Source organism: Phyllobates terribilis, unplaced genomic scaffold, assembly GCF_046119375.1.
Source record: "Phyllobates terribilis strain yellow unplaced genomic scaffold, ASM4611937v1 Scaffold_3__8_contigs__length_932513732, whole genome shotgun sequence".
In the NCBI taxonomy this organism is placed as follows: Eukaryota; Metazoa; Chordata; class Amphibia; order Anura; family Dendrobatidae; genus Phyllobates; species Phyllobates terribilis.
In genome coordinates this window covers 644200640-644272728 of record NW_027362763.1, presented here as the reverse complement: position 1 = coordinate 644272728, position 72089 = coordinate 644200640, and the positions used below count along the sequence as shown (strand labels likewise).

The following is a 72089-nucleotide window of genomic DNA, read 5'->3' as shown; positions in this document are numbered from 1 at the left end:
CAGTGACATCACCGCTCTCCAGATATCAGTGATATTATACAGCAGTGACATCACCGCTCTCCAGATATCAGTGATATTATACAGCAGTGACATCACCGCTCTCCAGATATCAGTGATATTATACAGCAGTGACATCACCGCTCTCCAGATATCAGTGATATTATACAGCAGTGACATCACCGCTCTCCAGATATCAGTTATATTATACAGCAGTGACATCACCGCTCTCCAGATATCAGCTATATTATACAGCGGTGACATCACCGCTCTCCAGATCTCAGTTATATTATACAGCGGTGACATCACCGCTCTCCAGATCTCAGTTATATTATACAGCGGTGACATCACCGCTCTCCAGATCTCAGTTATATTATACAGCAGTGACATCACCGCTCCCCAGATATCAGTTATATTACACAGCAGTGACATCACCGCTCTCCAGATATCAGTTATATTATACAGCAGTGACATCACCGCTCCCCAGATATCAGTTATATTATACAGCGGTGACATCACCGCTCCCCAGATATCAGTTATATTATACAGCGGTGACATCACCGCTCTCCAGATATCAGTTATATTATACAGCGGTGACATCACCGCTCTCCAGATATCAGTTATATTATACAGCAGTGACATCACCGCTCTCCAGATATCAGTTATATTATACAGCGGTGACATCACCGCTCCCCAGATATCAGTTATATTATACAGCAGTGACATCACCGCTCTCCAGATATCAGTTATATTATACAGCAGTGACATCACCGCTCTCCAGATATCAGTTATATTATACAGCGGTGACATCACCGCTCTCCAGATATCAGTTATATTATACAGCAGTGACATCACCGCTCTCCAGATATCAGTTATATTATACAGCAGTGACATCACCACTCTCCAGATATCAGTTATATTATACAGCAGTGACATCACCGCTCTCCAGATATCAGTTATATTATACAGAGGTGACATCACCGCTCTCCAGATATCAGTTATATTATACAGCGGTGACATCACCGCTCTCCAGATATCAGTTATATTATACAGAGGTGACATCACCGCTCTCCAGATATCAGTTATATTATACAGCAGTGACATCACCGCTCCCCAGATATCAGTTATATTATACAGCGGTGACATCACCGCTCCCCAGATATCAGTTATATTATACAGCGGTGACATCACCGCTCCCCAGATATCAGTTATATTATACAGCGGTGACATCACCGCTCTCCAGATATCAGTTATATTATACAGCGGTGACATCACCGCTCTCCAGATATCAGTTATATTATACAGCAGTGACATCACCGCTCTCCAGATATCAGTTATATTCCACGTCTCAGTATTTGAGGTCCCATCTCCCATCGCCTCCACATGACTCAGGACAGGCCTTGCACACTGAGGATCCGGTTACTGGTGACCCACAGAGCTGACACTCGCCCATCTCGTCAGCCGCCCCTGTACACAGGGTTCTATATTTACATCACAGCAGCTGGGGGACAATCAGACCATTGTCCGGTCACAGCTGTCCCCCTCCTTCCATCCATCAGGGAGCGGCAGCTGTGCCCTCACCGACCATCTGTGAAGCCCCCGACCACAGGGAGAAGCAGCCACTCACTGCTCTGTGATGGGGAATCTCAGCAGAATGCGGCCCCCACTACTGACAAGACTCCGATATTAAAGGAGATCTCCGTGAAAATATCCGACTAATGCGGCAACATTCCAATCACTTGTGTCCAAAGCCAAAACTGGTGGAAGAAGCTCCAGGGATGGAGGGGTCCGGCCCAGGGATGGATTGGATGGTCCAAACAGATCACACCGAACCACAGCTACAGCCACCCCCCCCCATATATAGGACTTCCTATAGTCGCTGACCACCCTGCATATAGAAGACCACCCATATACAGGGCATCCTATAGTTGCCTACCACCCTCCGTATATAGGTCCTCCTATTGTCACTGACCCCCCTCAATATACAGGACGTCCTATAGTTCCTGCGCCCCCTCCCATATATAGGACCTCTCAGTCACCGACCACCCCCCATATATAGTGCTTTCTATAGTTGCTGCACCCACTGCCATATACAGGACCTCCCCTAGACGCCGACTTCCCTCCACACAGGACCTCCCCTAGTCGCCAACCACCCTCCACATACAGGACTTCCCCTAGTCGCCAACCACCCTCCACACACAGGACCTCCCCTAGTGGCCAACAACCCTCCATATACAGGACCTCCCCTTATCGCCAACAACCCTCCACATACAGGACCTCCCCTAGTCGCCAACAACCCTCCATATACAGGACTTCCCCTAGTCACCGACCACCCTCCACAAATAGGACCTCCCCTAGTCATCAACCACCCTCCACGTACAGGACCTCCCCTAGTCATCAACCACCCTCCACATACAGGACCTCCCTAGTCATCAACCACCCTCCACATACAGGACCTCCCTAGTCATCGACCACCCTCCACATACAGGACCTGCTCTAGTCGCCGACCACCCTCCACATACAGGACCTCCCCTAGTCGCTGACCACCCCCTCCACATACAGGACCTCCCCTAGTCGCCGACCACCCTCCACATACAGGACGTCCCCTAGTCATCAACCACCCTCCACATACAGCACCTGCTCTAGTCACAGACCACCCTCCACATACAGGACCTCCCCTAGTCGCTGACCACCCTCCACATACAGGACCTCCCCTAGTCGCCGACCACCCTCCACATACAGGACCTCCCCTAGTCATCGACCACCCTCCACATACAGGACCTGCTCTAGTCGCCGACCACCCTCCACATACAGGACCTCCCCTAGTCGCTGACCACCCCCTCCACATACAGGACCTCCCCTAGTCACCGACCACCCTCCACATACAGGACCTCCCCTAGTCATCAACCACACTCCACATACAGGACCTGCTCTGGTTGCCAGCAACCCTTCTACATTCAGGACCTGCTCTAGTCGCCGACCACCCTCCACATACAGGACCTCCCCTAGTCGCCAACCACCCTCCACATACAGGACCTCCAGTAGTTGCCGACCACCCTCCACATACAGGACCTCCCCTAGTCACCGACCACCCTCCACATACAGGATCTGCTCTGGTTGCCAGCAACCCCTCTACATTCAGGACCTGCTCTAGTCGCCGACCACCCTCCACATACAGGACCTCCCCTAGTCGTCGACCACCCTCCACATACAGGACCTCCCCTAGTCGCCGACCACCCTCCACATACAGGACCTCCCCCAGTCGCCGACCACCCTCCACATACAGGACCTGCTCTAGTCGCCGACCACCCTCCACATACAGGACCTCCCCTAGTCATCAACCACCCTCCACATACAGGACCTCCCCTAGTCATCGACCACCCTCCACATACAGGACCTGCTCTAGTCGCCGACCACCCTCCACATACAGGACCTCCCCTAGTCGCTGACCACCCTCCACATACAGGACCTCCCCTAGTCGCCGACCACCCTCCACATACAGGACCTCCCCTAGTCATCAACCACCCTCCACATACAGCACCTGCTCTAGTCACAGACCACCCTCCACATACAGGACCTCCCCTAGTCATCAACCACACTCCACATACAGGACCTGCTCTGGTTGCCAGCAACCCCTTTACATTCAGGACCTGCTCTAGTCGCCGACCACCCTCCACATACAGGACTTCCCCTAGTCGCCGACCACCCTCCACATACAGGACCTCCCCCAGTCGCCGACCACCCTCCACATACAGTACCTGCTCTAGTCGCCGACCACCCTCCACATACAGGACCTCCCCTAGTCGTCGACCACCCTCCACATACAGGACCTGCTCTAGTCGCCGACCACCCTCCACATACAGGACTTCCCCTAGTCGCCGACCACCCTCCACATACAGGACCTCCCTCAGTCACCGACCACCCTCCACATACAGGACCTCCCCCAGTCGCCGACCACCCTCCACATACAGTACCTGCTCTAGTCGCCGACCACCCTCCACATACAGGACCTCCCCTAGTCGTCAACCACCCTCCAGATACAGGACCTGCTCTAGTCAACCACCCTCCACATACAGGACCTGCTCTAGTCGCCGACCACCCTCCACATACAGGACCTGCTCTAGTCGCCGACCACCCTCCACATACAGGACCTGCTCTAGTCGCCGACCACCCTCCACATACAGGACTTCCCCTAGTCGCCGACCACCCTTCATATACAGGACTTCCCCTAGTCGCCGACCACCCTCCACATACAGGACCTCCGCTAGTCGCCAACCACCCTCCACATACAGAACCTGCTCTAGTCGCTGACCACCCTCCACATACAGGACCTCCCCTAGTCATCGACCACCCTCCACATATAGTACCTGCTCTAGTCACCGACCACCCTCCACATACAGGACCTCCCCTAGTCGTCGACCACCCTCCACATATAGTACCTGCTCTAGTCGCCGACCACCCTCCACATACAGGACCTCCCCTAGTCGCCGACCACCCTCCACATACAGGACCTCCCCCAGTCGCCGACCACCCTCCACATACAGGACCTCCCCTAGTCGTCGACCACCCTCCACATACAGGACCTCCCCTAGTCACCGACCACCCTCCACATACAGCACCTCCCCTAGTCGCCGACCACCCTCCACATACAGGACCTCCCCTAGTCGTCGACCACCCTCCACATATAGTACCTGCTCTAGTCGCCGACCACCCTCCACATACAGGACCTCCCCCAGTCGCCGACCACCCTCCACATACAGGACCTGCTCTAGTCGCCGACCACCCTCCACATACAGGACCTCCCCTAGTCACAGACCACCCTCCACATACAGCACCTCCCCTAGTCACCGACCACCCTCCACATACAGCACCTGCTCTAGTCGCCGACCACCCTCCACATACAGCACCTGCTCTAGTCGCCGACCACCCTCCACATACAGCACCTCCCCTAGTCACCGACCACCCTCCACATACAGCACCTGCTCTAGTCGCCGACCACCCTCCACATACAGGACCTGCTCTAGTCGCCGACCACCCTCCACATACAGGACTTCCCCTAGTCGCCGACCACCCTCCATATACAGGACTTCCCCTAGTCGCCGACCACCCTCCACATACAGGACCTCCGCTAGTCGCCAACCACCCTCCACATACAGAACCTGCTCTAGTCGCTGACCACCCTCCACATACAGGACCTCCCCTAGTCATCGACCACCCTCCACATATAGTACCTGCTCTAGTCGCCGACCACCCTCCACATACAGGACCTCCCCTAGTCGTCGACCACCCTCCACATATAGTACCTGCTCTAGTCGCCGACCACCCTCCACATACAGGACCTCCCCTAGTCGCCGACCACCCTCCACATACAGGACCTCCCCCAGTCGCCGACCACCCTCCACATACAGGACCTCCCCTAGTCGTCGACCACCCTCCACATACAGCACCTCCCCTAGTCACCAACCACCCTCCACATACAGGACCTCCCCTAGTCACCGACCACCCTCCACATACAGGACCTCCCCTAGTCACCGACCACCCTCCACATACAGCACCTCCCCTAGTCACCGACCACCCTCCACATACAGGATCTGCTCTAGTCGCCGACCACCCTCCACATACAGGACCTCCCCTAGTCACCGACCACCCTCCACATACAGCACCTCCCCTAGTCACCGACCACCCTCCACATACAGGACCTGCTCTAGTCGCCGACCACCCTCCACATACAGGACCTCCCCTAGTCACCGACCACCCTCCACATACAGCACCTCCCCTAGTCACCGACCACCCTCCACATACAGGATCTGCTCTGGTTGCCAGCAACCCCTCTACATTCAGGACCTGCTCTAGTCGCCGACCACCCTCCACATACAGGACTTCCCCTAGTCGCCGACCACCCTCCACATACAGGACCTCCCCCAGTCGCCGACCACCCTCCACATACAGTACCTGCTCTAGTCGCCGACCACCCTCCACATACAGGACCTCCCCTAGTCGTCGACCACCCTCCACATACAGGACCTGCTCTAGTCGCCGACCACCCTCCACATACAGGACTTCCCCTAATCGCCGACCACCCTCCACATACAGAACCTCCCCTAGTCGCCCACCACCCTCCACATACAGAACCTGCTCTAGTCGCCGACCACCCTCCACATACAGAACCTCCCCCAGTCGCCGACCACCCTCCACATACAGGACCTCCCCTATTCATCAACCACCCTCCACATACAGGACCTCCCCTAGTCGTCGACCACCCTCCACATACAGGACCTCCCCCAGTCGCCGACCACCCTCCACATACAGGACCTGCTCTAGTCGCCGACCACCCTCCACATACAGGACCTCCCCTAGTCGCCGACCACCCTCCACATACAGGACCTCCCCCAGTCGCCGACCACCCTCCACATACAGGACCTGCTCTAGTCGCCGACCACCCTCCACATACAGGACTTCCCCTAGTCGCCGACCACCCTCCACATACAGGACCTCCCCCAGTCGCCGACCACCCTCCACATACAGTACCTGCTCTAGTCGCCGACCACCCTCCACATACAGGACCTCCCCTAGTCGTCGACCACCCTCCACATACAGGACCTGCTCTAGTCGCCGACCACCCTCCACATACAGGACTTCCCCTAGTCGCCGACCACCCTCCACATACAGGACCTCCCTCAGTCACCGACCACCCTCCACATACAGGACCTCCCCCAGTCGCCGACCACCCTCCACATACAGTACCTGCTCTAGTCGCCGACCACCCTCCACATACAGGACCTCCCCTAGTCGTCAACCACCCTCCAGATACAGGACCTGCTCTAGTCAACCACCCTCCACATACAGGACCTGCTCTAGTCGCCGACCACCCTCCACATACAGGACCTGCTCTAGTCGCCGACCACCCTCCACATACAGGACCTGCTCTAGTCGCCGACCACCCTCCACATACAGGACTTCCCCTAGTCGCCGACCACCCTCCATATACAGGACTTCCCCTAGTCGCCGACCACCCTCCACATATAGTACCTGCTCTAGTCGCCGACCACCCTCCACATACAGGACCTCCCCTAGTCGTCGACCACCCTCCACATATAGTACCTGCTCTAGTCGCCGACCACCCTCCACATACAGGACCTCCCCTAGTCGCCGACCACCCTCCACATACAGGACCTCCCCCAGTCGCCGACCACCCTCCACATACAGGACCTCCCCTAGTCGTCGACCACCCTCCACATACAGGACCTCCCCTAGTCACCGACCACCCTCCACATACAGCATCTCCCCTAGTCGCCGACCACCCTCCACATACAGCACCTCCCCTAGTCGTCGACCACCCTCCACATATAGTACCTGCTCTAGTCGCCGACCACCCTCCACATACAGGACCTCCCCCAGTCGCCGACCACCCTCCACATACAGCACCTGCTCTAGTCGCCGACCACCCTCCACATACAGGACCTGCTCTAGTCGCCGACCACCCTCCACATACAGGACTTCCCCTAGTCGCCGACCACCCTCCATATACAGGACTTCCCCTAGTCGCCGACCACCCTCCACATACAGGACCTCCACTAGTCGCCAACCACCCTCCACATACAGAACCTGCTCTAGTCGCTGACCACCCTCCACATACAGGACCTCCCCTAGTCATCGACCACCCTCCACATATAGTACCTGCTCTAGTCGCCGACCACCCTCCACATACAGGACCTCCCCTAGTCGCAGACCACCCTCCACATACAGCACCTGCTCTAGTCGCCGACCACCCTCCACATACAGGACCTGCTCTAGTCGCCGACCACCCTCCACATACAGGACTTCCCCTAGTCGCCGACCACCCTCCATATACAGGACTTCCCCTAGTCGCCGACCACCCTCCACATACAGGACCTCCACTAGTCGCCAACCACCCTCCACATACAGAACCTGCTCTAGTCGCTGACCACCCTCCACATACAGGACCTCCCCTAGTCATCGACCACCCTCCACATACAGCACCTGCTCTAGTCGCCGACCACCCTCCACATACAGGACCTCCCCTAGTCGCCGACCACCCTCCACATACAGCACCTGCTCTAGTCGCCGACCACCCTCCACATACAGGACCTGCTCTAGTCGCCGACCACCCTCCACATACAGGACCTCCCCTAGTCGTCGACCACCCTCCACATATAGTACCTGCTCTAGTCGCCGACCACCCTCCACATACAGGACCTCCCCTAGTCGCCGACCACCCTCCACATACAGGACCTCCCCCAGTCGCCGACCACCCTCCACATACAGGACCTCCCCTAGTCGTCGACCACCCTCCACATACAGGACCTCCCCTAGTCACCGACCACCCTCCACATACAGGACCTCCCCTAGTCGCCGACCACCCTCCACATACAGCACCTCCCCTAGTCGTCGACCACCCTCCACATATAGTACCTGCTCTAGTCGCCGACCACCCTCCACATACAGGACCTCCCCCAGTCGCCGACCACCCTCCACATACAGCACCTGCTCTAGTCGCCGACCACCCTCCACATACAGGACCTGCTCTAGTCGCCGACCACCCTCCACATACAGGACTTCCCCTAGTCGCCGACCACCCTCCATATACAGGACTTCCCCTAGTCGCCGACCACCCTCCACATACAGGACCTCCACTAGTCGCCAACCACCCTCCACATACAGAACCTGCTCTAGTCGCTGACCACCCTCCACATACAGGACCTCCCCTAGTCATCGACCACCCTCCACATATAGTACCTGCTCTAGTCGCCGACCACCCTCCACATACAGGACCTCCCCTAGTCGCCGACCACCCTCCACATACAGCACCTGCTCTAGTCGCCGACCACCCTCCACATACAGGACCTGCTCTAGTCGCCGACCACCCTCCACATACAGGACTTCCCCTAGTCGCCGACCACCCTCCATATACAGGACTTCCCCTAGTCGCCGACCACCCTCCACATACAGGACCTCCACTAGTCGCCAACCACCCTCCACATACAGAACCTGCTCTAGTCGCTGACCACCCTCCACATACAGGACCTCCCCTAGTCATCGACCACCCTCCACATATAGTACCTGCTCTAGTCGCCGACCACCCTCCACATACAGGACCTCCCCTAGTCGCCGACCACCCTCCACATACAGCACCTGCTCTAGTCGCCGACCACCCTCCACATACAGGACCTGCTCTAGTCGCCGACCACCCTCCACATACAGGACTTCCCCTAGTCGCCGACCACCCTCCATATACAGGACTTCCCCTAGTCGCCGACCACCCTCCACATACAGGACCTCCACTAGTCGCCAACCACCCTCCACATACAGGACCTCCCCTAGTCATCAACCACACTCCACATACAGGACCTGCTCTGGTTGCCAGCAACCCTTCTACATTCAGGACCTGCTCTAGTCGCCGACCACCCTCCACATACAGGACCTCCCCTAGTCGCCGACCACCCTCCACATACAGGACCTCCCGTAGTTGCCGACCACCCTCCACATACAGGACCTCCCCTAGTCACCGACCACCCTCCACATACAGGACCTCCCCTAGTCGTCGACCACCCTCCACATACAGAACCTCCCCTAGTCGCCCACCACCCTCCACATACAGAACCTGCTCTAGTCGCCGACCACCCTCCACATACAGAACCTCCCCTATTCATCAACCACCCTCCACATACAGGACCTCCCCTAGTCGTCGACCACCCTCCACATACAGGACCTCCCCCAGTCGCCGACCACCCTCCACATACAGGACCTGCTCTAGTCGCCGACCACCCTCCACATACAGGACCTCCCCTAGTCGCCGACCACCCTCCACATACAGGACCTCCCCCAGTCGCCGACCACCCTCCACATACAGGACCTGCTCTAGTCGCCGACCACCCTCCACATACAGGACTTCCCCTAGTCGCCGACCACCCTCCACATACAGGACCTCCCCCAGTCGCCGACCACCCTCCACATACAGTACCTGCTCTAGTCGCCGACCACCCTCCACATACAGGACCTCCCCTAGTCGTCGACCACCCTCCACATACAGGACCTGCTCTAGTCGCCGACCACCCTCCACATACAGGACTTCCCCTAGTCGCCGACCACCCTCCACATACAGGACCTCCCTCAGTCACCGACCACCCTCCACATACAGGACCTCCCCCAGTCGCCGACCACCCTCCACATACAGTACCTGCTCTAGTCGCCGACCACCCTCCACATACAGGACCTCCCCTAGTCGTCAACCACCCTCCAGATACAGGACCTGCTCTAGTCAACCACCCTCCACATACAGGACCTGCTCTAGTCGCCGACCACCCTCCACATACAGGACCTGCTCTAGTCGCCGACCACCCTCCACATACAGGACCTGCTCTAGTCGCCGACCACCCTCCACATACAGGACTTCCCCCTAGTCGCCGACCACCCTCCATATACAGGACTTCCCCTAGTCGCCGACCACCCTCCACATATAGTACCTGCTCTAGTCGCCGACCACCCTCCACATACAGGACCTCCCCTAGTCGTCGACCACCCTCCACATATAGTACCTGCTCTAGTCGCCGACCACCCTCCACATACAGGACCTCCCCTAGTCGCCGACCACCCTCCACATACAGGACCTCCCCCAGTCGCCGACCACCCTCCACATACAGGACCTCCCCTAGTCGTCGACCACCCTCCACATATAGTACCTGCTCTAGTCGCCGACCACCCTCCACATACAGGACCTCCCCTAGTCGCCGACCACCCTCGACATACAGGACCTCCCCCAGTCGCCGACCACCCTCCACATACAGGACCTCCCCTAGTCGTCGACCACCCTCCACATACAGGACCTCCCCTAGTCGCCGACCACCCTCCACATACAGGACCTCCCCCAGTCGCCGACCACCCTCCACATACAGGACCTCCCCTAGTCGTCGACCACCCTCCACATATAGTACCTGCTCTAGTCGCCGACCACCCTCCACATACAGGACCTCCCCCAGTCGCCGACCACCCTCCACATACAGGACCTGCTCTAGTCGCCGACCACCCTCCACATACAGGACCTCCCCTAGTCACCGACCAACCTCCACATACAGCACCTCCCCTAGTCACCGACCACCCTCCACATACAGCACCTGCTCTAGTCGCCGACCACCCTCCACATACAGGACCTCCCCTAGTCATCAACCACACTCCACATACAGGACCTGCTCTGGTTGCCAGCAACCCTTCTACATTCAGGACCTGCTCTAGTCGCCGACCACCCTCCACATACAGGACCTCCCCTAGTCGCCGACCACCCTCCACATACAGGACCTCCCGTAGTTGCCGACCACCCTCCACATACAGGACCTCCCCTAGTCACCGACCACCCTCCACATACAGGATCTGCTCTGGTTGCCAGCAACCCCTCTACATTCAGGACCTGCTCTAGTCGCCGACCACCCTCCACATACAGGACTTCCCCTAGTCGCCGACCACCCTCCACATACAGGACCTCCCCCAGTCGCCGACCACCCTCCACATACAGTACCTGCTCTAGTCGCCGACCACCCTCCACATACAGGACCTGCTCTAGTCGCCGACCACCCTCCACATACAGTACCTGCTCTAGTCGCCGACCACCCTCCACATACAGGACCTGCTCTAGTCGCCGACCACCCTCCACATACAGGACTTCCCCTAGTCGCCGACCACCCTCCACATACAGAACCTCCCCTAGTCGCCCACCACCCTCCACATACAGAACCTGCTCTAGTCGCCGACCACCCTCCACATACAGAACCTCCCCCAGTCGCCGACCACCCTCCACATACAGGACCTCCCCTATTCATCAACCACCCTCCACATACAGGACCTCCCCTAGTCGTCGACCACCCTCCACATACAGGACCTCCCCCAGTCGCCGACCACCCTCCACATACAGGACCTCCCCCAGTCGCCGACCACCCTCCACATACAGGACCTGCTCTAGTCGCCTACCACCCTCCACATACAGGACCTCCCCTAGTCGCCGACCACCCTCCACATACAGGACCTCCCCCAGTCGCCGACCACCCTCCACATACAGGACCTGCTCTAGTCGCCGACCACCCTCCACATACAGGACCTCCCCTAGTCACCGACCACCCTCCACATACAGCACCTCCCCTAGTCACCGACCACCCTCCACATACAGCACCTCCCCTAGTCACCGACCACCCTCCACATACAGCACCTGCTCTAGTCGCCGACCACCCTCCACATACAGGACCTCCCCTAGTCACCGACCACCCTCCACATACAGGACCTCCCCCAGTCGCCGACCACCCTCCACATACAGGACCTCCCCTAGTTGTCGACCACCCTCCACATACAGGACCTGCTCTAGTCGCCGACCACCCTCCACATACAGGACCTCCCCTAGTCGTCGACCACCCTCCACATATAGTACCTGCTCTAGTCGCCGACCACCCTCCACATACAGCACCTCCCCTAGTCTCCGACCACCCTCCACATACAGCACCTCCCCTAGTCACCGACCACCCTCCACATACAGCACCTGCTCTAGTCGCCGACCACCCTCCACATACAGGACCTCCCCTAGTCACCGACCACCCTCCACATACAGGACCTCCCCCAGTCGCCGACCACCCTCCACATACAGGACCTCCCCTAGTTGTCGACCACCCTCCACATACAGGACCTGCTCTAGTCGCCGACCACCCTCCACATACAGGACCTCCCCTAGTCGTCGACCACCCTCCACATATAGTACCTGCTCTAGTCGCCGACCACCCTCCACATACAGGACCTCCCCTAGTCGCCGACCACCCTCCACATACAGGACCTCCCCCAGTCGCCGACCACCCTCCACATACAGGACCTGCTCTAGTCGCCGACCACCCTCCACATACAGGACCTCCCCTAGTCGTCGACCACCCTCCACATACAGGACCTCCCCTAGTCGCCGACCACCCTCCACATACAGGACCTCCCCCAGTCGCCGACCACCCTCCACATACAGGACCTCCCCCAGTCGCCGACCACCCTCCACATACAGGACCTCCCCTAGTCGTCGACCACCCTCCACATACAGGACCTCCCCTAGTCACCGACCACCCTCCACATACAGCACCTCCCCTAGTCACCGACCACCCTCCACATACAGCACCTCCCCTAGTCACCGACCACCCTCCACATACAGCACCTCCCCTAGTCACCGACCACCCTCCACATACAGGACCTCCCCTAGTCACCGACCACCCTCCACATACAGGACCTCCCCTAGTCACCGACCACCCTCCACATACAGGACCTCCCCTAGTCGCCGACCACCCTCCACATACAGGACCTCCCCTAGTCACCGACCACCCTCCACATACAGGACCTCCCCTAGTCACCGACCACCCTCCACATACAGCACCTCCCCTAGTCGCCGACCACCCTCCACATACAGCACCTCCCCTAGTCACCGACCACCCTCCACATACAGGACCTGCTCTGGTTGCCAGTAACCCCTCCACATACAGGACCTGCTCTGGTTGCCAGCAACCCTTCTACATTCAGGACCTGCTCTAGTCGCCGACCACCCTCCACATACAGCACCTCCCCTAGTCACCGACCACCCTCCACATACAGCACCTCCCCTAGTCACCGACCACCCTCCACATACAGGACCTGCTCTGGTTGCCAGTAACCCCTCCACATACAGGACCTGCTCTGGTTGCCAGTAACCCCTCTACATACAGGACCTGCTCTGGTTGCCAGTAACCCCTCTACATTCAGGACCGCCATAGCCTCCAGCCAGTACTGGCCTCTGCCCCCCGGCTTCTCAGTAGAGGCTCCATCTTTCTCTTCTTGGATTTTCGGAGATTGTGTTCGGGAATCATAAGGACAGTTTCTGTTTAGTTTTTTTTATTAACATGCTCTAATAATATCCATGTTCCAGCAATCAACCCCCCAGGACAGACGCCCCCCAGTCCATGTACTTAGCCCTTCACCAGTGCGGGGTAATGACCATCCGGGGGTCTCATTCAGCTCTGTCCTTGCAGATCTACAATACACAGGTGTGTGCGCTAATATTGGGTTTCGGGATAAGCAGCGCCTGGGCGCCATTTGTCACAGTGGAGGGGCCCAGACACCCCACATTGATTATCTACAAGGCACCGGGATCCAAGCGTTGCGATTGGCTGCAGTGTGATGAGTGGGCTGTGGCTTCCATATTCGTCATGTGATCGGCGTCTTCGTGTTCTGTCCTAGTGATTATGTCCCTATAGGATGGGGTCCGGGATCGGGGGTGCAGGCGGAGGACCTACCCGCACATCGTCAGCGTCAGCCACTGCAAGAGACAGCAAAGGGTTAAGGGTGGAACGACTCCCACTCCTATCATCTGTCTACAGCGCTGCTTGAAACTTTGTGAACCCTTCAGAAGTTTCCAGATTTCTGCAAAAATTCACCTAAAACTACATCAGATTTTCAAGTCCTAAAAGTAGAGAAGGAAAAACATCAAAGACGCGATTCAGAAAGCTCAAACTCGGATTAGTAGCAAAAAGTTGTATTCTGGTCTCATCCGTTCCCAGACATCGTCCAGCACCTTCTAGCTTGTCCGGGGGATCATAAACCGCAGACGGGGAGCAACGTTCCTCCTGGAGAGCAGCGGTTCTCTCCCTGCAATCCTCCCATTACACCAGGCGTTCAGTGTCCTCCTGATGGGAAACTTATTAACATTGGCCGAGGTGAGAGGCCTTTAGCTGTTTAGAGGTGACCTTGGGTTCCTTTGTGACCTCATGAACTATTTTACATGCTTTGCTGTTGGACTGATCTTCGTTGGTCGGTCGCTTACATGGAGGGGGGAAATAACGGTTTTGAATTTTCTCTATTTGTACATAATCTCCATGACTGTGGAGTCCACACTCTTTAGAGATGGCTTTGTAGTCTGATGGGCATCAACAACTCGTCCTACGAAATCTCCATTTGTGCCAGGGTACAGGTACACATGTGAGGAAGACTTGTAGATCTCTGGTCGCCCACTCACACCCGTGTGCTGTCCCACTGACTGAGACCACCAGACTAAAGGCACCTGCAATCCGTCTGACAATCCTAAAACCATGTTCACACGCAGAGTTAATGCATTTTTTGTTCCGCTGCGTTTTTTGTGCAGAAGTTCTGCTGCGTTTAGCAGTCAAGGCAAAGCGGATGTGATCTCAAGAAAGCGCTGACCCCTGTGCGTCTCAAGAAAGCGCTGCCCACTGGGCGCCTCAAGAAAGCGCTGCCCACTGGGCGCCTCAAGAAAGCGCTGCCCACTGGGCGTCTCAAGAAAGGGCTGCCCACTGGGCGCCTCAAGAAAGCGCTGCCCACTGTGCGCCTCAAGAAAGCGCTGCCCACTGGGCGCCTCAAGAAAGGGCTGCCCACTGGGCGTCTCAAGAAAGGGCTGCCCACTGGGCGTCTCAAGAAAGGGCTGCCCACTGGGCGTCTCAAGAAAGGGCTGCCCACTGGGCGTCTCAAGAAAGGGCTGCCCACTGGGCGTCTCAAGAAAGGGCTGCCCACTGGGCGTCTCAAGAAAGCGCTGCCCACTGGGCGTCTCAAGAAAGCGCTGCCCACTGTGCGCCTCAAGAAAGCGCTGCCCACTGTGCGCCTCAAGAAAGCGCTGCCCACTGGGCGCCTCAAGAAAGCGCTGCCCCCTGGTGTGTTTTGCTGGAGGAGACCTCAAAACCTTTTTTTCTCTTGGTTGTGGGCCTTAGTTTCATAAATCAATCGATTCTTTGTTTGTTTTTTTTTAAGGAGGCCCAAAAACCCCATGAAACAAACGCATGAAATCTGCCCGGGCTGACGGTTCACAGACGCCAGATATCCGATCGTCGGTTTGATTCGGTTCTTTTTCTACTTTTAGGTAAAGTTTGTGCAGAAATCTGGAAACTTCTGAAGGGTTCACAAACTTTCAAGCATTTCTGTTACAATGTGTCTCATGTAACAGCCAATCACAGCACAGCTTGTATTTATCCAGCGCGCTCTGATTGGCTGCGGGGAGTGGATGGGGCCAGGCTGGGTGGATTCTGCCTGTGGCTTGCTGCCACCCGGTGGCCATACTGTGTAAGACACTGGAAAAGATTGTGTAAGGAAGGCTGATACCACAGAGCAACAGCTTGTTACATACACAGATGTAACTGTACCAGACTCCATCAGCATTCCAAGTGGAGAGCGCCCCCATCGCTGGGGATTACCCACCTCTCCCAGGTTCATCTCCGCCGCACCGCTGCCCTCAGGGTCAATGCCCCTGAAAAATCCTGTAAAGAAAAAAAAAGAAAAATGTCAGAAAGTGAGGATGAGGCGACACGGGATCATGGCCTCCGGTATGGGGAGGAGACGGGGACTCACTGAACATGGCCTCCAGCTTCACCAGGCAGCACACAAAGTTGTCGAAGTCGATTCCCAGATCGTTGTCAGCGTAACGAGCGACCAAGACCTGCATCAGCTTATTATTCAGCCGGAACCCTGGAGAGAGAGAGAGAGCCGTGACTGCGGCCCGGGAAGAGGACCCCCCCAGCGGCCCAGGAAGAGGGGGCCCGGGAAGAGGACCCCCCCCCCCAGCGGCCGAGGAAGAGGGGGCCCGGGAAGATGACCCCCCCCCCCAGCGGCCAAGGAAGAGGGGGCCCGGGAAGATGACCCCCCCCCCCAGCGGCCGAGGAAGAGGGGGCCCGGGAAGAGGACCCCCCCCAGCGGCCGAGGAAGAGGGGGCCCGGGAAGGACCCCCCAGGAAGAGGGGGCCTGGGAAGAGGACCCCCCCCAGCGGCCCAGGAGGAGGAGGCCCGGGAAGAGGACCCCCCCCCCAGCGGCCGAGGAAGAGGGGGCCCGGGAAGAGGACCCCCCCCCCCCCCAGCGGCCAAGGAAGAGGGGGCCCGGGAAGAGGACCCCCCCCCCCCAGCGGCCGAGGAAGAGGGGGCCCGGGAAGAGGACCCCCCCAGCGGCCGAGGGAGAGGGGGCCCGGGAAGGACCCCCCAGGAAGAGGGGGCCTGGGAAGAGGACCCCCCCCAGCGGCCCAGGAGGAGGAGGCCCGGGAAGAGGACCCCCCCAGCGGCCCAGGAAGAGGGGGGCCCGGGAAGAGGACCCCCCAGCGGCCCGGGTAGAGGACCCCCCCAGCGGCCAAGGAAGAGGGGGCCCGGGAAGAGGACCCCCCAGCGGCCCAGGAAGAGGGGGGCCTGGGAAGAGGACCCCCCAGCGGCCCAGGAAGAGGACCCCCCCGCGGCCCAGGAAGAGAGGGCCCGGGAAGAGGACCCCCCAGCGGCCCGGGAAGAGGACCCCCCAGCGGCCAAGGAAGAGGACCCCCCAGCGGCCAAGGAAGAGGGGGCCCGGGAAGAGGACCTCCCAGCGGCCCAGGAAGAGGGGGGCCCGGGAAGAGGACCCCCCCAGCGGCCCAGGAAGAGGGGGGCCCGGGAAGAGGACCCCCCAGCGGCCCAGGAAGAGGGGCCCGGGAAGAGGACCCCCCCAGCGGCCCAGGTAGAGGGGGCCCGGGAAGAGAACCCCCAGTGGCCCAGGAAGAGGGGGCCTGGGAAGAGGACCCCCTCCTGGCGGCCCAGGAAGCCCGGGAAGAGGACCCCCCAGCGGCCCAGGAAGAGGATCCCCCCAGCGGCCCAGGAGGAGGAGGCCTGGGAAGAGGCGGCCCCCCCCAGCGGCACGGGAAGAGACTCCGCCTGCGGCCCTTCACTTACCTACGGATTCCAGCGCCATGCGCAGCTCGTAGGAGCTCATGGTTCCGGACTTGTCCAGATCGTGCTCCCGGAAGACGCCCTAAACAGAACCAGCAATAATGAGAACGATGGAGACTCGTGATTATGTAGCCCAGCGGTGACCGAGCCCCAGACATGGTCGACCTCCCCGGGCAGATTAGACGTTCGGTTGCTGCACTTTACACTCATAGTGACGGCTGCTGACGCCTCGCATCCACTGCTTATTCTACGGTGTAGGGCTATGTTCACACTTTGCTTTTTTGCTTTGTTTTTTTTTTCCTGCAGCCAAAACCTGATCTCTTGGCAGTAAAAAAAAGTTGAAGCAAAACACAGGATTTATTGGCTTCTTTGCTGCGTTTTTCAGGACCCCAACGTTCTGCTTTGCTTCCACCACGCGAGCAGGAACAATACAAGGTGTTCGGCCACCAGCGCAGGACGCGAGCGACGCCGGAAAACAGTTTGGGGGGAAAAAAAAGGGCAAATTGATAAAATTATTTAGGGGAAAAAGGGTTTTTTTACGTCTGAAAAAATAGTGACTATTCTAAGAAATGCGAACCAGCGGGGGAGGGGGAAGTGGTTGGGAGTGTACGGCCTCGTTCACACGGTCAGTGCTTGGAGCCAAGAGTGGGAGACGATACACAAGTGCGGCCGTGTTCCTCTTCCACTCCTGGTCTTGGCTTAGAAATACTGATGTACAATACTGAGCGTGTGAACGAGGTCTTACAATGAAATCAGAGCTGGAGTCAGGAGAGACGCACAGACCATAGACGAGACGAGACGCTGCGAGGACGTGGGGAATCACCGACATAACGGAGTCACGCGTCCGCCCCTACGGGCCAGTCACGCGTCCGCCCCTACGGGCCAGTCACGCGTCCGCCCCTACGGTGTCATCGGCACCAAAACGCTGCAGAGAAAGATTGTGCAAAAGTGAAAAAACGCAGCCGTCCTTGAAGTCAGTCAGGAAGATAAATCCCGGCGCGCGCCGACTTCTGACAGTTCTGTAAAAAGTAGTTTTTTATTTGCATAAAACCCAGCCGGGACCCCGGATCTGGGGCAGAATGGTTGGAACTGCAGCGCCCCCTTGTCTCTCACCAGTGTGAAGGTCTCTGCTTGTTGTCAGTGAACGGGAATATACGGATCTAGAAGCTGTCACAGCTGAGGGTTTGGTACCATGGATCAGCCTGGGTAACACTGTGCTGAATACATCAGCAATCACTGCTGTGCTGAAGGTTTGTGACAATGTATCAGTGCGGATGGTCAGCTCACAGAGCATGGTCTGGACACAACTGTAACAAACCCTCAGCTGTATCCGCTCAGCGAGTACTCGCTCCTGGCTGTTCCCATATACAGCGAGCAGAGATGGTGACGAGGGTGAGGGAGGGTCAGCGGCGGACGCCCGTGCACATCACAGCGCCTGCTGGGAGTTGTAGTCGGGCCGCGGTTCTTCCCCACTCACCAGCCAGCTCCGGATTTTATTCCACAGGATCTGAAACTCCACAATCCCGAGCTTCCCGCTGCCGTCCTTCTGCGAGGGGCTCCGCTAAAGAATTCAATTACCGTGCTGTGCCCACAACACGCTGAGGCCGCCAGGGACCCCGCATACAGAGGTGGACGGGGGCCCCGCACCAACACACTGAGGCCACCAGGGACCCTGCATACAGAGGTGGACGGGGGCCCCGCACCAACACACTGAGGCCACCAGGGGCCCTGCATACAGAGGTGGACGGCGGCCCCGCACCAACACACACAACACGCTGAGGCTGCCGGGGGCCCCGCATACAGAGGTGGACGGGGGCCCCGCACCAACACACACAACACACTGAGGCTGCCAGGGGCCCCGCATACAGAGGTGGACGGGGGCCCTGCACCAACACACACAACACACTGAGGCTGCCAGGGGCCCTGCATACAGAGGTGGACGGGGGCCCCGCACCAACACACACAACACACAGGCTGCCAGGGGCCCTGCATACAGAGGTGGACGGGGGCCCCGCACCAACACACACAACACACTGAGGCTGCCAGGGGCCCTGCATACAGAGGTGGACGGGGGCCCTGCACCAACACACTGAGGCTGCCAGGGGCCCTGCATACAGAGATGGACGGGGGCCCCGCACCAACACACACAACACACTGAGGCTGCCAGGGGCCCTGCATACAGAGGTGGATGGGGGCCCCGCACCAACACACACAACACACTGAGGCTGCCAGGGGCCCTGCATACAGAGGTGAACGGGGGCCCCGCACCAACACACTAAGGCCGCCAGGGGCCCCGCATACAGAGGTGGACATGAGCCCCACACCAATACACACAACACACTGAGGCCACCAGGGGCCCCGCATACAGAGGTGGACGGGGGCCCCGCACCAACACACACAACACAGTGAGGCTGCCAGGGGCCCCGCATACAGAGGTGGACGGGGGCCCCGCACCAACACACACAACACACTGAGGCTGCCAGGGGCCCCGCATACAGAGGTGGACAGGGGCCCTGCACCAACACACACACACACACACACAACGGCGGCCGGGGACCCCGCACCAACACGCTGAGGTGGTCAGGGGCCGCCACACACACAATAATGGCACTCCTTCTGCAGTGGCCACTAGGGGGAGCTCATTATTATTGACACACACATACAGTAATGTTCAGAATACCAGAAGTTCAATATGACTGATCAGATTAATCCCTGTTTTCGGTATAGATTCTATCACCACATGTCACATAATTTCCCAGTCGGTGCAGTAGATTGTAAGAAACCCCCAGACTCCGCATTCATGATCTGCAGGTTTCTGAGTCTGTGTATGTGAATAATTAATTGTACGGCGAGTGATCAAAATAATAGCAGTGTGGAGGTCAATCAGTGAGGTCAATCAATCTGAGGAAACAGGGGTGAATCAGGTGGCCCTTATTTTAAGGGTGAAGCAGCACATGTTGTACCTGCATTTCTCCTTGAAAGCCTGAGAAATGTGGAGCGTTCCAGACATTGTTCAGAAGAGCAGCGTACTCTGATTAGTGATTGGAGAGGGTAAAACTTATAAAGAAGTGCAGACAATGATCGGCTGTTCAGCTAAAATGATCTCCAATGCTTTATAATGGAAAGCAAAACCAGAGAGACGAGGAAGAAAACAGAAGACTACCATCCGAATGGATGAAGAATAGCCAGAATGGCAAAGGCTCAGCCAATGATCTGCTCCAGGATGATCACAGACAGTCTCCAGTTACCTGTGAGGACTGTGACAGTTAGAAGACACCTGTGTGAAGCTAATCTCTTACCAAGAAGTCCCCGCAAAGTCCCACTGTTAAAAAAAAGACATGTGCTGAAGCAGAGACAATTTGCCAAAGAACAGATCAACTGATCAAGAGAAATGGAGAAACATTTTGTGGACTGATGAAAGTAAAATTGTTCTTTTTGGGTCCAAGAGCCGAGGACAGTTAGTCCAATGACCCCCAAACTCTGCATTCAGCCACAGTACACCCTGCAGACAGTGAAGCATGGTGGAAGCATCATGATATGGGCATGTTTCTCTTACTATGGTGCCGGACCTATTTACCGCATACCAGGGATCATAGACCAGTTTCCATATATTAAAATACTTGAAGAGGTCATGTTGCCTTATAATAAAGAGGATATGCCCTTGAAATGGGTGTTTCAACAAGACAACGATCCTAAACACACCAGTAAACCAGCAAAGTTTTGGCTCCAGTCCATCAAAATTGAGGTTCTGGAGCGGCCAGCCCGATCCCCGGACCTTAATCCGATGGGACCCTTGTGGGGTGCATCAAAAAAGCAGTTTCTGAGGCAAACCCAACAAATGGCAAAAAACTGTGGGATGTAGTGAAAGCCTCCTGGGCTGGAATAACAGCTGACAGGGGCCAGAAGTTGGTTGACTCTATGCAACATAGATGTGAAGCAGTTCTAAAAAACTGTGATATACAACTAAATATTAGGTTAGTGATTCACAGGATGCTAAATCCTCAAAAAAGACAAATGCAGACATTGCTATATTGTAGAACAGAACAATGTTCAGGTTTTGTTATTTTCTGTACAGATTTTGTTTAGCAGTGTTCATACACACCAGTTATTATTTTGAACACTACTGTACAGCAGCTCCCCCTGGTGGTGACTGACAGTAACACGAGACCAAGAAATCTCTACAGGAAGGAGGAAGAGAGAAAGCCAAAATAAAGTCAGAGCCGGCCCCGAGCCCTGCACACGATGTCCGGACGGAGCCCAGGTAACATCCTCCCCATAAATCCCACACAGAAGGATACGTCCATCAGGTTGACCATCTGCCGGCAGGCCTCCATGCTGAACCCGTCCGTCTTCAGGTCCTTATCTGATGGAAGAAATAACGACAAGCTGAAAATCATCATCATCATCATCATCGCCCCGCGCACAGCGGCATCATCGCCCCGCGCACAGCGGCATCATCGCCCCAGCAATGGATTCATCTCTGTAGTCCTCCCTTATCTGCGGGTGGGTTATGGAGGCGGCGGGGTCGCGTCTGACGAGGCCATCACTGCACTGCGGCTGTTTTTCCAATTTTACTTCCATTTCAGGATAATTCCATCAAATACGGAAATATCAATAGAAACAGATTAAAAGGGAAGAAATCAATTTTCCCCAGCCGGCGGGTCACAGTGGGTGTTACGCTGTCACAGAGTGTCGGCCGGCGGGTCACAGTGGGTGTTACGCTGTCACAGAGTGTCGGCCGGCGGGTCACGGTGGGTGTGACGCGGTCACAGAGTGTCGGCCGGCGGGTCACGGTGGGTGTGACGCGGTCACAGAGTGTCGGCCGGCGGGTCACGGTGGGTGTGACGCTGTCACAGAGTGTCGGCCGGCGGGTCACGGTGGGTGTGACGCTGTCACAGTGTCGGCCGGCGGGTCACAGTGGGTGTGACGCTGTCACAGAGTGTCGGCCGGCGGGTCACAGTGGGTGTTACGCTGTCACAGAGTGTCGGCCGGCGGGTCACGGTGGGTGTGACGCGGTCACAGAGTGTCGGCCGGCGGGTCACGGTGGGTGTGACGCTGTCACAGAGTGTCGGCCGGCGGGTCACGGTGGGTGTGACGCTGTCACAGTGTCGGCCGGCGGGTCACAGTGGGTGTGACGCTGTCACAGAGTGTCGGCCGGCGGGTCACAGTGGGTGTTACGCTGTCACAGAGTGTCGGCCGGCGGGTCACGGTGGGTGTGACGCGGTCACAGAGTGTCGGCCGGCGGGTCACGGTGGGTGTGACGCTGTCACAGAGTGTCGGCCGGCGGGTCACGGTGGGTGTGACGCTGTCACAGTGTCGGCCGGCGGGTCACGGTGGGTGTGACGCTGTCACAGAGTGTCGGCCGGCGGGTCACGGTGGGTGTTTTGTGGGATGGGGTGTACATTTTTTTTGGAATTATCTTGGGGCAAAATAAAAAAGGTTGGAGTTTGTTTTTTGTGACTTTTTTAAATAGATTCCCCCCCCTCCCAGACATTATCCTCTAATGAGGGTGTGCACCGGAAGTGCACGGGGCGGTGTATACTGCCAGGTGACAGTCATATATACTAGTATATACACACACAGAAGGCTCAGTATATACACACACAGAAGGCTCAGTATATACACACACAGAAGGCTCAGTATATACACACACAGAAGGCTCAGTATATACACACACACACACACTGCTCAAAAAAATAAAGGGAACACTTAAACAACAGAATATAACTCCAAGCAAATGAAACTTCTGTGAAACCAAACTGTCCACTTAGGAAGAAACACTGATTGACAATCAATGTCACCTGCCGCTGTGCAAATGGAATAGACAATAGATGGAAATTATTGGCAATTATCAAGACCCCCTCAATAAAGGAGTGGTTCTGCAGGTGGGGACCACAGGCCACATCTCAGTACCAATGCTTTCTGGCTGATGTTTTGGTCACTTTTGAATGTTGGTTGTGCTTTCACACTCGTGGTAGCATGAGACTTGTTTCCCACCTCTCGGCCGCACACGCAGCGCACGGCTCCTGCCCCATCCCTCCTCCTCAGGAGACAAAAGGTCCAATAAATATACATAACACCTCTTTTCTCCCGGTGCCGCCCTCCACAATCTGCCGCCCGAGGCCATGGACCTCAGCACAGCAGCTTGGCGCATCCTGCACTGATCATGAGAGAAAGCATCCAGAGCTGCGCTCACAATTCTGCTGGCTCAGGGTCTGTATGGAGCATGAGCTGCTGTGGTGCATTGTGGGAGGACAGTGTAGTATAGGATGCACACAGCAACTTCCCCCATAATGCAATGCAACCCAGAGCACTGAATTCTGGGATGTATGGCTGGATGTGACTGGAGTAGAGGAAGTCGGGTCACTCACGTCGGGTCACCACTCTGTTCAGGATGGTCCGCAGCTCGAAGACGCTGATCTCCATGTCCTAAGGAAGAGCAGCAATCAGTGAATTCAGCTCCCCGCAGATCCCGAGCCGCTGAGCCTCCCACCCCCACTCACCGCTCCCGCCAGCTGCCGGAACATGTTCCTGAAGGAATCGTCTACGTCGTCCTCCGAGATGTCCTCCTGAGAAGACAGAAGCCGGACATTCAGCAGGACCTCCCTCCTGAGACTGAAGATCAGCCCTGACCTTGTCCTGCTCACACAGCTGAAGTCTTGTTACTATGTATCGGTGGAGCTACTCCCTGCAGATCTTTCACCGATACATTGTAACAAGCTGTCAGCTCAGTGAGAAGGTCAGGGCAACATTCAGCCTCAGGACGGGCGAGCAGGAGGTCTGTGTGTAGGCGCGTGTTCACACCGGCACAGATCTGTACAGGCAGCGGAATAATAGGCGGCGCCTCCATCTCACCCCAACGCTCCCGGGCGGCAGAGATCAGCACCGACACCTCACCGGATCCGATCCCCGCAACGTGAGCGACCCCCAACTGTCAGAACAACGCCCAATCACGTCCTACCTGATCCGGAAGATCCGCAGACACCTCGTCATCCAGCTCCCTGCGGAGACAAAGAACGGGGTGAGAAGCCGGACCCCCCACACCCCAATAATACCGAGCAGCAAGCAGGAGTGAGACCCCCAAGGTGACCGCAGCTCTGGAGGTGACTGGAGAATAAGACACGATGTAACCGCAGAATAGTGACCGCAGCTCTGGAGGTGACTGGAGGATAAGACACGATGTAACCGCAGAATAGTGACCGCAGCTCTGGAGGTGACTGGAGGATAAGAAATGATGTAACAGCAGAATAGTGACTGCAGCTCTGGAGGTGACTGGAGGATAAGACACAATGTAACAGCAGAATAGTGACTGCAGCTCTGGAGGTGACTGGAGGATAAGACACAATGTAACAGCAGAATAGTGACTGCAGCTCTGGAGGTGACTGGAGGATAAGACACGATGTAACCGCAGAATAGTGACCGCAGCTCTGGAGGTGACTGGAGGATAAGAAATGATGTAACAGCAGAATAGTGAGTGCAGCTCTGGAGCTGACTGGAGGATAAGACATGATGTAACGGCAGAATAGTGAGTGCAGCTCTGGAGGTGACTGGAGGATAAGACATGATGTAACAGCAGAATAGTGAGTGCAGCTCTGGAGGTGACTGGAGTAGAAGGTGGTATATCGTTACAGTGCATTACATGTGGCGTGGCGGGGTGTGTGCGGCTAATGACGGGGTGAATATTAAGACTTGGCACGTTAGACTCCGCCCAGCGCGGCCCTGGCTCCGCCCACACTCACTGCGTCTCTGACTGCTTTTCCGTGAAGACTCTCAGCACGAAGTCTCCCTCCTTGTTCGGCTCGAAGGTGGACGGGACGACGAGATACTCCCCGGGGGGCAGGCGGATCTGGTTGCTCACTTCCCGCAGGTTTATGAAGGTCTCGGAGCGGGCGCAGGACTGGTGCCGCAGGAAGAAATCCTTCTTAAGGTGAACGGACTGGCAGCCCTTAAACTGCAAGGGTGAAACCCGTCAGAAGACAAGAACATACCCAGGAAAGAAGGCAGCTACAAGAGGAGGAAATGTGGAGCACAGGGAGGAAGAGGAAGGAAGGCGGAGCGAGGGAGGGGGGGCGGGCAGAGGAAGGAAGGCGGAACGAGGGGGGGCGGGAAGAGGAAGGAAGGCGGAACGAGGGCGGGCAGAGGAAGGAAGGCGGAACGAGGGGGGGCGGGAAGAGGAAGGAAGGCGGAACGAGGGAGGGGGCGGGCAAAGGAAGGAAGGCGGAACGAGGGGGGGCGGGAAGAGGAAGGAAGGCGGAACGAGGGCGGGCAGAGGAAGGAAGGCGGAACGAGGGAGGGGGGCGGGCAGAGGAAGGAAGGCGGAACGAGGGGGGGCGGGAAGAGGAAGGAAGGCGGAACGAGGGCGGGCAGAGGAAGGAAGGCGGAACGAGGGAGGGGGCGGGCAGAGGAAGGAAGGCGGAACGAGGGGGGGCGGGAAGAGGAAGGAAGGCGGAACGGGGGGGGCGGGAAGAGGAAGAAGAAAAGGAGGAAGAGGAAGGAAGGCGGAACAAAGGGAGGTGGGAAGAGGAAGGAAGGAAGGCGGAACGAGGGGGGCGGGAAGAGGAAGAAGAAAGGAGGAGGAGGAGAGGAGGAGGAAGGAAGGCGGAACGAGGCGGCAGGAAGAGGAAGGAAGGAAGGCGGAACGAGGGGGGGGGGCGGGCAGAGGAAGGAAGGCGGAACGAGGGGGGGGGGGGGGGGAGAGGAAGGAAGGAAGGCGGACCGAGGGGGGCGGGAAGAGGAAGGAAGGAAGGCGGACCGAGGGGGGCGGGAAGAGGAAGGAAGGAAGGCGGAATGAGGGGGGGGCGGGAAGAGGAAGGAAGGCGGAACGAGGGGGGGCGGGAAGAGGAGGGAAGGCGGAACGAGGGGGGGCGGGAAGAGGAAGGAAGGCGGAACGAGGGGGGGCGGGAAGAGGAAGGAAGGCGGAACGAGGGGGGCGGGAAGAGGAAGAAGGAGGTGGAGGAAGGAAGGCGGAAAGAGGGGGGCCGAGGGGGGGGCGGGAAGAGGAAGGAAGACAGAACGAGGGGGGGCGGGAAGAGGAAGGAAGACGGAACGAGGGGGGGCGGGAAGAGGAAGGAAGACGGAACGAGGGGGGGGCGGGAAGAGGAAGGAAGACGGAACGAGGGGAGGCGGGAAGAGGAAGAAGAAAGGAGGAAGATGAAGGAAGGCGGAACGAGGGGGGTGGGAAGAGGAAGGCAGAAAGAGGGGGCGGGAAGAGGAAGAAGAGAGTAGGTGGAGGAAGGAAGGCGGACCGAGGGGGGCGGGAAGAGGAAGGAAGGCAGAACGAGGGGGGGTGGGAAGAGGAAGGAAGGCAGAACAAGGGGGGGGCGGGAAGAGGAAGGAAGGCGGAACAAGAAAGGAGGAAGAGGAAGGAAGGCGGAACAAAGGGGGTGGGAAGAGGAAGGCGGAACGAGGGGGGCGGGAAGAGGAAGAAGAAAGGAGGAAGAGGAAGGGAGGAGGAAGGAAGGCGGAACGAGGCGGCGGGAAGAGGAAGGAAGGAAGGAGGAACGAGGGGGGGGCAGAGGAAGGAAGGCGGAACGAGGGGGGCGGGAAGAGGAAGGAAGGCGGAACGAGGGGGGGCGGGAAGAGGAAGGAAGGCGGAACGAGGGGGGGGCGGGAAAAGGAAGGAAGGAAGGCGGAACGAGGGGGGGCGGGAAAAGTAAGGAAGGCGGAATGAAGGGGCGAGAAGAGGAAGAAGAAAGGAGGAACAGGTGGGAAGAGGAAGAAGAGGAAGGAAGGCAGAACAAGGAAGGAAGGCGGAACGAGGGGGCGGGAAAAGGAGGGAAGGCGGAACGAGGGGGGGCGGGAAGAGGAAGGAAGGCGGAACGAGGGGGGGGCGGGAAGAGGAAGGAAGGCGGAACCAGGGGGGCGGGAAGAGGAAGAAGAAAGGAGGTGGAGGAAGGAAGGCGGAAAGAGGGGGGCGGGGAGAGAGAGGAAGACGGAACGAGGGGGAGGGCGGGAAGAGGAAGGAAGACTGGAAGAAGAAGAAAGGAGGAAGATGAAGGAAGGCGGAACGAGGGGGGTGGGAAGAGGAAGGCAGAACGAGGGGGCGGGAAGAGGAAGAAGAGAGTAGGTGGAGGAAGGAAGGCGGACCGAGGGGGGCGGGAAGAGGAAGGAAGGCAGAACGAGGGGGGGGGGGTGGGAAGAGGAAGGAAGGCAGAACAAGGGGGGGGGCGGGAAGAGGAAGGAAGGCGGAACGGGGGGGCGGGAAGAGGAAGAAGAAAGGAGGAAGAGGAAGGAAGGAGGAAGGAAGGCGGAACGAGGGGGGCGGGAAGAGGAAGAAAGGAGGTGGAGAAAGGAAGGCGGAACAAGGGGGGCGGGAAGAGGAAGGAAGGCAGAACGAGGGGGGGGCGGGAAGAGGAAGGAAGGAAGGCGGGACGAGGGGGGCGGGAAGAGGAAGAAAGGAGGTGGAGAAAGGAAGGCGGAACAAGGGGAGCGGGAAGAGGAAGGAAGGCAGAACGAGGGGGGGGCGGGAAGAGGAAGGAAGGAAGGAAGGAAGGAAGGAAGGAAGACGGAACGAGGGGGGCGGGAAGAGGAAGGAAGGAAGACGGAACGAGGGGGGCGGGAAGAGGAAGAAGAAAGGAGGAGGAGGTGGGAAGAGGAAGAAGGAGGTGGAGGAAGGAAGAAGATGGAGGAATTGGAATAAAGGAAGGGGAGGCAGGTCCCCTCATCATCTCCGGCTCTAGGTGTCGCCCCTGACCTAGTAGTAGGTGCAGATCCATACACCCCAGCTGTCCAGGTGTGGGACCCCTGACCTACTTACCGCTTCGCTCTCAGTAAGGACCCCCATTGCAGATGACAGTTCGCACATCTTATCCTGAACCCCCATGATATATCCAACCACACAACCCACCATGGTGTCCATCACACTCCATGTTTGCTGCACGTACCTCATCCGGGACCTAAAGGGAACAGGAAGAAAGACGGCAATGAGCGACAAGGACACATCATGAGCAAATATACAGACGGGTGTAGAGATAATTACAAGCGGGAGCTACATCATGTGGCAGGGGAATATAGTAAAAAGAGGACGAGAGGAGAACCACAGAGATCAGCACAGCTGCCAATGAGAAGGATAACCGACCCAACAGCTGCCACTATAGTAAGAGAATAGTGTGGTATAGAGAGAAGATATATACCCGCACTGGTATATCGCCTCAATGCAAATACATCGATAACATCGATATTAATTACTCTACATCACCTAAGATCATAATGGACCGTACAGAAACAGACGCGCATAGGTGTAGAGGACACATAGATATCAATATACTGAAAAGAACAATGTATCTGCATCACCTGCATGATCACAATGGAGACGCGCATAGGTGTAGAGGACACATAGATATCAATATACTGAAAAGAACAATGTATCTGCATCACCTGCATGATCACAATGGAGACAATGGAGACGCGCATAGGTGTAGAGGACACATAGATATCAATATACTGAAAAGAACAATGTATCTGCATCACCTGCATGATCACAATGGAGACGCGCATAGGTGTAGAGGACACATAGATATCAATATACTGAAAAGAACAATGTATCTGCATCACCTGCATGATCACAATGGAGACAATGGAGACGCGCATAGGTGTATGAGGTATTCAGATAGCAACAGAACAAGGCATAAGTATGCCAAAATACATGGATTATAAACCGCTGGGCGAGTGAGGACTTTCTCCATGTCCTAATAAATAGCCCATAGTGACTCTACATCCAATGTGTCACATCTCCATACGTCATAACATCTATCCACAGAGGTACGGACGCGTCCTATCAAAAAGTATCTCATCCATCACCTGTAGGACATATCTGTCCATCATATCTACTTGGGGAGAGCGCGCCAACCCCGGATAAACCCCCAAACGGGGAAGGACAGCTACTGTGCGGTGGAGAGCGCCCCCTATACGGGCAAGGTTACCTGACGACCCTGCAGATGTTGAGAGGCGGAAAAGGAAAGCAGGGCCCAAGACCCCACGCGTATCGCCATGTCTGTCACAGCTTCATCAGGGGAATGAAGTCTATTTTCATTTAGTTTAATTAGAGACTCACATACCGGTGGTGGTGAAAGGCTGCGACGGCGCACAGAACCCCGAAATGCAGGCGCCGGCCGGATATATATATATTAGTGTGTAAGTTTTGCCCACAGTCCTCTCTGTGCATCGGATATAATCATCCTGGCGCGCAGCGTGCTGGAGTGGGAGAGACGTCCCCGCCATCTTCTCGCACGCGTAGTCAGCACCGAGCCCGTATTTGAGCTAGCCCTGTCCACTTGTAATGCGATGCATGGCCGCGGTCATCCATCATAGCATTATATTGGGGATGTTGTAGATGCAATCTACCAATAGCGCCATCACACTGTTCAGTATGTATACAGAGGGGCTTCCAGTAGGCGAGGAGACGTCAGATTTGCAGACTAATCTCCATTGTGGAACGTGATGCATCGACATATCTGACACATCCACCATGAATATTACTGGCATGTATATGGCAGATCAATGTTCATATTTGAGGACAACAGACCCCCATCTTAGCCTTTAGGAATTCCCTGGGGAACCCTCAGGTCCCAAGGCCAAGATATGGGTGAATATATGCCAGATGAGCAGGTTAGTCTTTGCAATATACAACTGATACATACGTTCTGCTTTGGCATATCACCACTCATAATTCAGGGTCATGGACCCCGTAATCCCCCTTAACCCGGAACAAATCATGAAACCCAAAGCTAAATCTTTCCCCCCCAAGACTGAGGGCGACGAGGACAGAGGGGAAAGCTGCATCCCGATGCACTCACCTCGTACACAGCGAAGCCGATGGTGTGCATGTCTCCGCCCACCTTCCGCTCTCGCCGCCGGTTCTTCTGCATGAGCGCCACCATGAAGCTGCAGGCGAGCTCATTATCATCTGGATCGTCGTCCTCTTCTAGAAGTGTGATCTTAAACTGAGGGTTGATCCAGAAAGTAGCTGCAACCAGAAACAGCAGCGAGGTGAGTACTTTGTGCCTAAAAAGAGCAGCGGGGCTCACGGACCTCCCTTGTCCCTCTTACCTGGATTGTTCCTGCAGCCCCCGGCCGTGCTGCCCCTCCGCCAGGTCCCCTCATACATGGTCGTGTGCCACTTGCTGAGATCGTCTGAGCTGAGCGCGTCAGGGGTGAGATTGCAGATCTCCAGTCGTGAAAACTGGCGCAGAAATTCTTGGAAGGACATCCTGAGGAGCAGCAGAGAAGAGTAAGGGTGCCTACAGCGAGGAGAACACTAAAGATGGCCACTAGGGGGCCTAATACAGGGGCTGAGCACAATACAGGGAGGTGAAGAACGAATGCTCCGACTTCACTTTTGAAGGACATCCTGAGGAGCAGCAGAGAAGAGTAAGGGTGCCTACAGCGAGGAGAACACTAAAGATGGCCACTAGGGGGCCTAATACAGGGGCTGAGCACAATACAGGGAGGTGAAGAACGAATGCTCCGACTTCACTTTTGAAGGACATCCTGAGGAGCAGCAGAGAAGAGTAAGGGTGCCTACAGCGAGGAGAACACTAAAGATGGCACAATACAGGGAGGTGAAGAACGAATGCTCCGACCTCACTCTTCTCATAGTAAAAAAAAAAAAAATAAGAAAAACTCCTTAAAAGAAATCTATAATCCAAGAAAGCCTTCAATAACCACAGACAATCCACGGAGAGCGGCTACCTTGTACCATCAGGTGGGAGATCACCATTGCTTCAGTCCCTCCATTTCCAGCTGGATTTCCTCATCTTTGGGGCAGTCGTGTAGATTTCATGCAGCCTACAAGCCGCTCTCATCTTAGTCCAAACCTTTATATGAATTGTATCGCGTCTCTTTCATTATTTCGGGAACGTCTATAACTTGGCCGTGTGATTTTTCACCTACATATCCCATGGCCACTGACGGATTTATTCTCTGCACTAAACCTTTCTATGTATTTATTGAATAAAGATTTTTTTTTGTATTATATATTTTCTTTAAGGAGTTTTTTTTCTGTTTTTTTTTTTTTTTTGTGCAAATTGAGAAACTCCTATTACTCTCGATGATATGTAGGTTATCTCGCTCTTCTCATAGTGTCTAGAGTATGGGCCAATGCCTTTACTACCAGTGGTGACACTGGGTCTCCTGTCTATGACCTCAAACCTAATGACAAGGAAAAAGTCATTTAAGATCAAAGATGACAAGAAAACCCCTCATTGGAGAACGTTCCTAAAAACACCCACCAGAACTCTCCATCCTCCATCTTCAGACATAGGTCTTCCCGCTCTGAAGGATCAACTTCATTCCATTCAGAAGAGCTGTAGAAGACAAAGAAGGGTGAGAGAATACAACTCATCACATCTGGTCAGCTTTAGAAGTCATGGAGAGCACTCCTCTACATTGACATCTGATCAATGAGATGGGACACCAACGTTTCTGTGGACCATCAAGTCATGGTGTCCTCTAGAGAATGAAAACTCAAAGTGGAGGCAAGATGACCAAGAAAAGTTGCATGGACACCAGTAGATTCTAGTTAAATTCCTCTCCTGCTCACAATGGAGAATATACCAGTATAGGTAAGTTTTCTTACCTATCGCTCCAGGCTCCCGTCCACTCCACCTGGCCCCAAGGATTGCGAACGCGGATGAGCTTCTCCACCTGGCCTCGGTAATTTACCTGTTCATGGAGATGACAATTGTAGGCCTTGTGTTTAATGTAGCTGTTAAAAAGACTGGAGCAATGATCTTCTATGTATTAGCTTTTAGAAAGCCCCCATTGCAGTCCCCACCTCCTTGAGAGCTGTTACAGAATATGCGTGGCCCTTCACCAACTTCTTGAAGGTAATGGCTTCCATATCAAAGGCACTAGTGATCTAAGAAGAGAAGATGAGTTAGACAATAAGAAAAAGAAAAACAAAAAAAAAAACAAAAACAGAAAAACTACCAGGGTACCGCTGTGGGGGCCGCACAGAGTCCTATAAAATATAGAAAGATGGCTAAATCGGGCATTCCATGAGAGCAGAGGCCTAGCGGTTATTACTACCCTCAGACAAGTGATGTGGTTACATGTTATATGAAATCCTTTGATATCCATACTGAGTCCCTACATGGAGACAGTAACTTTTTCTTGTTTTCATTAGTTCACAGTACTTAATTCCCTATGAGCTCAGGCCGGGGAGGCGTTACTACCCACAGACATCTGAGTCCACTGTCACTATAGATGGGGAGGGAAGATTTTCTTGAATGGATATTTGTTGTTAATGAACTAAAACCCATTCATAGGCCCACAGATGGCGGATAACAGATGACAATGTCATGGTACAAAATGTACCAACCACCTCATACTGCATGTGAATGTCCATGATGGATGTGTCTAAGGATGAGCAGCTACATACATCAATGGAGCAGCCCAGCAGGGACCCTCGGGCTAGTGCTCGGCTGATGATTTTGTCCAGATCACGTGGGGCTTTCCGCAGTTCGTACATCATGGCGACCCCACCAGTAAAGTCTTCAAACCCCTCTGTGGTGCTACCGCCAGAAAGGGCCTCATAGGAGCCATTCAGCCTGGAGGAAAGAAAGAGGATAAGGGCTGCCATCAAAAAGACTCACTGGAATAACAAATGATATCACCCCTACCGAGTGTGAATATGTGAGTGTCCGAGTGCAAGAGAGTGAGGGTGAGTGAGCCAAGGTCTGAGGGTCTTCAAGTATGTAGCATCTACGCATCACATGTGCATTGGGTCACTTGCGGCCACGATGGCGGCTCGGTGGTTACTCACTTGGCGTAGGCCTTCTCCAGCAGCGCACTCCAGAACTCCGAGCACTCAGCAGAGTGAACAAAGACCAACTCCCCGTCCTTCACCGGCAGCCGGTCATCGATCACCACGTCCACCCACTCCCCGAACTGCCAGATCTGAAGGCGAGGGAGCAGATACAGTGAGAACCAAAATCAAATAAAGCCCCCCAATAAAGACCAGTGCTGGGGCCATGTCATACCTGGAAATGGAAAATCCCTGCATAATCTTCCTGGAAGCTCTGCCCATGAGGGACGACCCGGTGCAGGAGATCCTCGTTCAGCGTCAAGGACCCAATAGCAGCCAAGAGCCAGCAGTCACCTGCAAAGAATCAGACCCCGACCATCAAGGCACCAGAGCAACAGCCGCCCGCCGCCCCCCCCCCCGAGCAACGGTCGCCCACCACCCCCCCCAGAGCAACGGCCATCAGTTTTCTTAAAAACTTGCTTCCTAGGTGGAGCTGCCCCCTGCTGGATGTTAGAGCAACAATCGCCTGTTTGTCTCCCCCTGCAGTTGCAGTACCCCCAACATAAAGTATAGGGGTGATGGATCGATAATGGTCATATTATATCACTCATCCTCCCATCTCTCTGATTCAAGACATTCCGTCCAGCAGTGAAGGAGTTAAGGATTAACCAGTAATGCTCTGTCTATAATTAGCTACCGCTGCTGGATGAAGGTGGGAGCAAGGGGGGGTAGGACGGGTCCCTGGACGCTTACTGCCACTCTATGGAGTCATTTTATGATAGATCATACCCGTTCCCGGGATCAGCCAATCACATTCGAGGACCGAAGTGATTGGCGCTTGTGGCCATATTACTTGTTATACTTCAGATGCATCCAAGGCTTCTCAACTCTCTGCTGCCCCCTGCAGGCCCATGCTCCACTGCGTTGCATTGAGGGGGATGTTTAAATACCGGACTCACCCAGGGCCCCTTGACAGATGTCGGTTCTGGTGGCGCCGCCAACAATGAACTGCGGATCCGAGACGATTTCCTGCAGAGAGAGGGTACAGGTGGAAGAGGAGGTCAACATAACATTACAGAAGAGAAGCCCCCCTGAATGTAATGCTTCAGAGGGCGCCAGTACATTACAGGGTCCCTCCTCCGACTCAGGACACACACCCATCCCCACCACGTGAGGCGACCTGTATCTGGAACATGGAGCCGATTACCTATGGCGGTACCCACGCCCGTCCACCAATGTGACCCCTGGCCCTGTCCACATCCCCCTTCTTCAGGCTAAGTAGGCCTAATCGCAGACCCCATAGCGGTACTCACTGAAGGCCGCTTCCATCGGACACCTTGTACTTTGCTGGTGCCAGGACCCAGCTCCTTGAAGCCCAAAGAGGAGGTGATGGCTGGAAAGTGGGGGTCCTCAAACAGCGACCCGTTCTCCAGGAAGGACTGACGCAGACTCTCATAATCCTGGTTGAGGTATTTCACGGCACATTCATGAGACCCCACACCAGACGCCTTCAGACGATCGATCTTCAGCTTTGATGCGATCCCCCCAAATGGCATCATCTTCCCCTCTGTAAGAAAACAGAAATTGTGAGAAACAGGAGACCTGGTGGGCATGTAGGCAAAGGGGGCTCAGGCACGGCGGGCATGTAGGCAGAGGGGGCTCAGGCACGGCGGCCATGTCGGCAGAGGGGGCTCAGGCACGGCGGCCATGTCGGCAGAGCGGGCTCAGGCACGGCGGCCATGTCGGCAGAGCGGGCTCAGGCACGGCGGCCATGTCGGCAGAGCGGGCTCAGGCACGGCGGCCATGTCGGCAGGACGGGCTCAGGCACGGCGGGCATGTCGGCAGGGCGGGCTCAGGCACGGCGGGCTCAGGCACGGCGGGCATGTCGGCAGAGCGGGCTCAGGCACGGCGGGCATGTCGGCAGAGCGGGCTCAGGCACGGCGGGCATGTCGGCAGAGCGGGCTCAGGCACGGCGGGCATGTCGGCAGAGCGGGCTCAGGCACGGCGGGCATGTCGGCAGAGCGGGCTCAGGCACGGCGGGCATGTCGGCAGAGCGGGCTCAGGCACGGCGGGCATGTCGGCAGAGCGGGCTCAGGCACGGCGGGCATGTCGGCAGAGCGGGCTCAGGCACGGCGGGCATGTCGGCAGAGCGGGCTCAGGCACGGCGGGCATGACGGCAGAGCGGGCTCAGGCACGGCGGGCATGACGGCAGAGCGGGCTCAGGCACGGCGGGCATGTCGGCAGAGCGGGCTCAGGCACGGCGGGCATGTCGGCAGAGCGGGCTCAGGCACGGCGGGCATGTCGGCAGAGCGGGCTCAGGCACGGCGGGCATGTCGGCAGAGCGGGCTCAAGCCCCGTGGGCAGAGCGTATACTGTACAGGTTCTGGAGGGCTGATGGGAGGTGATAATGCAGTGAAGTTTATTACGTATCCAGTGACCATAATGTGTGCAATGGGGCCGCACCGGACGCCAAGACCTGCGGAGATCCGGGAAAAAAACCTAAATCTCTGTGCCCGCTGTTTGTAGCTGATCCCAGCGATTACCGCACTCCTCCCGGCACAGACCTATAAACTGGAGTCACCCAGACGTCCCACAAGGTAAAGGAATCCTGTATGAGTGCAGTTTTCACACTGGCCACTAGAGGGCATAAACAAATCCATCTCAGTTTACAACCTGTTGTGCTATTGAGTGGAGACCAGATGGGCAGGTGAGACCCCCGCTGACTGCCAGAACAGAGACCCACGTTCCCCCAGTTGCTCTATCCATATCTATGATCCCTGGAGATCACAGCGAGGAGCGCAGCCTCCGCCAGTGACATCAGATCGCACCGCATGGAGCAGCTGAACGCAGGACGGCGTATAACAGACTGATGACATCACAGATATTAGAAATACAACCCCAAACTCAAAACAGGTTCTGCCCGCGCCGCGCCCCCCATTCACAGCGTCCTCTCTTCTGCTTAGAACAGTCTGGAAACCCAGGGAAGCGAGGAGACGATCGCTGGGGAGGGGGAACGTGGTCCCCTTCTTGTCTGATGTCAGGTTCTCGCTCCTCACGGTTCGGGGTCTTTGCCGGATTTTTCATTTCATAATGCACAGAATGTTTTCATCCCCCGGACTCTTCTTCTGCGGACACGGCTGAGGTGATGGAGGCAGGATAGGGTTAACTGCTGAAACATACAAGGTCATCACTGAAATAGACATTGTCTGGATAGAGCAGATGTTGTTCCATCACCTCTATATAATGCTCAGCATTGATGGCTCCTCTCGTGTGCACGGTCCCTGCATAGGCACTAATGCCCCCCATAGATCAGATGTGAACTGTGCGCTGATAACAAGCCGGAGGGTCCGTCTCCTCCCCATACAACAAGCCGGAGGGTCCGTCTCCTCCCCATACAACAAGCCGGAGGGTCCGTCTCCTCCCCATACAACAAGCCGGAGGGTCCGTCTCCTCCCCATACAACAAGCCGGAGGGTCCGTCTCCTCCCCATACAACAAGCCGGAGGGTCCGTCTCCTCCCCATACAACAAGCCGGAGGGTCCATCTCCTCCCCATACAACAAGCCGGAGGGTCCGTCTCCTCCCCATACAACAAGCCGGAGGGTCCGTCTCCTCCCCATACAACAAGCCGGAGGGTCCGTCTCCTCCCCATACAACAAGCCAGAGGGTCCGTCTCCTCCCCATACAACAAGCCGGGGGGTCCGTCTCCTCCCCATACAACAAGCCGGAGGGTCCGTCTCCTCCCCATACAACAAGCCGGAGGGTCCGTCTCCTCCCCATACAACAAGCCGGAGGGTCCGTCTCCTCCCCATACAACAAGCCGGAGGGTCCGTCTCCTCCCCATACAACAAGCCGGAGGGTCCGTCTCCTCCCCATACAACAAGCCGGACGGTCCGTCTCCTCCCCATACAACAAGCCGGAGGGTCCATCTCCTCCCCATACAACAAGCCGGGGGGTCCGTCTCCTCCCCATACAACAAGCCGGAGGGTCCATCTCCTCCCCATACAACAAGCCGGGGGGTCCGTCTCCTCCCCATACAACAAGCCGGAGGGTCCATCTCCTCCCCATACAACAAGCCGGAGGGTCCGTCTCCTCCAAAGTACATAGGAATCGGCATCCGGGGTTTCCATGAAGAATTTCACATTTTGATTTATCCGACCACAATGATCTTTGGTCCAGAGAAGACGGCAGCGTTCCTGGATTTGGCTTCTTCAATACATGATGGAGCGGTGACAAGCCTCCAATACTGACCGTCAGCTGGGTCCTTTGTGCCCATGGATTTCTCCAGAATCTCGGGATCCTCTGATAATAGTCACAGTCTTTGTGATTTTACATTGAGGAACATTTTTTCTGAAATTCTTCCACAATATTTAGCTGCAGTTGTCACAGACCGGGGACCCCCGACCCTCTTTGCTTCGGAGAGACTCTGCCTCTCTCACGTGCTCTTTATACACAGTCATGTGACTTAGCAGAACCCCGACCCTCCTGCTGTTTATTAGTACCACTTGCTTTCCGAGCCTCTTTAACCCCGTCTCACATTGCTGCCAGCAATTTCTAAATGAGAGAATTTTTTAAGATGAAAAGTAAAATTGTCCAGATCTGACCGGTTCTATGGGATAAAGCTAAGGCCCCACCCTGCAGCCTGCCCATGATGTGCGGCTCGTGGGCCCGTGACGTGCGGCTCGTGACGTGCGGCTCGTGGGCCCGTGACGTGCGGCTCGTGATGTGCGGCTCGTGGGCCCGTGACGTGCGGCTCGTGGGCCCGTGACGTGCGGCTCGTGGGCCCGTGACGTGCGGCCCGTGATGGCCAAGTGGATGAATGAGCTCCAGGTCCAGCAACCAGCTATGAAGAGAAGGTCCCTGCACAGAAGAGCAGATACGGCCGAGGACGGGGGAAGATGAGGACATGGTCGCCAGAGGGCTGCACCTGATAGAGGAACATTGGGACCCCTAGATGTAAGTGCACCCCTGTATGTGAGGGCCCAGAGGGTGCAGGGAGGGTGGGCTTTCATCACACCGGTAATGATGGGCTCAGAGTGTCACCACTGGAGCGGGGGGTGCTGGATGCAGCCCCCAGACCATCTCTTACAGGTGGAGATTTCCAGATCTGGAGTCATTGTATCGTTTCACACGTTCTGGAGTTGTGACCGCAGAACGCCCCTCCCCCGCCCTGACCGCAGATCACAGAATATTTGCTCTGCGTCACCTCCCCATAGGAAATACACCCAAATCTATTTACACAGGAGACCAAGAAATGCCAGAAGGAAGGCTGGGAAAGGGCGAGATAGTCTGCAATGTTCTGCAGATCTGAAGTGGTCAGTGGTGTAATAATCTGCAGGATATATCACCATGTATCTGTCAGGAGTGGAGGAGCGGCCCCTTTAAGCCCCCAAATCCCAGGTATTACTGAGCGCTCATCGCCCGGGGCCCCTCCGCACAGAACCCTCCCCCGCTGCTCCCATCACTCGCCCCTGAGTCAGCGCTGGTCTCCAGCCAAATCCCAGCAGTGAATGAGGCAGAATCGGATGTGAGAATGTAATAACCGGAGCGTAATAATCCCCCGGTGTCCGCCTGATGACGTCACAAGGCGCAGGGGCCGCCGCCGCCGAGACGTCACAAGGCGCAGGGGCCGCCGCCGCCGAGACGTCACAAGGCGCAGGGGCCGCCGCCGCCGCCGAGACGTCACAAGGCGCAGGGGCCGCCGCCGCCGAGACGTCACAAGGCGCAGGGCCCGCCGCCGCCGAGACGTCACAAGGCGCAGGGCCCGCCGCCGCCGAGACGTCACAAGGCGCAGGGCCCGCCGCCGCCGAGACGTCACAAGGCGCAGGGCCCGCCGCCGCCGAGACGTCACAAGGCGCAGGGGCCGCCGCCGCCGAGACGTCACAAGGCGCAGGGGCCGCCGCCGAGACGTCACAAGGCGCAGGGGCCGCCGCCGAGACGTCACAACGCGCAGGGCCCGCCGCCGAGACGTCACAACGCGCAGGGCCCGCCGCCGAGACGTCACAACGCGCAGGGCCCGCCGCCGAGACGTCACAACGCGCAGGGCCCGCCGCCGAGACGTCACAACGCGCAGGGGCCGCCGCCGCCGAGACGTCACAAGGCGCAGGGGCCGCCGCCGCCGAGACGTCACAAGGCGCAGGGGCCGCCGCCGCCGAGACGTCACAAGGCGCAGGGGCCGCCGCCGAGACGTCACAACACGCAGGGCCCGCCGCCGAGACGTCACAACACGCAGGGCCCGCCGCCGCCGAGATGTCACAAAACGGCTGTACGGTGCAGTCACATAATCTGCAGGAAGATCGCCCTCTACAGTTTGGGCAGGGAGCCATTTTTTTTTTGCGGTAACTTTTGGGACCTCCCCGCAGGAGGATCCTCCCTCCTCGCCAGACGTTTGTCCCGGATGATATTTCCGGAGGTTTCCAGCTGTCGCTCCAGGGCAGCAAGGGATTACCCAGAATCCTCCTGATTGGGAAACGCCAGCAGAATCCCACCGTCATCCAGCCGCCAAATATTACGCCTACATATGCAAATAGTTACATTGTTCCTCTAACTCAGAACCTGCAGTCCTATGCAAGAGGGCAGACTTGTGCGAGTGTGTTTACTTATTGGCAAGTCGTCATACAGACGAGACGCTGCTGAGAGAGCGATTCCATCGCCATGACCTCTAAACATGGACGAACAACGCGCCAAATATATATGTCAAAGGGGGTGGGGGGCGAGACAAGACCCCATAAAGTGCCCACCAGACCCAGGCCACCAGACCCTCCCCGAGCCCGCCATACCCCTCCCCTGCTGCCAGACCCCTCCCCGGGCCCGCCCCGAGCCGCCAGACCCCTCCCCTGCTGCTAGACCCCTCCACGGGCCCGCCAGACCCCTCCCCAGGCCTTATCCCCTCGTCCCATGTCAGATCTCTCCTATATAACTTGCTTTACACTGCAGGTGATGGATCTACAGCTAATTCCAGCTCTCTTCCCGCCACCTTTCCCCGTGCTCCATGCTGCAGGTCCCTACCCAAGCCGCCTGCTCGCCTCCATATGCAATTACTTTTTGACTGAGCACCAACATAGGGCCCACTCATAACCCCACGGGCAAGGCTATCCGATCCACCAGTAGTGTTCCTCCACCAGACACTGTCAGCCCCGTAGGGCAGATGTAAAGCCGACATACCTGAGAAGATTGCCGCCATGAGCGCTTACTCCGAGCAGCAGTGCGTGCGAGAGCTGAAGGCCAAGAGGTGTTCATTGCAGGTAAGTGAAATAAAGAGAAAGGAAAGATGGTGAGAAAATATTACAGGACAAAGAGGTCTCTATATATCCCCGACCTGACTGATGTGTATAGGGTAGAGCTATGCTATATATTATGTATGTGGTCAGCGGTTAATAAAAAGATCCTTACAGAAAACCCTGTGATGTAAGCACCACAATATAAAACTATAACAGATTCAGTGCAAAAACAAAGCAACAGAATATAGAATCCCCTAAAATGAATCAACTCCGTACACATATATACACAGTATAATGAATAAGTCTGGATTCAGTATGGAGACATCAGGATATACATCATTTACGTGGAGGCTACAACCATCCGCACTGATCTCACCAAGCACAGGAATAGGAGATGCTGGGACTGGTAAAACGTACAATATCTGGAACCGTAATGGGGTCCTACATTGCCCCAGTAATGCAAACTTTCATATGAGACCTTAAAACAGGGGTCTCAAACACGCGGCCCGCGGGCCGCATGCGGCCCCTGAGGCTGCTTTATGCGGCCCGCAGGCACAGACCCCTTGACGATCCCGACCTGGTCCAGGAGGAGCCGCCGACAGCAGCGCTGAATTGCCGCACAGAGACTGTCTCCCAGCACAGCATTTCCAATGCCAGCCGCCGGCCAATCAGAGGCCAGCAGCTGATATCTGCGTGTCGGCGCAGCGAGTATGACGTCATTGCCATATGCAGATGTCAGCTGCTGGCCTCTGATTGACCGGCGGCTGACATTGAAAATGCAGTGCTGGGAGACAGTCTCTGTGCGGCAATGCAGCGCTGCGGTCGGCGGCTCCTCCTGGACCAGGTCGGGATCATCAAGGGGTCGGACTCTGTGGTGCCTGCGGGCCACATCTGCAGGAAGGACGCCGAGGAACGGAGGACAGGTGAGAATCATCTTTTTTTTTTTCTATTTTATGTGTGTGAAGAACAGCACAGGGGGCACAGAGCCACAACATGGGGACCTGGATGGGGCACATAGCCACAAGATGGGGACCTGGATGGGGCACATAGCCACAAGATGGGGACCTGGATGGGGCACATAGCCACAAGAGGGGACCTGGATGGGGCACAGAGCCACAAGAGGGGACCTGGATGGGGCACAGAGCCACAACATGGGGACCGGGATGGGGCACAGAGCTACAACATGGGGACCGGGATGGGGCACAGAGCCACAAGAGGGGACCTGGATGGGGCACAGAGCCACAACATGGGGACCTGGATGGGGCACATAGCCACAAGATGGGGACCTGGATGGGGCACATAGCCACAAGATGGGGACCTGGATGGGGCACATAGCCACAAGATGGGGACCTGGATGGGGCACAGAGCCACAAGAGGGGACCTGGATGGGGCACAGAGCCACAAGAGGGGACCGGGATGGGGCACAGAGCCACAACATGGGGACCGGGATGGGGCACAGAGCCACAACATGGGGACCGGGATGGGGCACAGAGCCACAACATGGGGACCGGGATGGGGCACAGAGCCACAAGAGGGGACCTGGATGGGGCACAGAGCCACAAGAGGGGACCTGGATGGGGCACATAGCCACAAGAGGGGACCTGGATGGGGCACATAGCCACAGGATGGGGACCTGGATGGGGCACATAGCCACAGGATGGGGACCTGGATGGGGCACATAGCCACAGGATGGGGACCTGGATGGGGCACATAGCCACAGGATGGGGACCTGGATGAGGCACATTAGTACAAGATGGGCGCCAGGATGGGGAACGTTGCCACAGGATGGGGACCTGGATGGGGCACAGAGCCCCAAGATGGGGACCTGGATGAGGCACATTAGTACAAGATGGGGACTTGGATGGGGAACATTACTACAAGATGTTTTCCATTATTACTATATGATGCTAATTGTAAGACAATATTACTGTATGTGACCAATTGGGGGAAATAAAATTGTAAAAAAAATAAAAAATAAAATAAAGCATGAAAAAATATTGGGCACTAAAAATGCTGTTTTATATGTAAACTAAAGTAAACACAAAAAAGTGCACGTTTATTATCGCCACATCCATAAGGACCCAAGCTATAAAAAAATAAACACGGCAAAAATGTTCAAAAAGGTGTATACAAAAAAAATGGTATCACTAAAAATGTCACATTGAACAAAGAATGCGGCCCCCCAAATTCAAATTTTTTCCATGTGCGGCCCATATACCCAGCCGAGTTTGAGACCCTTGCCTTAAAAGGTCAAGTACATATCTGAGAAGTGTAATTCAGCATGGAGTAGACACATTGTGGAATACCTGGGGCTCATGAGGATGACGCCACAAGGTCATGTGACCCTTCCCATACCGAGGAGCCTCACCTGCCGCAGGTAAATCGGAGCCCGGGAGCGGACCCCTCGTACAAGTCTCCACTCGTCAGAGCCCCGAAACCATCAAGCAAAGGGCCAGAGCCCCCAAACCATCAAGCAAAGGGCCAGAGCCCCCAAACCATCAAGCAAAGGGCCAGAGCCCCCAAACCATCAAGCAAAGGGCCAGAGCCCCCGAACCATCAAGCAAAGGGCCAGAGCCCCGGAACCAACAAGCAAAGGGCCAGAGCCCCCAAACCATCAAGCAAAGGGCCAGAGCCCCCAAACCATCAAGCAAAGGGCCAGAGCCCCCAAACCATCAAGCAAAGGGCCAGAGCCCCCAAACCATCAAGCAAAGGGCCAGAGCCCCCAAACCATCAAGCAAAGGGCCAGAGCCCCCGAACCAACAAGCAAAGGGCCAGAGCCCCCGAACCAACAAGCAAAGGGCCAGAGCCCCCGAACCAACAAGCAAAGGGCCAGAGCCCCGGAACCAACAAGCAAAGGGCCAGAGCCCCCAAACCATCAAGCAAAGGGCCAGAGCCCCCAAACCATCAAGCAAAGGGCCAGAGCCCCCAAACCATCAAGCAAAGGGCCAGAGCCCCCAAACCATCAAGCAAAGGGCCAGAGCCCCCAAACCATCAAGCAAAGGGCCAGAGCCCCCAAACCATCAAGCAAAGGGCCAGAGCCCCCAAACCATCAAGCAAAGGGCCAGAGCCCCCAAACCATCAAGCAAAGGGCCAGAGCCCCCGAACCATCAAGCAAAGGGCCAGAGCCCCCGAACCATCAAGCAAAGGGCCAGAGCCCCTGAACCATCAAGCAAAGGGCCAGAGCCCCGGAACCAACAAGCAAAGGGCCAGAGCCCCGGAACCAACAAGCAAAGGGCCAGAGCCCCGGAACCAACAAGCAAAGGGCCAGAGCCCCGGAACCAACAAGCAAAGGGCCAGAGCCCCGGAACCAACAAGCAAAGGGCCAGAGCCCCGGAACCAACAAGCAAAGGGCCAGAGCCCCCAAACCATCAAGCAAAGGGCCAGAGCCCCCAAACCATCAAGCAAAGGGCCAGAGCCCCCAAACCATCAAGCAAAGGGCCAGAGCCCCCAAACCATCAAGCAAAGGGCCAGAGCCCCCAAACCATCAAGCAAAGGGCCAGAGCCCCCAAACCATCAAGCAAAGGGCCAGAGCCCCCAAACCATCAAGCAAAGGGCCAGAGCCCCCAAACCATCAAGCAAAGGGCCAGAGCCCCCAAACCATCAAGCAAAGGGCCAGAGCCCCCAAACCATCAAGCAAAGGGCCAGAGCCCCCAAACCATCAAGCAAAGGGCCAGAGCCCCCAAACCAACAAGCAAAGGGCCAGAGCCCCCAAACCAACAAGCAAAGGGCCAGAGCCCCCAAACCAACAAGCAAAGGGCCAGAGCCCCCAAACCAACAAGCAAAGGGCCAGAGCCCCCAAACCATCAAGCAAAGGGCCAGAGCCCCCAAACCATCAAGCAAAGGGCCAGAGCCCCCAAACCATCAAGCAAAGGGCCAGAGCCCCCAAACCATCAAGCAAAGGGCCAGAGCCCCCAAACCAACAAGCAAAGGGCCAGAGCCCCCAAACCATCAAGCAAAGGGCCAGAGCCCCCAAACCATCAAGCAAAGGGCCAGAGCCCCCAAACCATCAAGCAAAGGGCCAGAGCCCCCAAACCAACAAGCAAAGGGCCAGAGCCCCCAAACCAACAAGCAAAGGGCCAGAGCCCCCAAACCAACAAGCAAAGGGCCAGAGCCCCCAAACCAACAAGCAAAGGGCCAGAGCCCCCAAACCAACAAGCAAAGGGCCAGAGCCCCCAAACCATCAAGCAAAGGGCCAGAGCCCCCAAACCATCAAGCAAAGGGCCAGAGCCCCCAAACCATCAAGCAAAGGGCCAGAGCCCCCAAACCATCAAGCAAAGGGCCAGAGCCCCCAAACCATCAAGCAAAGGGCCAGAGCCCCCAAACCATCAAGCAAAGGGCCAGAGCCCCCAAACCATCAAGCAAAGGGCCAGAGCCCCCAAACCATCAAGCAAAGGGCCAGAGCCCCCAAACCATCAAACAGTGACAGAAAGGTCTCAGCAGAGAAGATAAAGGGGGAAACGATACTCATCACAGCGAGCCCCCCCCCCCCCCCCCCCGACATACAGTGGCTGATAACAGGGAGTAATAGAGTGCAGTCACCTCCCCCACCAGCGGCTGATAACAGGGAGTAATAGAGTGCAGTCACCTCCCCCACCAGCGGCTGATAACAGGGAGTAATAGAGTGCAGTCACCTCCCCCACCGCGGCTGATAACAGGGAGTAATAGTGTAGTCACCTCCCCCACCGCGGCTGATAACAGGGAGTAATAGAGTGCAGTCACCTCCCCCACCAGCGGCTGATAACAGGGAGTAATAGCTCAGCGCTGGGTCCCGGGTGTTTCTTCGCGGAAGTTATTTTTACTGGTCGGACCCCTGTTAATCGCCCCGGGGGGTTCTGGGTAATCTGCACCACCCAAAAATAATCCAGAGACTGGATCCTGCGCCCCTCCCCGGCAGGGAGAAGGTTAAGAAGAAGGAGCAGCAGGAAGAGGACAGAGAAGGGTTAACGGCAGGCGCTGTCACTGCGGCGGCGGCGGGTGTGTCCGGACTGCGGGGGGTTAATGATACTCACATCCTGCGAGGTCCAAAGCGCAGAACTGCCCGAGCCGCGGACTGTGTGTATATATATATATACTGTATAGCTGTATATGTGTGTATATATATATACTGTGTGTGTACGGAGGAATCTCCGCAGCTGCTCTCTGCTACTTTGTATCCGCTCAGCCACTCCCGGGTGGGGGGCGGGGCTCAAAGAAAGGAGGAGTTTCATCTTAAAGCTACAGCTCTACAAATAAGACTGTCAGCATAGCCTGTGCCAGGAGAGACCGCAGCATAGAGGAGAGGCTGCAGGAGAGAGGGGGGGGCCGCAGGAGAGAGGAGAGGCCGCAGTACAGAGGAGAGGCCGCAGCAGAGAGGAGAGGCTGCAGTACAGAGGAGAGGCCGCAGCAGAGAGGAGAGGCCGCAGCAGAGAGGAGAGGCTGCAGTACAGAGGAGAGGCCGCAGGAGAGGGGAGAGGCCGCAGCAGAGAGGAGAGGCCGCAGCACAGGGGAGAGGCCGCAGGAGAGAGGAGAGGCTGCAGCACAGAGGAGAGGCTGCAGCACAGAGGAGAGGCCGCAGTACAGAGGAGAGGCTGCAGCACAGAGGAGAGGCTGCAGCACAGAGGAGAGGCTGCAGCACAGAGGAGAGGCTGCAGCACAGAGGAGAGGCCGCAGTACAGAGGAGAGGCCGCAGTACAGAGGAGAGGCCGCAGTACAGAGGAGAGGCTGCAGCACAGAGGAGAGGCCGCAGGAGAGAGGAGAGGCTGCAGGAGAGAGGGGGGGCCGCAGGAGAGAGGGGGGGCCGCAGGAGAGAGGAGAGGCCGCAGTACACAGGAGAGGCTGCAGGAGAGAGGAGAGGCTGCAGGAGAGAGGAGAGGCTGCAGCACAGAGGAGAGGCCGCAGGAGAGAGGAGAGGCTGCAGCACAGAGGAGAGGCTGCAGGAGAGGGGAGAGGCCGCAGGAGAGAGGAGAGGCTGCAGCACAGAGGAGAGGCTGCAGGAGAGGGGAGAGGCTGCAGCACAGAGGAGAGGCTGCAGTACAGAGGAGAGGCTGCAGCACAGAGGAGAGGCTGCAGGAGAGGGGAGAGGCCGCAGGAGAGAGGAGAGGCTGCAGCACAGAGGAGAGGCTGCAGCACAGAGGAGAGGCTGCAGTACAGAGGAGAGGCTGCAGGAGAGAGGAGAGGCTGCAGTACAGAGGAGAGGCCGCAGGAGAGAGGAGAGGCCGCAGGAGAGAGGAGAGGCTGCAGGAGAGAGGGGGGGGGCCGCAGGAGAGTGGAGAGGCCGCAGTACAGAGGAGAGGCCGCAGTACAGAGGAGAGGCTGCAGTACAGAGGAGAGGCTGCAGCACAGAGGAGAGGCTGCAGGAGAGGGGAGAGGCTGCAGCACAGAGGAGAGGCTGCAGCACAGAGGAGAGGCTGCAGCACAGAGGAGAGGCTGCAGCACAGAGGAGAGGCTGCAGGAGAGGGGAGAGGCTGCAGCACAGAGGAGAGGCTGCAGCACAGAGGAGAGGCTGCAGCACAGAGGAGAGGCTGCAGTACAGAGGAGAGGCTGCAGCACAGAGGAGAGGCTGCAGGAGAGGGGAGAGGCTGCAGGAGAGAGGAGAGGCTGCAGGAGAGAGGAGAGGCTGCAGCACAGAGGAGAGGCTGCAGCACAGAGGAGAGGCTGCTGGAGAGTGGAGAGGCTGCTGGAGAGTGGAGAGGCTGCTGGAGAGTGGAGAGGCCGCAGTACAGAGGAGAGGCCGCAGTACAGAGGAGAGGCCGCAGTACAGAGGAGAGGCCGCAGTACAGAGGAGAGGCCGCAGCAGAGAGGAGAGGCTGCAGGAGAGGGGAGAGGCCGCAGTACAGAGGAGAGGCTGCAGCAGAGAGGAGAGGCTGCAGGAGAGGGGAGAGGCCGCAGCACAGAGGAGAGAGGAGAGGCTGCAGGAGAGAGGAGAGGCCGCAGTACAGAGGAGAGGCTGCAGGAGAGGGGAGAGGCTGCAGGAGAGGGGAGAGGCCGCAGTACAGAGGAGAGGCTGCAGGAGAGGGGAGAGGCTGCAGCACAGAGGAGAGGCTGCAGCACAGAGGAGAGGCTGCAGCACAGAGGAGAGGCTGCAGCACAGAGGAGAGGCTGCTGGAGAGTGGAGAGGCTGCTGGAGAGTGGAGAGGCTGCAGGAGAGGGGAGAGGCCGCAGTACAGAGGAGAGGCCGCAGGAGAGAGGAGAGGCCGCAGGAGAGAGGAGAGGCCGCAGTACAGAGGAGAGGCCGCAGTACAGAGGAGAGGCCGCAGTACAGAGGAGAGGCCGCAGTACAGAGGAGAGGCTGCAGCAGAGAGGAGAGGCTGCAGGAGAGGGGAGAGGCCGCAGTACAGAGGAGAGGCCGCAGTACAGAGGAGAGGCTGCAGGAGAGGGGAGAGGCCGCAGCACAGAGGAGAGAGGAGAGGCTGCAGGAGAGAGGAGAGGCCGCAGTACAGAGGAGAGGCTGCAGGAGAGGGGAGAGGCCGCAGTACAGAGGAGAGGCTGCAGGAGAGGGGAGAGGCCGCAGTACAGAGGAGAGGCTGCAGGAGAGGGGAGAGGCTGCAGGAGAGGGGAGAGGCCGCAGTACAGAGGAGAGGCCGCAGTACAGAGGAGAGGCCGCAGGAGAGGGGAGAGGCCGCAGTACAGAGGAGAGGCCGCAGTACAGAGGAGAGGCCGCAGTACAGAGTAGAGGCCGCAGCACAGAGGAGAGGCCGCAGTACAGAGGAGAGGCTGCAGGAGAGGGGAGAGGCCGCAGTACAGAGGAGAGGCCGCAGTACAGAGGAGAGGCCGCAGTACAGAGGAGAGGCTGCAGCAGAGAGGAGAGGCTGCAGGAGAGAGGAGAGGCCGCAGGAGAGAGGAGAGGCCGCAGCAGAGAGGAGAGGCCGCAGCAGAGAGGAGAGGCCGCAGGAGAGAGGAGAGGCCGCAGGAGAGAGGAGAGGCCGCAGGAGAGAGGAGAGGCCGCAGCAGAGAGGAGAGGCCGCAGCAGAGAGGAGAGGCCGCAGTACAGAGGAGAGGCCGCAGTACAGAGGAGAGGCCGCAGCAGAGAGGAGAGGCCGCAGCAGAGAGGAGAGGCCGCAGCAGAGAGGAGAGGCCGCAGTACAGAGGAGAGGCCGCAGTACAGAGGAGAGGCCGCAGGAGAGAGGAGAGGCCGCAGGACAGAGGAGAGGCCGCAGTACAGAGGAGAGGCCGCAGTACAGAGGAGAGGCCGCAGTACAGAGGAGAGGCCGCAGGAGAGAGGAGAGGCCGCAGGAGAGAGGAGAGGCCGCAGGAGAGTGGAGCGGCTGCAACAGAGTGGAGCGGCTGCAACAGAGTGGAGCGGCTGCAACAGAGTGGAGCGGCTGCAGGAGAGGGGAGCGGCTGCAGGAGAGGGGAGCGGCTGCAGGAGAGGGGAGAGGCTGCAGCACAGAGGAGAGGCCGCAGGAGAGGGGAGAGGCCGCAGGAGAGAGGAGAGGCCGCAACAGAGTGGAGCGGCTGCAGGAGAGTGGAGCGGCTGCAGGAGAGTGGAGCGGCTGCAGGAGAGTGGAGCGGCTGCAGGAGAGGGGAGCGGCTGCAGGAGAGGGGAGCGGCTGCAGGAGAGAGGAGAGGCCGCAGCACAGAGGGGAGGCCGCAGCACAGAGGGGAGGCCGCAGGAGAGTGGAGAGGCCGCAGGAGAGTGGAGAGGCCGCAGGAGAGTGGAGAGGCCGCAGGTGAGTGGAGAGGCCGCAGCAGAGAGGAGAGACTCCAGTACAGAGGAGAGGCTCCAGTACAGAGGAGAGGCTCCAGTACAGAGGAGAGGCCGCAGCATAGGGGAGAGGCCGCAGCAGAGAGGAGAGGCCGCAGCAGAGTGGAGAGGCCGCAGCAGAGTGGAGAGGCCGCAGCAGAGTGGAGAGGCCGCAGCAGAGTGGAGAGGCCGCAGGAGAGTGGAGAGGCTCCAGTACAGAGGAGAGGCTGCAGGAGAGGGGAGAGGCCGCAGCACAGAGGAGAGGCTGCAGGAGACTGGAGAGGCTGCAGGAGAGAGGAGAGGCTGCTCCACAGAGGAGAGGCTCCAGTACAGAGGAGAGGCTCCAGTACAGAGGAGAGGCTCCAGTACAGAGGAGAGGCCGCAGTACAGAGGAGAGGCCGCAGCAGAGTGGAGAGGCCGCAGGAGAGTGGAGAGGCCGCAGGAGAGTGGAGAGGCCGCAGGAGAGTGGAGAGGCCGCAGGAGAGTGGAGAGGCCGCAGGAGAGTGGAGAGGCCGCAGGAGAGTGGAGAGGCCGCAGGAGAGGGGAGAGGCCGCAGGAGGGAGGAGAGACTGCAGTACAGAGGAGAGGCCGCAGTACAGAGGAGAGGCCGCAGTACAGAGGAGAGGCCGCAGCAGAGAGGAGAGGCCGCAGCAGAGAGGAGAGGCCGCAGCAGAGAGGAGAGGCCGCAGCATAGGGGAGAGGCCGCAGCAGAGAGGAGAGGCCGCAGCAGAGAGGAGAGGCCGCAGGAGAGTGGAGAGGCCGCAGGAGAGTGGAGAGGCCGCAGGAGAGTGGAGAGGCCGCAGGAGAGTGGAGAGGCCGCAGGAGAGTGGAGAGGCTGCAGGAGAGTGGAGAGGCCGCAGGAGAGGGGAGAGGCTCCAGTACAGAGGAGAGGGGAGAGGCTACAGCACAGAGGAGAGGCCGCAGGAGAGTGGAGAGGCTCCAGTACAGAGGAGAGGCTGCAGGAGAGGGGAGAGGCTACAGCACAGAGGAGAGGCCGCAGGAGAGGGGAGAGGCCGCAGCACAGAGGAGAGGCTGCAGGAGACTGGAGAGGCCGCAGGAGAGAGGAGAGGCTGCTCCACAGAGGAGAGGCCGCAACAGAGTGGAGAGGCTGCAGGAGAGAGGAGAGGCTGCAGGAGAGAGGAGAGGCCGCAGCAGAGAGGAGAGGCTCCAGTACAGAGGAGAGGCTCCAGTACAGAGGAGAGGCCGCAGCAGAGAGGAGAGGCCGCAGCAGAGAGGAGAGGCCGCAGCAGAGAGGAGAGGCCGCAGCAGAGTGGAGAGGCTGCAGCAGAGTGGAGAGGCTGCAGGAGAGTGGAGAGGCCGCAGGAGAGTGGAGAGGCTCCAGTACAGAGGAGAGGCTGCAGGAGAGGGGAGAGGCTACAGCACAGAGGAGAGGCCGCAGGAGAGGGGAGAGGCCGCAGCACAGAGGAGAGGCTGCAGGAGACTGGAGAGGCTGCAGGAGAGGCCGCAGGAGAGAGGAGAGGCTGCTCCACAGAGGAGAGGCCGCAGGAGAGTGGAGAGGCCGCAGGAGAGTGGAGAGGCCGCAGCAGAGTGGAGAGGCCGCAGCAGAGTGGAGAGGCCGCAGGAGAGTGGAGAGGCCGCAGGAGAGTGGAGAGGCCGCAGGAGAGTGGAGAGGCCGCAGGAGAGTGGAGAGGCCGCAGGAGAGTGGAGAGGCCGCAGCACAGAGGAGAGGCCGCAGGAGAGTTGAGAGGCTGCTGGAGAGTGGAGAGGCTGCTGGAGAGTGGAGAGGCTGCAGCACAGAGGAGAGGCTGCAGCACAGAGGAGAGGCTGCAGCACAGAGGAGAGGCTGCAGCACAGAGGAGAGGCTGCAGCACAGAGGAGAGGCCGCAGGAGAGTGGAGAGGCTCCAGTACAGAGGAGAGGCTGCAGCACAGAGGAGAGGCCGCAGGAGAGGGGAGAGGCCGCAGCACAGAGGAGAGGCTGCAGGAGACTGGAGAGGCTGCAGGAGAGAGGAGAGGCTGCTCCACAGAGGAGAGGCCGCAACAGAGTGGAGAGGCTGCAGGAGAGTGGAGAGGCCGCAGGAGAGTGGAGAGGCCGCAGGAGAGTGGAGAGGCCGCAGGAGAGTGGAGAGGCCGCAAGAGAGTGGAGAGGCCGCAAGAGAGTGGAGAGGCCGCAAGAGAGTGGAGAGGCCGCAAGAGAGTGGAGAGGCCGCAAGAGAGTGGAGAGGCCGCAAGAGAGTGGAGAGGCCGCAAGAGAGTGGAGAGGCCGCAGGAGAGTGGAGAGGCCGCAGGAGAGTGGTGCGGCCGCAGGAGAGTGGTGCGGCCGCAGGAGAGTGGAGAGGCCGCAGGAGAGTGGAGAGGCCGCAGGAGAGTGGAGAGGCCGCAGGAGAGTGGAGAGGCCGCAGGAGAGTGGAGAGACCGCAGGAGAGTGGAGAGACTGCAGGAGAGTGGAGAGACTGCAGGAGAGAGGGGGGGCCGCAGGAGAGTGGAGAGGCCACAGGAGAGTGGAGAGGCCACAGGAGAGAGGAGAGACTGCAGGAGAGTGGAGAGACTGCAGGAGAGTGGAGAGGCCACAGGAGAGAGGAGAGACTGCAGCACAGAGGAGAGAGGAGAGGCTGCAGGAGAGAGGAGAGACCGCAGCACAGAGGAGAGAGGAGAGGCTGCAGGAGAGTGGAGAGACCGCAGCACAGAGGAGAGAGGAGAGGCTGCAGGAGAGTGGAGAGGCCACAGCACAGAGGAGAGTGGAGAGGCCACAGCACAGAGGAGAGTGGAGAGGCTGCAGGAGAGTGGAGAGGCTGCAGGAGAGTGGAGAGGCTGCAGCACAGAGGAGAGGCCGCAGGAGAGTGGAGAGGCCGCAGGAGAGTGGAGAGGCTGCTGGAGAGTGGAGAGGCTGCAGCACAGAGGAGAGGCTGCAGGAGAGAGGAGAGGCTGCAGGAGAGTGGAGAGGCGGCAGGAGAGTGGAGAGGCGGCAGGAGAGTGGAGAGGCTGCAGCACAGAGGAGAGGCTGCAGCACAGAGGAGAGGCTGCAGGAGAGTGGTGAGGCTGCAGCACAGAGGAGAGGCTGCAGCACAGAGGAGAGGCTGCAGCACAGAGGAGAGGCTGCAGGAGAGTGGAGAGGCTGCAGCACAGAGGAGAGGCCGCAGCACAGAGGAGAGGCCGCAGGAGAGTGGAGAGGCTGCAGCACAGAGGAGAGGCTGCAGCACAGAGGAGAGGCTGCAGCACAGAGGAGAGGCTGCAGGAGAGTGGAGAGGCTGCAGCACAGAGGAGAGGCTGCAAGAGAGTGGAGGGGCCGCAGGAGAGAGGAGAGGCTGCAGCGCAGTGGAGAGGCTGCAGGAGAGAGGAGAGGCTGCAGCACAGAGGAGAGGCCGCAGCACAGAGGTAGAGGCTGCAGGAGAGTGGAGAGGCCGCAGCACAGAGGAGAGTGGAGAGGCTGCAGGAGAGTGGAGAGGCTGCAGGAGAGTGGAGAGGCTGCAGGAGAGTGGAGAGGCTGCAGGAGAGAGGAGATGCCGCAGGAGAGAGGAGAGGCCGCAGGAGAGTGGAGAGGCCGCAGGAGAGTGGAGAGGCCGCAGGAGAGTGGAGAGGCCGCAGGAGAGTGGAGAGGCCGCAGGAGAGTGGAGAGGCCGCAGGAGAGAGAAGAGGCCGCAGCACAGAGGTGATGCCGCAGCACAGAGGAGAGGCCGCAGCACAGAGGAGAGGCTGCAGGAGAGGGGAAAGGCCGGAGGACAGAGCAGAGGCCGCAGCACAGGGGAGAGGCTGCAGGAAAGTGGAGAGGCCGCCGCACAGAGTGGAGAGGCCGCCGCACAGGGGAGAGGCCGCCGCACAGGGGAGAGGCCGCAGCAGAGGGGAGAGGCCGCAGCACAGAGGAGAGGCCGCAAAGACAGGGGAGAGGCTGCAGCACAGGGGAGAGGCCGCAAAGAGAGTGGAGAGGCCGCAGCTGAGGGGAGAGGCCGGAGGACAGTAGAGGCCGCAAAGAGGGGAGAGGCCGCAGCACAGAGCAGAGGCCGCAGCAGAGGGGAGAGGCCGGAGGACAGAGCAGAGGCCGCAGCACAGGAGAGAGGCTGCAGCAGAGTGGAGAGGCTGCAGCAGAGTGGAGAGGCCTGAGGAGAGTGGAGCGTACGCAGCACAGAGGAAAGACCGCAGGAGAGGGGAGAGGCCGCAGAGAATGGAGAGGCGGCAGCACAGGGGAGAGGCTGCAGGAGAGGGGAGAGGCCGGAGGACAGAGCAGAGGCCGCAGCACAGGGGAGAGACCGCAGGAGAGGGGAGAGGCCGGAGTACTGAGCAGAGGCCACAGCAGAGGGAATAGGCTGGAGGACAGAGGAGAGGCCGCAGCACAGAGGAGAGGCCGGAGGACAGAGCAGAGACTGCAGCAGAGGGGAGAGGCCGGAGTACAGAGCAGAGGCCGCAGCAGAGGGGAGAGGCCGGAGTACAGAGCAGAGGCCGCAGCGGAGGGGAGAGGCCGGAGTACAGAGCAGAGGCCGCAGCAGAGGGGAGAGGCTGGAGTACAGAGCAGAGGCCACAGAGAATGGAGAGGCCGCAGGAGAGAGCAGAGGCGGCAGCACAGAGGAGAGGTGTGTCCAAACTTTTGGTCTGTCCTGTATATATACACTGCACAGTACCACTCCTCCTGTCCTGTATATATACACTGCACAGTACCGCTCCTCCTGTATATATACACTGCACAGTACCACTCCTCCTGTCCTGTATATACACACTGCACAGTACCACTCCTCCTGTCCTGTATATATACACTGCACAGTACCACTCCTCCTGTATATATACACTGCACAGTACCACTCCTCCTGTCCTGTATATATACACTGCACAGTACCACTCCTCCTGTCCCGTATATATACACTGCACAGTACCGCTCCTCCTGTCCTGTGTATATACACTGCACGGTACCACTCCTCCTGTCCTGTATATATACACTGCACAGTACCACTCCTCCTGTCCTGTATATATACACTGCACAGTACCACTCCTCCAGTCCTGTATATATACACTGCACAGTACCACTCCTCCTGTCCTGTATATATACACTGCACAGTACCACTCCTCCTGTCCTGTATATATACACTGCACAGTACCACTCCTCCTGTCCTGTATATATACACTGCACAGTACCACTCCTCCTGTCCTGTACATATACACTGCACAGTACCACTCCTCCTGTCCTGTATATACACACTGCACAGTACCACTCCTCCTGTCCTGTATATACACACTGCACAGTACCACTCCTCCTGTCCTGTATATATACACTGCACAGTACCACTCCTCCTGTCCTGTATATATACACTGCACAGGACCACTCCTCCTGTATATATACACTGCACAGGACCACTCCTCCTGTCCTGTATATATACACTGCACAGTACCACTCCTCCTGTATATATACACCGCACAGTACCACTCCTCCTGTATATATACACTGCACAGTACCGCTCCTCCTGTCCTGTATATATACACTGCACAGTACCACTCCTCCTGTCCTGTATATATACACTGCACAGTACCACTCCTCCTGTCCTGTATATATACACTGCACAGTACCACTCCTCCTGTCCTGTATATACACTGCACAGTACCACTCCTCCTGTCCAGTATATACACTGCACAGTACCACTCCTCCTGTCCTGTATATATACACTGCACAGTACCACTCCTCCTGTATATATAAACTGCACAGTACCACTCCTCCTGTATATATACACTGCACAGTACCACTCCTCCTGTCCTGTATATATACACTACACAGTACCACTCCTCCTGTATATATACACTACACAGTACCCCTCCTCCTGTATATATACACTGCACAGTACCACTCCTCCAGTATATACACTGCACAGTACCACTCCTCCTGTATATATACACTACACAGTACCACTCCTCCTGTATATATACACTGCACAGTACCCCTCCTCCTGTATATATACACTGCACAGTACCACTCCTCCTGTATATATACACTGCACAGTACCACTCCTCCTGTATATATACACTGCACAGTACCACTCCTCCTGTACTGTATATATACACTGCACAGTGCCACTCCTCCTGTCCTGTATATATACACTGCACAGTACCACTCCTCCTGTCCTGTATATATACACTGCACAGTACAGCTCCTCCAGTATATACACTGCACAGTACCACTCCTCCTGTATATATACACTACACAGTACCACTCCTCCTGTATATATACACTACACAGTACCACTCCTCCTGTATATATACACTGCACAGTACAGCTCCTCCAGTATATACACTGCACAGTACCACTCCTCCTGTATATATACACTACACAGTACCACTCCTCCTGTATATATACACTGCACAGTACCACTCCTCCTGTATATATACACTGCACAGTACCACTCCTCCTGTATATATACACTGCACAGTACCACTCCTCCAGTATATACACTGCACAGTACCACTCCTCCTGTATATATACACTACACAGTACCACTCCTCCTGTCCTGTATATATACACTGCACAGTACCACTCCTCCTGTCCTGTATATATACACTGCACAGTACCACTCCACCTGTCCTGTATATATACACTGCACAGTACCACTCCTCCTGTCCTGTATATATACACTGCACAGTACCACTCCTCCTGTATATATACACTGCACAGTACCACTCCTCCTGTATATAAACACTGCACAGTACCACTCCTCCTATATATATATACACTGCACAGTACCACTCCTCCTGTCCTGTATATATACACTGCACAGTACCACTCCTCCTGTATATATACACTGCACAGTACCACTCCTCCTGTCCTGTATATATACACTGCACAGTACCACTCCTCCTGTCCTGTATATATACACTGCACAGTACCACTCCTCCTGTATATATACACTGCACAGTACCACTCCTCCTGTATATATACACTGCACAGTACCACTCCTCCTGTCCTGTATATATACACTGCACAGTACCACTCCTCCTGTCCTATATATATACACTGCACAGTACCCCTCCTCCTGTCCTGTATATATACACTGCACAGTACCACTCCTCCTGTATATATACACTGCACAGTACCACTCCTCCTGTCCTGTATATATACACTGTACAGTACCACTCCTCCTGTCCTGTATATATACACTGCACAGTACCACTCCTCCTGTATATATACACTGCACAGTACCACTCCTCCTGTCCTGTATATATACACTGCACAGTACCACTCCTCCTGTATATATACACTGCACAGTACCACTTCTCCTGTCCTGTATATATACACTGCACAGTACCACTCCTCCTGTCCTGTATATATACACTGCACAGTACCCCTCCTCCTGTCCTGTATATATACACTGCACAGTACCACTCCTCCTGTGTATATATACACTGCACAGTACCACTCCTCCTGTATATATACACTGCACAGTACCACTCCTCCTGTATATATACACTGCACAGTACCACTCCTCCTGTATATATACACTGCACAGTACCACTCCTCCTGTGTATATATACACTGCACAGTACCACTCCTCCTGTATATATACACTGCACAGTACCACTCCTCCTGTATATATACACTGCACAGTACCACTTCTCCTGTATATATACAGTGCACAGTACCACTCCTCCTGTCCTGTATATATACACTGCACAATACCACTCCTCCTGTATATATACACTGCACAGTACCACTCCTCCTGTCCTGTATATATACACTGCACAGTACCACTCCTCCTGTATATATACACTGCACAGTACCGCTCCTCCTGTATATATACACTGCACATTACCACTCCTCCTGTATATATACACTGCACAGTACCACTCCTCCTGTCCTGTATATATACACTGCACAGTACCACTCCTCCTGTATATATACACTGCACAGTACCACTCCTCCTGTATATATACACTGCACAGTACCACTCCTCCTGTCCTGTATATATACACTGCACAGTACCACTCCTCCTGTATATATACACTGCACAGTACCACTCCTCCTGTATATATACAGTGCACAGTACCACTCCTCCTTTATATATACACTGCACAGTACCACTCCTCCTGTCCTGTATATATACACTGCACAGTACCACTCCTCCTGTCCTGTATATATACACTGCACAGTACCACTCCTCCTGTCCTGTATATATACACTGCACAGTACCACTCCTCCTGTCCTGTATATATACACTGCACAGTACCACTCCTCCTGTCCTGTATATATACACTGCACAATACCACTTCTCCTGTATATATACAGTGCACAGTACCACTCCTCCTGTCCTGTATATATACACTGCACATTACCACTCCTCCTGTATATATACACTGCACAGTACCACGTCTCCTGTCCTGTATATATACACTGCACAGTACCGCTCCTCCTGTCCTGTATATATACACTGCACAGTACCACTTCTCCTGTCCTGTATATATACACTGCACAGTACCACTCCTCCTGTCCTGTATATATACACTGCACAGTACCACTCCTCCTGTCCTGTATATATACACTGCACAGTACCACTCCTCCTGTCCTGTATATATACACTGCACAGTACCACTCCTCCTGTATATATACACCGCACAGTACCACCCTCCTGTATATATACAGTACATGACAGAACAATAATACATTACAGGACACCGAACATAAGAACAAAACAAGACGACAAATCACAGAAAATAAATCCCCCCAGGAATATATACATATACAAGAAATGACTATTATAAAACCTATAAACCCCCCGGCCCAGCTTCATTCATACTACTATATACAATCCCACACAACACTCACACCGTCCTATATACACATAAAACACCGTCCTATATACAAGATTATATACAATAAAACACTAAACCTAATATAACGTATATACAACCGGGAACTAACACTAACCTACTGGTCCCACTGCCTGACCTTAGTCACCCCCTTACCGCACCTCATTCACACCACAGAAAACCAAAAATAACAAGATATACAATAGTGACATGAACAATTTTAAACCTTTTTTTTTTTTTTGTATATATTTTTTTATTTTTTTTATTTTGTAATTTTTAATATATATATAAAACACAGACCTACACTAACTATCCCGCCACCCCTGATCGAGCTCTGGCCACAAAGTTCAGGATTACTCCGAGCTAGGATCAGGCCCCAAAGTTTTTCCCCAGGCGGGGCCTGGACCAGGCCAGATCAGTCCTCTTATCACCGCTGATGAAGAAATCCCCCCAAATCCCCCACCCAACCTAACTAAAACCCCCTATTATACATTATAATACAATATATACAGAACACAACCTACACACTCACCATCCAAGGCTCAAGTTCGATGCCGGCAAACCTTCTATTCAGCAGACAGAAATACAAAACAAAAATCTAGGGTGGAAAGACATCAGCCCTCCACCAGGATATAGGAGTACTACCGGACTAAGGCACCCTGAAGGAAAAGCCCCTCCAGAGACGGGCCGCCCTCCGGGCACCCAGTCCTTCATACTCCAGAGAACGTACCTTCACCAGGTCACCTAGGATGTTCCTACAGACTTCATCTACATGGAGGATTTTACTCTGCGTCGAGACTAAAACTCGTGCGTTCCACGTGAAATACCTGACCACTGCGCTGACTATGAATAAAGTGTCTCGGTCCCTTCTCCCAAGGTCTCCGAACGCTCCATAGGCCCACCCGGCGTAGGACAGAGTAGCCAGCCGCGGCCAACCAATGGAAGCCCCCACCCTGTTGTACACCTCTGTATTAAAGGGACAATGAAGCAGGAAGTGCTCCATGCTTTCCAGCACGTTAGCACAAGCCTCACGGGGGCAATTCCTGTCCTCGGAGCTCCTGAACTTCAAATTGTCCCTCACATACAACTTACCATGGAAGCAGCGCCAAGTCAAGTCCCAGTACTTCTCGGGGATCCTGCTAGAATTTAACAAACTCAACCGAACCTCCAGATCCCGACTTGGGCAGTCTTTGAGGGCCAATGGACTCTGAAAATGAGAAAGCAAGACCCTCATATCGAGGAGTTTCCTCGGGAGGGACCTCACCTCCCACATTCCCAGACCCCACCGGCGGATCATTTTCAGAACCGGGGTAACATAAGCCGGGAGATGCCCGTGTGGTGTGCGAAGATCCTTCAATCTTCCCCCTGTCTCCCATTCCTGGAAGAAAGGCTGAAACCATCCCTTGCAGGAGAATACCCACGGAGGAGCCCTCTCTTTCCAGAGGTTTACCACGTTCACTTTCAAGAAGGTGTTCACTAGGAACACCACGGGGTTCACCATATTCAAACCCCCTAGTCTCCTCGTGCGGTAAGTGACCTCCCGCTTGACTAGGTTCAGTCTGTTCCCCCATAACATCTGGAAGAACAGACTGTAGACCCGTGTCCAGAGAGGCTCTGGCAAGACACAGACGCTGCCCAGGTAGATTAGCAAGGGGAGCAGGAAAGCTTTGCACAGGCCAACCCTTTCCCTCAGGGTCAAAGACCAACCCCTCCATTGGTCCACTCTTTGGGTGACACCTTTGATTCTGCCTTCCCAGTTTTTTGTGGGGTAATCACCCTGGCCGAATTCGATGCCCAGGACTTTGGCATGTTCTTGGGGTTCGGGGAGGGTGTCCGGAAGATCAAACCCGGGATCTCCGCCTCCCAGCCAGAGACTCTCACACTTATCCTGGTTGACCTTGGACCCGGATGCCTCCGAGTAGCGTTCCACTTCTGACATCACCACCACTGCCTCCTCTTGCGAAGAAACAAAGACGGTGACATCGTCCGCGTAGGCCACCACCCTCAGGATAGCCTCCGGCGCCGCCCCGCCCATCCGCACCCCCGCCAACGGTCCACAATCGATCCTTCTGAGGAAGGGATCGATCGCAAACGCGTAAAGCAAAGGGCTAAGAGGACAGCCCTGACGGACACCGGATCCTACCCCGAAAGGTCGTCCAATCCACCCATTCACCAGAGGGAAAGTCTCAGCCCCTGCATACAAGGTCTTAAGCCAGTCCACAAACCCTCCAGGCAGACCATACCTCAAAAGAGTGGACCAGAGGTACTCGTGGTTAACCCGATCAAAGGCTTTTGCCTGATCCAGGGTCAGCAAGAACCCCTTCCAGAGGCCCGCCCTGCCTTGCTCCACGGCCTCTCGGACACCTAGAACAGCACTAAAAGTGCTACGGCCAGGAACGCAACAGTGCTGAACCTCCGAAAGGAGCCGGGGTGCAAACTTCACCAGCCTGTTGAAAAGTATCTTAGCCAAAATCTTCCTGACCACATTGAGAAGTGCTATGGGACGCCAGTTATCAATGCGTGACGGATCCTTACACTTTGACAAAATGATCAAAGCTGACCTCCTTAATGATCTCGGCAGAGTGCCCGAGGAGAGACACTCGTTAAACACCTGAGTCAAGAGGGGGACCAAAGAGTCCCTAAAGGTCCTAAAGAACTCGTTAAGCCATCCGGACCTGGCGACTTTTTGGGCCTAAGCCCATCGATCGCCAGTCTCACTTCCTCTTCTTTGATCGCTTCTGCCAAATCGCCCAGCGAGAGGTCAGCCCCTGGCTCAGGAACGGATTCAGCCAGGAAAGCCGACATCCCGTCACGATCAAGCTCCCTCCTTCCCAAGAGGTGCGAGTAGTAGGAACTGACGACCTCCAAGATCCCTGATCTGGACCTTCTCAGGGACCCCGTACTGTCCACCAGCCCCGTCACTATCTTACTATTCACTGACATCTTACAGTTTCTGTAAGGGTCGGGCGAGCAGTACTTCCCGTAGTCCCTCTCGAAAACCAAAGATGCGTGCCTATCGTACTGACACCTCTTCAGCAAGGACTTCACTCTGGAGATCTCCTCGCGGCTACCTCCAGTCGAGACAAGATGCTCGAGTTTCCTCCTCAGGCTCTGATACAGGCGATCCCTGTTCAGGCTTCTGAGGTTCGAGAGCTGCCGGAAGAATCTCGCCACCCGATGTTTGAACATCTCCCACCACTCTGACTTAGTGTTACTTAGGCCCAGCAATGGTACCTGGCTCTGAAAGAATTCCTCAAAAGACCGTCTGACAGCTTCTTCCTCAAGGAGTGACGAATTCAGCTTCCAATAGCCTCTTCCCATCCGAGGAGTCTCTGTAACGTTCAGAGAAAACATAATCAAACAGTGATCGGAGAACTCCACCTCCACAACCGACAACGGTGAAGAGACGGCCTCCTCCTTCAAATAAAACCTGTCTAGCCTAGACCTGCACTGACTACCTCTAAAAAAGGTGAATCCCGTGTCGCCCAGGTTGTGCCGGATGTGGACATCCACCAGGCGAGCCTCACTCACTATCCTGTTTAACGCGACGCAGTCATAAGCCAGCCGGTCTCCGGAACCTCCTCTATCACAGGATCTCGTGACATTGTTGAAATCCCCTCCGAAGACCACCTGCCGACTCGAAAATAAAAAAGGTTTGATCTTCAGGAAGAGACATTTGCGGTCCCACTTGGACTGGGAACCATAGATGTTAATGAGCCGAAGCTCTTGTCCCCCCATGGAGACATCTAGGATCAAGCATCTCCCCATTTCTAATTCGATCACTCGTCTGCATTCAACCGCTGCGGTCTTAAAAAGGACCGCCACCCCGCTATACGGCTCGGCCGCAAGAGACCAGTAGGAGGGCCCATGCCTCCACTCCCGCCTTGCTTTATGCAAGGTTGATATATCGGTCAACCTGGTCTCCTGCAAAAACAAAATGTCGGCGTCAAGTTGGCCGAGAAAATGAAAGGCCGTGTACCTTGCCGCATCTGACTTTATGCTGCAAACATTAATAGTTGCCAGCGTTAACGGGGTGGGTGCCGCCATCATGATTGATTGAATTAGATAGCCTTTTTCTTCCCACCACTGACAGTCCCAACCTCTTCCTCCGATAATGACGGGTTTTTAGTGCGCTTAAGACAAACAGACTCGTCCATTCTCTCCTTACATACATTCTTGCCCTCCTCTGGTGGTCCTGGGTTAGTCATCCCCCCAGAGGGCTTTGTATTTGCCCCCCGAGAGGAAGACCCAGCCATCTCCTGAGCCCCAACCACCTTGTCCGCAACCTCCGGCCCCGGGTCCCCACTTCCCCCCTCCAGAGGGAGGTCCTGGAGAGCCCCGAACCGGTTGGAGAGATCCACCAGAGGGGGGGCGGCTGAACCCTCCAATGGCGCCTGGATCACGGCCAGAGAGTCAGAGGGGTCGCACTCCAAAGAGGCAGCTCGAGACCTGGTCCCCCTCCTACCTCTGGCCGTTTTCCTGTTACCCTTTTTCTTTTTCTGTGACCACTCCCCCTCTCCCTCATCTAGACTGTCACCAGAAGAGGGTTCCTGGGAAGACGTGGCGTCCTCTCGCTCTTCCCTTTCAAGTCTCTTGACTTCCTCGCTCAATTCACTGTCTTTAGGATCCTCAGCTGCAAGTGAAGTACCTGGGTCAGAGTTTAGGGACATTACTCCCTGCCCCCTGTCCCCACGGCGCTTCTCCTGCCGCCTGATGGTGGATGGCGGCAGCTTGCTCCTCACCGGATCCCTGCCTCCCCCGCCCCTACTGGTCCCTTCACCGGCAAGATTAGTCCCGGCTTGCGCCTGTCCCACACTCGCCGCTTTCAGGACCGCATTGGCGAAGGAACGCGGACAGCGACTGAACGGGTGACCGAGGTCACCACACAAGTTACACCTAATCCTGCGACAGGCAGCAGCAAGATGACCGAGGTCCCCACACAGTGCGCATTTCTGGGTGGTACACTGCGCACTGAAGTGTGTGGGGCTACTGCACCTGTGACAGACCTTAGGCTGCCCCCGGTAGAAAATCAAGATCCTATCCCTCCCCAAAAAGGTTGAGGAGGGGATATGGGTAACAGTGTTTCCCGAAACCTTCAATCTCACCATGAAGGTCCAGGCCCCTGACCAGATACCATGGTCATCCAGATTCTTTTCGGGAATATTGGTGACCTCTCCGTATCTACTCACCCAGGTGGTAATGTCCATACAGGAAAGCGACTCGTTACTAGTCAGAACGGTCACTTTCCTGACTGAATCTTGGCGAGTTATTGCCAGGGGAAAGAGACCATGCCATTCGGGGCGACTCCGAGCCAGCTCATGGCGAGACCAGAAAAGCTCAAGGCCCTCCGGTCTCACGAAGCTGACATCGAAGTAGGAGGTCCCATAGGGATGGATCAAGGCAAAGATGTCATATGCCGCAAAGCCCATCCCCAGCAGGAGCTCAACCACCTTCGACCTATCAGTACAGGCATCCTTGCTTACCCACTGGAGACGGACCACGTTCCTACGGTTACTTCTCTGCCCCGTTGTCGGCAGAGACCAGACAGTCTCTGCCCCTCTATCTCGGAAGGCTGAAAGACCATGTCTCTCTATCCAGAAAGACAGATCAACCTCCCTCCCCTCTACAGTGATGGAGCTCTCCCCTCTCCTCAGGGCGTCCAGGAGCTGCTGTTGCAAGTCACCATCCCCAGGGCCACCAGACGAGGGCGCACTACTACCCCCAGCACTGACAGCTTCTGAATAGCTTTGGGCTGAAGCCCCCGCCAATGCTGGGGGGGCAGCGGGACCAGCACCTACTTCCCCCCCACCAACACCAGTGCTGCTCCCACCATTCACTCCAGTACTATTCACACCATTCGCAGGACCATTACTCCCATCGTTCACTCCACTACTACTCACACCATTCGCAGGACCATTACTCCCACCATTCATTACACCACTACCCCCAACATTTGCTACACCACAACTCCCACCATTCCCACAACTCCCAGCATTCATTCCACCACTACCCCCACCATTTGCTACATCATCATTCACTGCACCACTACCCCCACCATTTGCTGCATCATCATTCACTGTACCACTAATTCCACCATTCCTACTACTCTCATCATCTGCTCCACCATTACTCTCACCATCTGCTCCACCATTACTCCCATCATTCACTGCACCACTATTTCCATTCCCTTTACTTGTCACCCCATTACCTCTGCTGTTCTCTGCACCTTCCACAGTCACCTCCATTCCTTCCTCCCTTGTGTCTGGTGTCTCTGCACTCACACCTGCTGGGCCGGGGGAGGGGAGCACTTCCAGAGACTCCTTTCCCTGCAGCACCACACCCGTTTCCCTTTGGTTGCTGCTGGCTTTCTGCAGGTCGTCTGCTGGAGCGCCCCGCCCCCCTACTGCAGCATTTTGGTCCTTGTTCTGGCCAGACTGTTTTCTCGGCACCTCTGCCCGCCCTGCACCCACAGACTTTGGGGTCTTAGTGTCCTTTTTGGGCGCTGGGGCACACTGCCCCCCTGTCGCAGCAGTGTGCCCAGTGTTCTTTGCTGATGTGTTTTTCACATCCTTCCCTGCCCCCCCAGCCCCGGTGATAACCGGCTTAGCCGCAGAGGGCAGGGTGGGAAACTCCACAGAACTCCCTATGTCCGGCGCTGTGAGTACCTCCACAGCCTCGCCCCCTGCACTGTTCCCCGCACAGATGGCAGCATCGCCGGACGTCCGCCTCCTCTCCCCACCTTGCCTCTGCCTCGAGCCCACTGCAGAGCCCGTGCCTTTAGGTTTGGTGGGGTTTAAACAGAAGGTGGGAGGTGCAACATCAGACATTGGTACATACTTATAACTCACCACCTCCTGTGCAGCTCCTCCGGTCTTCTTCTTCTTCCTCTTCCCTGTCTCCTCCACTGGTTTGTCCTCACCGAAGGAAAACCGCGTCAGGTCCACTGGAGACTCCAGCAGTCGGATCTCCCTCAGCAGTCCTCCTTCCTCCTCCTCCCCCGACACTCCAGCCTCTGCTGTGGGAGTCCTCTGCCCTGCAGGGAGACCACTTGAGCTCCAGCTCTGCCCCTCACTGGCTCCAGCAACTGAGACTCCAGCCACCTCTTCATCCTCCTCCTCCTCTTCACTAAGGACGCCGGCTGGCGGTTCTCCTGAGGTGTTTATCCCCTTCATTTCTGAGAACCGCCGCTGGTTCTTAAACCTCTCCAGGAAGGGACCTGCGCTTTTCTCAATCCCCTCCCGGAGGAGCACTAACCTGACCACCTCGTCTCTGAGGGCTTTAACCCTCTGGGAGGTCGCGGGTCTCTCCTTGTTGGACGCCCGGGTGTTCAGGACCCGGGCCTCCCTCAGCTCCTCTTTCAGCTGGGTTAGTGCTTTGCCGGCGTCCTCGTACTCTCGCAACGTGGCGACCACTCGGGAGGAGAAGGAACTTGTGGACTCGCTGGAGCTCATCTCCCCCCAGGATCTTGCTGGGCTCTTGTTCCTGGGGCCTGGGGTGCCCCGGTCTCCCTCTCTGGGCTGGCGGTGAACAGTCTCGGGGTTGGAGCAGGTGGATGTATTCTTCCTCACCCTTCCCGATCTCCTCACTCCCTCCTGGGCCGGTTGTTGAGGCTCCTTCTCCCCCGCCGGCATAGACCGGGGGATAGGAGGCTGGGAAGCCATGCCGGCCTCCCAGTAAGCCTGCCTCTCCCTGGGGAGAAGAGAGGCAGACGACGACCCTCCTCCTGGAAGTGCTTGAGCTCAGGAGGCAGGTGCTACTCTCAGCACCACTCCTCCTGTCCTGTGTGTATACACTGCACAGTACCACTCCTCCTGTCCTGTATATATACACTGCACATTACCACTCCTCCTGTCCTGTATATATACACTGCACAGTACCACTCCTCCTATCCTGTATATATACACTGCACAGTACTGCTCCTCCTGTCCTGTATATATACACTGCACAGTGCCACTCCTCCTGTTCTGTGTATATACACTGCATAGTACCACTCCTCCTGTCCTGTATATATACACTGCACAGTGCCACTCCTCCTGTTCTGTGTATATACACTGCATAGTACCACTCCTCCTGTCCTGTATATATACACTGCACAGTACCACTCCTCCTGTATATATACACTGCACAGTACCACTCCTCCTGTCCTGTATATATACACTGCACAGTGCCACTCCTCCTGTTCTGTGTATATACACTGCATAGTACCACTCCTCCTGTCCTGTATATATACACTGCACAGTACCACTCCTCCTGTATATATACACTGCACAGTACCACTCCTCCTGTCCTGTATATATACACTGCACAGTACCACTCCTCCTGTCCTGTATATATACACTGCACAGTACCACTCCTCCTGTCCTGTATATATACACTGCATAGTACCACTCCTCCTGTCCTGTATATATACACTGCACAGTACCACTCCTCCTGTATATATACACTGCACAGTACCACTCCTCCTGTCCTGTATATATACACTGCACAGTACCACTCCTCCTGTCCTATATATATACACTGCACAGTACCCCTCCTCCTGTCCTGTATATATACACTGCACAGTACCACTCCTCCTGTATATATACACTGCACAGTACCACTCCTCCTGTCCTGTATATATACACTGTACAGTACCACTCCTCCTGTCCTGTATATATACACTGCACAGTACCACTCCTCCTGTTTATATACACTGCACAGTACCACTCCTCCTGTCCTGTATATATACACTGCACAGTACCACTCCTCCTGTATATATACACTGCACAGTACCACTTCTCCTGTCCTGTATATATACACTGCACAGTACCACTCCTCCTGTCCTGTATATATACACTGCACAGTACCCCTCCTCCTGTCCTGTATATATACACTGCACAGTACCCCTCCTCCTGTCCTGTATATATACACTGCACAGTACCACTCCTCCTGTGTATATATACACTGCACAGTACCACTCCTCCTGTATATATACACTGCACAGTACCACTCCTCCTGTATATATACACTGCACAGTACCACTCCTCCTGTATATATACACTGCACAGTACCACTCCTCCTTTATATATACACTGCACAGTACCACTCCTCCTGTATATATACACTGCACAGTACCACTCCTCCTGTATATATACACTGCACAGTACCACTCCTCCTGTGTATATATACACTGCACAGTACCACTCCTCCTGTGTATATATACACTGCACAGTACCACTCCTCCTGTATATATACACTGCACAGTACCACTCCTCCTGTATATATACACTGCACAGTACCACTCCTCCTGTATATATACACTGCACAGTACCACTCCTCCTGTCCTGTATATATACACTGCACAGTACCACTCCTCCTGTCCTGTATATATACACTGCACAGTACCACTCCTCCTGTATATATACACTGCACAGTACCACTCCTCCTGTGTATATATACACTGCACAGTACCACTCCTCCTGTATATATACACTGCACAGTACCACTCCTCCTGTATATATACACTGCACAGTACCACTCCTCCTGTATATATACACTGCACAGTACCACTCCTCCTGTCCTGTATATATACACTGCACAGTACCACTCCTCCTGTATATATACACTGCACAGTACCACTCCTCCTGTCCTGTATATATACACCGCACAGTACCGCTCCTCCTGTATATATACCCTGCACAGTACCACTCCTCCTGTATATATACACTGCACAGTACCACTCCTCCTGTCCTGTATATATACACTGCACAGTACCACTCCTCCTGTATATATACACTGCACAGTACCACTCCTCCTGTATATATACACTGCACAGTACCACTCCTCCTGTATATATACACTGCACAGTACCACCCTCCTGTCCTGTATATATACACTGCACAGTACCACTCCTCCTGTATATATACACTGCACAGTACCACTCCTCCTGTATATATACACTGCACAGTACCACTCCTCCTGTATATATACACCGCACAGTACCACCCTCCTGTATATATACAGTACATGACAGAACAATAATACATTACAGGACACCGAACATAAGAACAAAACAAGACGACAAATCACAGAAAATAAATCCCCCCAGGAATATATACATATACAAGAAATGACTATTATAAAACCTATAAAACCCCCGGCCCAGCTTCATTCATACTACTATATACAATCCCACACAACACTCACACCGTCCTATATACACATAAAACACCGTCCTATATACAAGATTATATACAATAAAACACTAAACCTAATATAACGTATATACAACCGGGAACTAACACTAACCTACTGGTCCCACTGCCTGACCTTAGTCACCCCCTTACCGCACCTCATTCACACCACAGAAAACCAAAAATAACAAGATATACAATAGTGACATGAACAATTTTAAACCTTTTTTTTTTTTTTGTATATATTTTTTTTATTTTTTTTATTTTGTAATTTTTAATATATATATAAAACACAGACCTACACTAACTATCCCGCCACCCCTGATCCAGCTCTGGCCACAAAGTTCAGGATTACTCCGAGCTAGGATCAGGCCCCAAAGTTTTTCCCCAGGCGGGGCCTGGACCAGGCCAGATCAGTCCTCTTATCACCGCTGATGAAGAAATCCCCCCAAATCCCCCACCCAACCTAACTAAAACCCCCTATTATACATTATAATACAATATATACAGAACACAACCTACACACTCACCATCCAAGGCTCAAGTTCGATGCCGGCAAACCTTCTATCCAGGAGACAGAAATACAAAACAAAAATCTAGGGTGGAAAGACATCAGCCCTCCACCAGGATATAGGAGTACTACCGGACTAAGGCACCCTGAAGGAAAAGCCCCTCCAGAGACGGGCCGCCCTCCGGGCACCCAGTCCTTCATACTCCAGAGAACGTACCTTCACCAGGTCACCTAGGATGTTCCTACAGACTTCATCTACATGGAGGATTTTACTCTGCGTCGAGACTAAAACTCGTGCGTTCCACGTGAAATACCTCACCACTGCGCTGACTATGAATAAAGTGTCTCGGTCCCTTCTCCCAAGGTCTCCGAACGCTCCATAGGCCCACCCGGCGTAGGACAGAGTAGCCAGCCGCGGCCAACCAATGGAAGCCCCCATCCTGTTGTACACCTCTGTATTAAAGGGACAATGAAGCAGGAAGTGCTCCATGCTTTCCAGCACGTTAGCACAAGCCTCACGGGGGCAATTCCTGTCCTCGGAGCTCCTGAACTTCAAATTGTCCCTCACATACAACTTACCATGGAAGCAGCGCCAAGTCAAGTCCCAGTACTTCTCGGGGATCCTGCTAGAATTTAACAAACTCAACCGAACCTCCAGATCCCGACTTGGGCAGTCCTTGAGGGCCAATGGACTCTGAAAATGAGAAAGCAAGACCCTCATATCGAGGAGTTTCCTCGGGAGGGACCTCACCTCCCACATTCCCAGACCCCACCGGCGGATCATTTTCAGAACCGGGGTAACATAAGCCGGGAGATGCCCGTGTGGTGTGCGAAGATCCTTCAATCTTCCCCCTGTCTCCCATTCCTGGAAGAAAGGCTGAAACCATCCCTTGCAGGAGAATACCCACGGAGGAGCCCTCTCTTTCCAGAGGTTTACCACGTTCACTTTCAAGAAGGTGTTCACTAGGAACACCACGGGGTTCACCATATTCAAACCCCCTAGTCTCCTCGTGCGGTAAGTGACCTCCCGCTTGACTAGGTTCAGTCTGTTCCCCCATAACATCTGGAAGAACAGACTGTAGACCCGTGTCCAGAGAGGCTCTGGCAAGACACAGACGCTGCCCAGGTAGATTAGCAAGGGGAGCAGGAAAGCTTTGCACAGGCCAACCCTTTCCCTCAGGGTCAAAGACCAACCCCTCCATTGGTCCACTCTTTGGGTGACACCTTTGATTCTGCCTTCCCAGTTTTTTGTGGGGTAATCACCCTGGCCGAATTCGATGCCCAGGACTTTGGCATGTTCTTGGGGTTCGGGGAGGGTGTCCGGAAGATCAAACCCGGGATCTCCGCCTCCCAGCCAGAGACTCTCACACTTATCCTGGTTGACCTTGGACCCGGATGCCTCCGAGTAGCGTTCCACTTCTGACATCACCACCACTGCCTCCTCTTGCGAAGAAACAAAGACGGTGACATCGTCCGCGTAGGCCACCACCCTCAGGATAGCCTCCGGCGCCGCCCCGCCCATCCGCACCCCCGCCAACGGTCCACAATCGATCCTTCTGAGGAAGGGATCGATCGCAAACGCGTAAAGCAAAGGGCTAAGAGGACAGCCCTGACGGACACCGGATCCTACCCCGAAAGGTCGTCCAATCCACCCATTCACCAGAGGGAAAGTCTCAGCCCCTGCATACAAGGTCTTAAGCCAGTCCACAAACCCTCCAGGCAGACCATACCTCAAAAGAGTGGACCAGAGGTACTCGTGGTTAACCCGATCAAAGGCTTTTGCCTGATCCAGGGTCAGCAAGAACCCCTTCCAGAGGCCCGCCCTGCCTTGCTCCACGGCCTCTCGGACACCTAGAACAGCACTAAAAGTGCTACGGCCAGGAACGCAACAGTGCTGAACCTCCGAAAGGAGCCGGGGTGCAAACTTCACCAGCCTGTTGAAAAGTATCTTAGCCAAAATCTTCCTGACCACATTGAGAAGTGCTATGGGATGCCAGTTCTCAATGCGTGACGGATCCTTACCCTTTGACAAAATGATCAAAGCTGACCTCCTTAATGATCTCGGCAGAGTGCCCGAGGAGAGACACTCGTTAAACACCTGAGTCAAGAGGGGGACCAAAGAGTCCCTAAAGGTCCTAAAGAACTCGGATGTTAAGCCATCCGGACCTGGCGACTTTTTGGGCCTGAGCCCATCGATCGCCAGTCTCACTTCCTCTTCTTTGATCGCTTCTGCCAAATCGCCCAGCGAGAGGTCAGCCCCTGGCTCAGGAACGGATTCAGCCAGGAAAGCCGACATCCCGTCACGATCAAGCTCCCTCCTTCCCAAGAGGTGCGAGTAGTAGGAACTGACGACCTCCAAGATCCCTGATCTGGACCTTCTCAGGGACCCCGTACTGTCCACCAGCCCCGTCACTATCTTACTATTCACTGACATCTTACAGTTTCTGTAAGGGTCGGGCGAGCAGTACTTCCCGTAGTCCCTCTCGAAAACCAAAGATGCGTGCCTATCGTACTGACACCTCTTCAGCAAGGACTTCACTCTGGAGATCTCCTCGCGGCTACCTCCAGTCGAGACAAGATGCTCGAGTTTCCTCCTCAGGCTCTGATACAGGCGATCCCTGTTCAGGCTTCTGAGGTTCGAGAGCTGCCGGAAGAATCTCGCCACCCGATGTTTGAACATCTTCCACCACTCTGACTTAGTGTTACTTAGGCCCAGCAATGGTACCTGGCTCTGAAAGAATTCCTCAAAAGACCGTCTCACAGCTTCTTCCTCAAGGAGTGACGAATTCAGCTTCCAGTAGCCTCTTCCCATCCGAGGAGTCTCTGTAACGTTCAGAGAAAACATAATCAAACAGTGATCGGAGAACTCCACCTCCACAACCGACAACGGTGAAGAGACGGCCTCCTCCTTCAAATAAAACCTGTCTAGCCTAGACCTGCACTGACTACCTCTAAAAAAGGTGAATCCCGTGTCGCCCAGGTTGTGCCGGATGTGGACATCCACCAGGCGAGCCTCACTCACTATCCTGTTTAACGCGACGCAGTCATAAGCCAGCCGGTCTCTGGAACCTCCTCTATCACAGGATCTCGTGACATTGTTGAAATCCCCTCCGAAGACCACCTGCCGACTCGAAAATAAAAAAGGTTTGATCTTCAGGAAGAGACATTTGCGGTCCCACTTGGACTGGGAACCATAGATGTTAATGAGCCGAAGCTCTTGTCCCCCCATGGAGACATCTAGGATCAAGCATCTCCCCATTTCTAATTCGATCACTCGTCTGCATTCAACCGCTGCGGTCTTAAAAAGGACCGCCACCCCGCTATACGGCTCGGCCGCAAGAGACCAGTAGGAGGGCCCATGCCTCCACT

At 55.9% G+C, this 72089-nt stretch overlaps 1 protein-coding gene across 1 annotated transcript; it reads right to left on the bottom strand.

Annotated features, from left to right (window-relative positions):
* Nucleotides 1-13885: 13885 nt before the first annotated feature.
* On the bottom strand, nucleotides 13886-64329 carry CAPN11 (calpain 11). Its single transcript, XM_073671602.1, has 22 exons — nucleotides 64246-64329; nucleotides 34737-34990; nucleotides 34383-34452; nucleotides 33659-33777; nucleotides 33442-33575; nucleotides 33058-33226; nucleotides 32452-32535; nucleotides 32254-32339; nucleotides 31907-31981; nucleotides 30726-30886; nucleotides 30473-30642; nucleotides 28562-28573; nucleotides 25418-25629; nucleotides 24640-24679; nucleotides 24182-24247; nucleotides 24050-24107; nucleotides 21977-22041; nucleotides 19156-19224; nucleotides 17682-17760; nucleotides 16351-16467; nucleotides 16201-16259; nucleotides 13886-14314 (listed from the first exon to the last, which is right to left on the bottom strand). Exons 1-22 carry the CDS (start codon nucleotides 64280-64282, stop codon nucleotides 14288-14290), a joined length of 2163 nt encoding a protein of 720 aa, XP_073527703.1. The 5' UTR covers nucleotides 64283-64329; the 3' UTR covers nucleotides 13886-14287.
* Nucleotides 64330-72089: the final 7760 nt, after the last annotated feature.

Excerpts from the sequence above, each read along its gene's own strand:
- CAPN11 (XM_073671602.1), bottom strand. The coding sequence starts at position 64,282 with ATGGAGGTGACTGTGGAAGGTGCAGAGAACAGCAGAG. Across the intron at positions 32,340-32,451 it reads CTGTAACAGCTCTCAAGGAG|GTAAATTACCGAGGCCAGGT; the intron begins GTGGGGACTGCA and ends CTCCATGAACAG. Across the intron at positions 31,982-32,253 it reads ACGGGAGCCTGGAGCGATAG|CTCTTCTGAATGGAATGAAG; the intron begins GTAAGAAAACTT and ends TGTCTTCTACAG.